We start from the raw sequence: 72,089 nt of genomic DNA, 5'->3' as shown, positions 1-72,089 counted from the left end.
TTAGATTTGAAAATAAAGCCACTGGAGAGAATCCAAACAACCTCAGAATGTTAGCGTATGACTGTTCATCAAACGAACCTTTCAGCCAAGGATTTCTTGCCTGCTTCGGTAGAGTTACTACGTAGAGAGCTACAACAGTAGCAACTCAAAGAGCTAATTGGTCGATTTTGCATTGTATTGAAGAACCTATGTAAGTGAATAAGTGCCCTGAGAATTACTTCTATTCAATGCTTTTCCGGCAGAGAGTGAACATTTTATGAAACCAGGGAAGAGAAAAGAGACAATATTTAAATTCAAACATGCAAAGTAAAACATAGTGTTTCATCAAAGAGCATAGGGTATTATACAAACTGTTTCATCAAAAAGAATGGGGTATCATACATACTGTTTCATCAAGAAGCATAGGGGATCTGCATCTTGCGCCAACAAAGAAACACACCCAACATTCAATTAACAACATTCTTGGTTGAGAGGTTGAAGCTAAGGTGTCATTGCTTCCTGTATGAGGGAGTACCATTGTATGTGTCTACAAGTATTTTCGAGTTAAGTGCTCCAGCAAACAAATCTCAAAAACCCTGCAACACGTGTCTGTACACACAATCAGAACTCCTACATTAATTCTTGCCCCAAAGGCCTCTTTCTGTTGGGTTTTGATATTAAGAACAAGAATGGAGGGATAACCTACATGCTGTACCCTTTTGACATTAACTGCACACTTTCTAAATACATGCTGCAGACTGAACGACTAATCTGTTATGTATCAGTTGTTAAAGAGGAGGTTCACATTGCACTGAAATCGAACTAGCTCTCTTAATGTAAAAGGCTGACTGATGAATGGCCCCAAAGAGAGCCACATGTGTTCCTTTTGTTAAGGATAAAAACCACTGTGTTATCCCTGTGCACTCTTAACGATTAGACAAAGTTCAAAGAATTTATGTTGGTGCTCCTTGTGTCACGCGGAGTCCCCCCGCGTCTTTATAGAAATACGTATGTAGTGAGGAGAATCACCTTCTCACAAAACAAGGGCGCGCAGTAAACAATGAAACTGTTGAGTTTCTTCATCAATTTATTAACTTCATAGATTGAGTTTCAAAAAATTCATCCAATTGAGTCTCTGGTTGAAATATCATTTCCAAATGTAATTATACATAGTGAAGATTGTTCTTCGTGAGCACATTAGACATCCACCCAATGCATTTCGGGTCAATAATATCTGACCCTTCTTCAGGGGTCTGGCCTCATGTCGCACGCTCTTCAACGCACTGCTCCTCTTCCACACGTGTCCTGCAAGCTACAAACTACGAGCTGGATGTCTAATGTGCTCACGAAGAACAATCTTCACTATGTATAATTACATTTGGAAATGATATTTCAACCAGAGACTCAATTGGATGAATTTTTTGAAACTCAATCTATGAAGTTAATAAATTGATGAAGAAACTCAACAGTTTCATTGTTTACTGCGCGCCCTTGTTTTGTGAGAAGGTGATTCTCCTCACTACATACGTATTCCTTTTGTTAAGGATGTCACTACTTCTCTTGGATTTATATGCTGTAAAGGCTAATTTGTTTCCGGTTAAATCACCCGATGGACTTCTCTGTGAAATATGGACCACTTTTGTTCTGCTGCCCAAAGCTTATTGAACAGTGTATTTGAAGCTAATATCTCTTGCGTCAGAGAAGACATCAATCACTGCAATAGGCAACTCATTTTGTCAACCATTTAGATAATATTGCTTAGTTTTGAAGGCTTTATTGAGTGGTGAACTGTAGTTGCACTTTGCTGGGCTATCAAATATTTAGTTTCTTTTAGCTTTTATTCCAAACTGTTGCACTGATATATAATTATAAAAACAAACAAATATAACATGTGAAATCAATGTGCTGTTTATTGAGACATATAACTTTGATTATGCATATATTATATATATTTTACACATGGCAGTCTTCAGTTTGTAATTATAGTTAGGTCAGAGTTTCGATAGGAAGAGCTTTTTTGTTTGGCTAATAACTTTGGCACCATTTGGCAAACCATCAAGAAACTCTCCAAAACAAGTTCATCCACCTTAGCTGCTTCCTGGAAAGTTTCAGGGTGATCTGTCAAGTGGGACTCTATGACGGAACAATGCATGCCTGTACAATGTTGTTTCTACAATCAACATACCAATACAACATACACCTTTACTATGTACAAACATACATAGGGGTGCATTGCATTGTAAGTACCTATACCACGCATACCAATACCACGCATACCTTAACATCGCATTATGAAAATACATTTAAAGGTATACTTTTGCACTTAAAAAAAGCTATTACATTTTGGGAAAAGTATGTAAAATAAGGTAGCACAGTAACATTTGTCAGCACATATTTTAAATTATAAAATAATTGAAAAAATTGTGTTGTAATACAACTAGCACTTAAACACATTTATAGTTTTTTTTTTTGTTTGCACAGTAGTCCTTCCTTTATTTTACCCCTATCTGCGTAGCTTGATCCCTACCAAGATGGCTGTTGTTATATGTGTGTAACATCAAATAAATGATTTTTAGTAAATGAAATAAATATACATTTAGGGGTCCATTAGTATGGCGGTCGGAAAACCACCCGACGGCCATGGTAGCGGAAATCAACCACCCGCCGGTACCGCGGAAAAACTGGAGGTACAATTATGATCAACCGCCCCAAAAATCCCACCGCGGCGGAACGAGGCACAGAAAAAACGCCTTTAGCGGGCGGAAAAGGCTCAAATCCGGCCACGGTAGTCAAATTCGCACAGGAAAATCACCAAACCGCTGCCATGATAGCGGAGACACCGCAAGGAAAATTAGAATATTCCCGATGTGATCACAGTACGTTCCGCTGTTTCCGACTGCAGTGGTTGTTAACAGTGATGAATGGGAGAGCCGGCGGAAGAGCTGTAGCATAGCCACCACTGTGGACGCTCCGTGACAAATATGGCGGTCGACAGAAAAAACTCAAAACAAGGCCACAAAGTGCACACAGCAAACTAGCCATGCCCCCAAAAACACCTAACACATCCCAATGACACAACCACATGGCAACTACAAAAATACAAATCCCAGAACAACCCACACTACACACCTGACAGCAATACCCCATTTGGACACACCCACATAGCTGATTATAGAACTAGCCCCTTCCCTAACCAGAATCCTTTGCAATACTCCACAACTGAAGGGCCCAACACCAAAGCACAAAGGAGAGGCAAATCAACACACCATCACTACTCACACCACACACAGCACCACCACCACTTCCACACCTGCACCTCTAACCCCTCTGCACATCACCACCACCCCCACCACTTACACCCCTACACCTATAACCCCTTTGCACCTCACACACCATGGCAACACAGAAAATGCCCAAATTCACAGAGAGTGAGTTGGCAGTCATGGTAGATGAGATAATCCGAGTAGAACCACAAGTGTTTGGTATCCTGGTCCAACAGACACCATTAGCCACAAGAGCACAAATGTGGGCAAGGATAGTCGATAAGGTCAATGCAGTAGGTACCACCCCACGAACAAAAAACGAAATCATGAAGCGGTGGCATGACTTGAAAAGGGTTGTGAAAGAGAAGAGGAGCAAGAACTGTGAGCTGGCTCAGAGGACTGGTGGTGGCCCTCCCATTGCACCCAAAACATTCCCTGCATGGGAGGAGAAGGTGCTTGCCATACTGAATCCAGAGAGTCTCACAGGACTAGTCGGGTGAGTGCAGGCTGGTAAGTACAAACAAATGTAGACCATTACACAGCTATGTACTGTCCAGCACAACTACAAAGCCACATCTCAGAGGCCCAAGTATATCCGTATGCACAACAATACCCAACAGATGTAACATTCACTCCATCTGAATCACCACAAAGATAGCCAACATTTACAGGGTTGTATGTGTCCATGCAACCGGCACTACAACTCCCACCATGCCCCCTGTCCCACCTCTGAGCAGGATGGAGCACTCCACACCAACCCAGAACCAGTTGGCAGCCATTGTATGCTTCACCCTCACCTAACAGGTAGGTAGCCATATTACCTGGGAGGGCTGTTTGGGGCTGGGAGGCCTGCACAAACACTCCCACCAGGCCCCCTTTCACACACCTGAGAAGGATGGAGCACCCCCCCAGAAGCAGTTGGAAGCCATTGTAGAACTACAAACAAACTTACAGGCAGGTAGCCACCTTCCCTGGGAGGGCAGTTTGGGGGCGGGAGGCCTGCACAACAACTCCCACCAGGCCCCCTGTCACACACCTGAGCAGGATGGAGCATTCCCCCCCCAGAAGCAGTTGGAAGCCATTGTATCACTACAACCAAACTTACAGGCGGGTAGCCATCTATCCTGGGAGGGCTGTTTGGGGGTGGGAAGTCTGCAAAAACAACTCCCACCAGGCCCCCTGTCACACACCTGCGCAGGATGGAGCACTCCCTCCCAGAAGCAGTTGAAAGCCATTGTATCACTACAAACAAATTTACAGGCAGGTAGCCATCTCCCTTGGGAGGGCTGTTTGGGGGTGGGAGGCCTGCACAACAGCTCCAACCAGGCCCCCTGTCCCGCCCCAGAGCAGGATGGAGCACTCCCCCACACAGAAGCATGTGTCAACCATTGTATGGTTCACCCTCACCTAACAGGTAGGTAGCCATCTTCCCATGGAGGGCTGTTTGGAGGTGGGAGGCCTGCACAACAACTCCCACCAGGCCCCCTGTCCCACCCTGAGCAGGATGGAGCACTCTCCCTCCCAGAAGCATGTGGCCGCCATTGTATCTCACTAACCAAACTTACAGGTAGGTAGCCATCTTAACAGGGAGGGGTGTAGGTGGGTGGGAGGCAAGCACAACAACTCCCAACAGGCCCCCATCCCACCCCTGAGCAGGATGAAGCACTCCCTCCCACCCAGATGCATGTGGCAGCCATTGTATCACTACAAACAAACTAACAGGTAGGTAGCCATTTACTAAGGTTGTTCTGTATGTGGGTGGGAGGCCTGCACTACTACTCCCACCATGCCCCCTTGTTCCCCAGCTCATCAAGATGGAACACTACCTCCCACCCAGATGCATGTGGCAGCCATTGCATTCTACACGTCAAACTAACAGGTAGGTAGACATTTACCAAGGTTGTTCTGTTTGTGTGTGGGAGGCCTGCACTACTACTCCCACCATGCCCCCTTGTTCCCCAGCTCATCGAGATGGAGCACTCCCTCCCACCCAGATGCATGTGGCAGCCATCATATCACTACAAACAAACTAACAGGTAGGTAGCCATTTACCAAGGTTGTTCTGTTTGTTGGTGGGAGGACTGCTCTACTTCTCCCAGCATGTCCCCTTGTTCCCCAGCTGATCAAGATGGAGCACTCCCTCCCACCCAGATGCATGTTCCAGCCATTGCATTGTTCACTTCAAACTAACAGGTAGGTAGCCATCATATGCTCTCTTGTCCCACCCCTAAGCAGGATGGAGCCCTCCACCACACACACAGAGAGATGTGTTACAAATCCCACCCAAATGTGAAAACAGAACGGGTAAGAAGCCAGTGCATGGACCCAGCCATTTCTCTCAAAAAGCATGGTGCCATATGACAACAGCAGCCCTCACATCCCACAAAAAATTCACACAGACCCAATTGCCACTTACGGTGTGCAGACAGCTAAGCGAATGTAACTGTCACAGCAACCAGAGTGTGACTCACTAATTCACATGTTGAAGAAAGTTTGTGCACAATCATGCACAGCACTGAATGCCATGTGTAATTGCCATGGGGGCAGAGCAGCAAGGACAATATGAAAACAAATCAAGCATTGTCTGTAGTACAAATTGAGATTTGCACATGACATTACAAAGGTATGCATGAGGTAACAATGGCCAGTCCATGCTCAGATATAACGTCTGCCAGGCAGAGTAATCAACGGAGATGCTTCGTATGTCTTGACACATCACACCATGGACAAGTAATGCATGTACTGCAAAATCATGTCAGGATGCACAGTAGTGTGCAGACAAACTAAGTGATAACTAGTAAACTGTGTGGTGTATAACCTGTGAATAAGATACATCTAACACCAAGCTTGAGAGGTGCACCTCAATGACCATTTCTCCTCTGTCCCACAGGTGACCAAGACCTGACTGCAGAGGACAACACCAGCAACCTGCAGAGCCATTTCCCCCACCTGGAACATGGACTCTCAGATGTTGACTCCTGGGATTCTGGGAACGAGGAGCATGAAGCCGGCCCATTTGGTGTGCCAGGGCGCAACAGGTCCCAGGACCCCATCGTCCCCCCACCACATCTGCAGCAATACCACTTCATCCGCAGAACCCTGCTGTAACAGCCTGTGCGTCCTCCACCACCACCACCAGTGTTCCAACACCCTCCCTGTCCCAGAGGATGACCACCCCACACCACCAACTGATGAGGGCAGGGAGAGGATGCAGGTGCCTACAGTGGTGAGGCAACAGGTCCGTGGCAGCAGGGCAGGTGGGAGGGCACGGTTAAGTCAAAGACAACCTGACACTGGGACCGAAGCCCTGGACAACATCACCAGAGTCCTTGGGGCCTATGAACAGGCTGGAGACAAAGAGGCTGGGCTGAGGAAGATTCACGGGAGATCCTCCTGCTGATGAGGTCCATGGACACCCACATGGGACAAATTGTGGACCTCTTGGGCCAGCTAGTGGCGGTACTAAGGGACAGGCCTGTGCCACATCCAACACCTCAACCTCCCTCTGGTGGGCAACAGGATGACAGTTCACCATCCTCGCCTGAGGACACAGAGAGGGGTGAGTCCTCAGACCCCACAGGCCCTGCAGCAGAGGCACCCCCTGCCAAACGACGAAGGGGGCGTCCGAAGAAATCCTTGGGAGTATCACATGGCAAAGCACCTGCCAAACACCAGTCACAAAGCCAGCCATGGTGGCAACCCTCTTCAATACTGCATTCACTTTATTGGACTGTCCTTAACCACACTGCCTTGTGAATGGCATCTGTCTGTTGGATTGGGTCACCACATCAATGTGGTGACTACTTGATTCTCTCATTTACCATAACTGTCAACTCACTGCTCCACTAATCATCTCAATGTAAATGTTCCCCCCACCCTCTCATGTCACCATTGTAAATAAATACTCCTTACATACATGTCGTTGTTTCTGCTCTGTGTTTATTCCAGGATGTGCAGTCTTCACCATGATTACAATGTACCAGGAGCATTGAATGTATGTAGGCAAGGAGAGGCTGAAGGGACCTAGGAAAACACAACAGAACAACATTCACTAGTCTGGGTGTGGCATCACAGACATCACACAACACTTACCACCAAGCTAAGCCATCATGCACACATCGCAATGAGCAACAGTGCCAACATATACATCCTGCAGATGAACCAAAATACCCTGTCCCAGAAACATTGTCAGCCACCACCGAGTCAACAACTGACTGCAGTCACAATGCTTTCATACACCTTGACAACAACAGCAACATCATCAGACAATGTGTCTGTTGTACATCATCACTCACCTTCAAGTGAAGTAGCGGTTGATGAGCTGTTGACACTAGTCGACACCTTCCTCCTCTCCACTGTTCTTGTCACTGGACACGGGTTGGTTTGCAGGCGGGGGCCTTGGCTGCTCATCAGCATCCAGGGGGATCTCCTTGCAAATGGCAAGGTTGTGGAGCATGCAGCATGCCACTACAATCTGACACACCTTCCTGGGCAAGTACATCAGTGCACCGCCGGTCTTGTTCAGGCAGTGAAATTGTGACTTCAGGAGACCAAAAGTACGCTCCACCACACAACATGTCCTCCCATGGTCATCATTGTAGCGGACTTCAGCTGGTGTCCTGGGATTCCGCAGTGGGCTCAGCAACCAAGGACAGTTGGGATATGCAGAGTCACCAAGGTGTGAGAAACACAGGAAAACCTTGTAATGTTACAGTAACAGAGGACAGCATGTCACACACACAGCACGCTATTTGACTATGCATACTCACCCACAATCCATGCACGCTCAGGAAGCAGACTATCCATCAGCTGTGGTACAATGCTGTTATGCAGGATGTATGAGTCATGAGCTGAGCCTGGGAATTTGGCACACACGTGCAAGATGATCATATCCGCCTGGCACACCACTTGCATATTTATGGAGTGGAAATGTTGTCGATTCCTGTAGATGTGCTCACGTGCCTGTGGTGGAATAAGCCCAACATGGGTGCAATCAATGGCACCAACAACATGGGGGATGTGTCCAAGGGCATAAAAATCTCCCTTCTCAGCCGCCAATTCATGCCCCCTGGCAAAATGGATATATCCGTCCTTGTAGATCATCATAGCGGACAGGACATCACACAGCACCATGCTGAACATAGGTTGCGACATCCCACCTGCGCTGGACACCGTGTGCTGGAATGATCCAGTGGCAAAAAAATGCAGCGCTGCCATCAGCTTAGACGTTGGGGTGAAAGAAGTTGGATATGTTCTCTGAGGCTGCAGGTGGGGCTCCAACACATCACATAGGTTTTGTAGGGTGGCTCTATCCAGATGGAATTTCCATATGACCTCCTCATTCTCCATATCTGCCAGCACTGTGAAGGGACAATGCAGATTTGGTCTCCTCCTAGTTGAGATGAAAGTGGATACATGTCAATGCAATACACCATGAGATGTGCACTACATCTTATGTTTTGACTGACACAACGCCAATAAGGACTGTCATCACAATTGAGTCACAGAGCAGCTTACATTTAGGGACACCTTCAGCTACACTACTCATACACTTGTCCGATTTCACACAGCAAGTACCTCTGAAACAACATCTGACTATGAGAATGCACAAAGGGATATGGCCACATCTAGCATGAGCAGGCCTGAGAGTATTTCATACAGCATATGTGTGAAACTGTAATCTGAACATTGTTCACTTAGACATACATCACTGTGATTTCCCCAGCACTTTCACACATTGACATATGCACACATTGGAGAGTCCATCACAACACTGTTCTGTGTACATGCATCATCAATATCACAAGTGACATGTCAGGGAGTACATCCAAATGTCCAAAATCATATACAGAAACATGGCATGTGTAGTCAGCAGTGGGGTAAATGTTACATTGGCATTGTGTGCACAATGATGTGCCATTAATCATGTGGCCACTGTGCACTGTTGATAACTGTCCATTGACCATTGACACAGCATGATGTGTCCATAGGTGCTGACAAAGTGCTCCACCACCCAAATCACAGTCACTCATAGCAATGTATGGCAGCCAAATCGCGGTAGCTACCGCCTGGCCCCAGCCGTGTTTCACCACCAATGTCCAATACACAGTCGCGTTAGTGATAGGCATATGAGTATTGCCAAATGGCGGTTGGCATGCTCCGCCACCCAAATCACGGTCACTCATAGCAAAGTATGGCACCCCAATCACAGTAGCTACCGCCTGGCCCCAGTGGTGTGTCACCACCAATGTCCAATACACAATTGCGCTAGTGATAGGCATATACACATGCTCAAATGGCAGTTGGCATGCTCCGCCACCCAAAGCACAGTCACTCATAGCAATGTATGGCACCCAAATCACGGTAGCCACCGCCTGGCCCCTGCGGTGTGTCACCTCCATGGACCATGCCCTTACTGCCAATGGGAACCGCAATCGCAGTGGCCTAATGCAATTCTAAAAATCGCGGTAGGTGTGCTCCGCCACCGCGGAGCCGGTCATTGGATGCATTTGAAAAAGGCTGACTTGGAACAATAATTGCAGCAGCTTAGAACCACTGAAACGACCCCAGGGGGCTATATATGTGTGGGAAAGAACCTCACATTCCCACAGTTCACAGCACCTGCTGCCTGAAGACCCCTCACCACCACCTGCTGCTGCTGCTGCTCCTGTCTCCAGAGCCTACTGCCTGACACCCCTCACCACCAACTGCTGCTGCTTTTATCTCCAGAGCCTGCTGCCTGACACTCCTCACCATCAACTGCTGCTGCTCCTGTCTCCAGAGCTTGCTGCCTGACACCCCTCACCACCAACTGCTGCTGCTCCTGTCTCCAGAGCCTGCTGCCTGACACCCCTCACCACCAACAGCTGCTGCTCCTGTCTCCAGAGCCTGCTGCCTGACACCCCTCACCACCAACTGCTGCTGCTCCTGTTTCCAGAGCCTGCTGCCTGACACCCCTCACCACCAACTGCTGCTGCTCCTGTCTCTTGGACCAAGTGATGACGAGGACTGAGCAGATCCAGGCCCGTCCCTTCACCACCGAGGAGCTGGAGGTCCTGGTGGACGAGGTGCTCACATAGTATGGGAGGCTATATGGTGCTCCAAATGTTGTGGTAAGTGTTTCAGAGTGGAAGTGAGAGTGCAGGTAGTGCACACATGACGTTGATCTGCCGCAGTATGTGCCTGAGAAAGTGGGGTTGTGTCATGCACTGCCTAGCATGCTGTCTCTAGGGGAAAGGGGTATGTAGCCTATTTCACATGTTTCCCTGCCTGCACATCAAAATTGGAGGGACATGTATTGTCTTGTCAGTCATGCAGTGACTCAGCAAGTTGGTAATGCAGCAGTCAAGACAGTAATTGCCTGTGTGAATGGATGTGTGGGTCCCTGAAGTTCTTTACAGGCTCATCTATGGCCTTACCAAGGGTTTACGTCCAGAGGGTACTAATGGAATTGTGTCTGAGTCAAAATTTGCATCATGTATAGGTCTGCACTATTCTCAGCACTTTGATACCAGAGGGTGACACTCTTGGTGGTAATTCACCTATGACACAGCAGATTGTTGTACTTTTGTGCACAGCCCCTTCCATTTCCACCAGCATATGTACTGACTCACATAAGTAGGCACTGTTTACACTATCAATTTGTACCATGATGTGATATTTCTGATGCCCCACATTGGACCTCAGTGTTAGCCCACCTGGCCTGCACAGTCACTGCCCAATCTGACAAGGACACATCACCGAATGTACAGAGTGAAACATGTGTGTTGTTTGCTGGACTATCCATCAAAGAGCCATCTCAGCCCTGTAGATTGCAAACGACAGGCCTGCCTAGGGAGAAGGGTGTGAGATTGTAACATCATGTCCCTCAATGTGACCTCCATGACACAGTGAGCCGTTCACAGGGCAAGGACATTGATGACTGCGCAGTGTTGGACACAGTGAGTCTGCTCCTTAAGATAATTTGAAATGTGATGTATGTCTTGCTTAGCCTCAAACTGGATAGTAGATGTGGGCAGCCTACACATAGCTTTCAGTGCTGGCATCATGCATATGTATGAGATGGAAAGGTACTGTGTCCACCCTCATACCTGCATGCATTTTCATATGGTTCTCCCATGCTAATGTACTATGTGAGATGCTGTATTGTCTCTGCTAGACATATCTGTGAAGTTGTGCTGAGTTAGTATCATGCTCCTGTACTGAGAGATAGTGGTACATAACACTGTGTAATTGATTTTTCGCCCTCTTGTCTCCCATGCCTGCAGCTCAAAGTCCACCAGCGTAAGGCCATGTGGAAGGCCATTGCACGCACGGTGCAGGCTCTGGGTGTCTCTAACCGACGGCGTACACACTGTCACAAGAGGTGGGATGACATCTGCCGGCTGAGCAAAAACGCGGCAGAGATGACGCTGGGGCTGCTCCCTCGGACTGGCAGGTTGGCGCGCAGGAGCATGACACCACTAATGGCCCGCATCTTAGCTGTGACACAGCCTGAGCTGTATGCACGTTTGAAGGAGCATCAGCAGCAAGCTGGGGGTGAGTATTCTGGAAAGGGTGACTTTGACTGTGAGTGGCTGCATGTGTTCACAGCCTGGGCCAGCGCTGGGCTCTGTGATGTTGCTAGTGTGATGCAATGGCTTGTAAGTGGCCACTGTGTTGGGTGCAGATGTCATGCATTTGCCCTACCTGTACTTTCTCATGTCATTGGAGTAATGGCCCTTGACATTGCATTCTGAGAAGTGGTCTTCTGGCATCATCTGCTTTGGGATAGTCAGAGACATCCCATGGAAGGGAACGGCAGTGTGCATCATTTGAGAGTGTTTTCATCAATGTGTGCATTGCCTGACGTCAGAGTTGTGAGGTCAACACATCTGACACCAATGTGCAACTGTAGTTGTGCCCCAAAGTATGACATGGTGGATGGCATGAGCTCATGGCCATTGTGGACTGTTATGTTGGAGTCTGCATCTGTGTTGTCCACTTCTGCTGCCTCCAGATGTGACTGTGGCAACATGTTGGGAGGTGCATCTTATCACCCCTCAGGGCCCTAGGTGTGCTCAGAGGGATCTGTGTATCTGGTTACACGGAGCCACCGGTAGGCTATTTGGCTGTGTGGTCATTACATGGGTCACTTATGCCATGTTCGCATGTTAATTCGCAAAAATCGACTGTTGAATTGAGGTTGCACGATGTTACTGCACAGGGTGGTGTGCAACATGGGGATATCATCATCTTGTTTCATGCTTTGCTTGCATATGATGTTTGTGTTAATGCCACTGAACTGACCCTACATCTCTGTCTCATGCAGCATCTCCCGTGGGCACAGAATGACAGGGGACAGACACCAGTGGTGAGGCATCAAACACGACTGCCACACATGAGCACAGTGACACTGATGTGACCAGACCCTCGGAGGGGGACAGGAGTCTGCTTGAGGAATCACAGCCAGAGACACCAACCTCAACGTCATCTGACGCCAGCGGTGACACATCAATGTTGGCGGGCACAGGGAGCAGGAACTCTGCATCCTCTTCCACCACAAAGCATCCAGTGCCCATCCTCCCAGTTACTTCCACTAGTGCTGTCCGTGTTCACACCAGTAAGAAGGGAAGAGTGTCCTTCACCCCAGGCAGCGCTGCCCCTGCCCCTGTCTCCCCTGCTGCCATCAGTGTTGAGTCTGTGGACCTTTTGCGCCAGCTGTGTATGGGACAGACAACTCTCATCAACACCTTCCTAGACAATGACAAATAGTTGGTACAGGTAGTTGCTTTCATGGAGGGCATTCATTCAGACTTGGGTGGGCTACACCTGACTGTCCAGTCTTTGTCCTCCACAGTGATGGCAGCCATTCAACTGGCACAATCTCAGAGTCCAGCTCCTATCACTTTGGCCACCCCCTGCCAGTGGCTACATCTGGTGATAGTGACCACACACCACAGACCTCAAGCCCAAGATACAGCACAAGCAGCACACAACAGCAGCAGCCCAGGGGGTCCAGGGCGCAGACACCATCCCCCAAAAAACTAAAGCCACCCTACAGCGCTAAGGCAAAAGCCCTTCAGACGACACTGAGGGGCATAAATCCAAGAAGCAAGCCTCAGGCTCACATGAGTCTGAGGCATCCCCAGCCAAGGACTCTCCGGTACCAAAAGCATCTCGCAGAGCCAAGCAGACTGTTGCCGTGCCCTCTGAGAAGCTGGTGCCTGCTAAGAGTACACATAAAAAGCGCTCTAAGGCAGATTTACCCACAACCTCAACTCCCGTCCACACCTCTGTGAAGCAGGGAAAGGAGTGCACTGTAGGGCGTACACCTGGTAAACAGGGGATGGAGGGGCAAAGGCAAGTCCAGGCCAAGCGTACCACTGGATCCAGCACGTCCCCAGAGAAAGGGTCACCGGATGCACCTGATGCAACTTTGGGGGAGAGTGTGCCTGTTGTGTCCGCCCCACCTCCCACTCCTACCAAGACAGGGAAGCCATTTAGACTCCCCAATAAGTGGAAAGGCAACCCTCTACATTCTCCCACCCACACTGTATCTCATGGCAGCATGACTCCACCTCCACGTGCCACCACACCACCCGGTCCAAGCAGCCCTCCAGCTGCCAAAGCCACTGATACCTCTACCTCAGCTGGGCCTCTCTCTCCCCGGTCCAGTCCTCCAACTGTCCTAGATACTCAGCCACCTCCCAGTCCAACTGACAGCCAAGTCTGAGTCAAAGTCCCCCTCACACACCTGTCTCTCCCACACCGGTGCCTGGACTATCCATTGTCATCCTCCTAACTGTGTTGCTGAGCATGGCAGGGTACAGTCTCACCAATTCCCTGTGCAGGATCTAATGCACACATGTACCTACTCTGCACCTTGGATTGGCCACTGGCCTTGATGTTCACTGCTGTTTGCCCATTCCCTGTGCAGGATCTCATGTACCTACTCTGCACCTTGTACTGGCCTCTGGCCTTGATGTTCACTGATGTTTGACTATTCCCTGTGCAGTATCTCATGTACCTACTCTGCACTTTGTACTGGCCACTGGCCTTGCTGTTTGCCCATTTCCTGTTCGGCTTCTCATGTACTTACTCTGCACTTCGGACTGGCAAATGGCCTTGTGTTCACTGCTGTTTGCCTATTCCCTGTGCAGTATCTCATGTACCTACTCTGCACCTTATACTGGCCACTGGCCTTGATGTCCACTGCTGTTTGCCCATTCCCTGTGCAGGATCTCATGTACCTACTCTAACTTTTGGACTGGCCACTGGCCTTAATGTTCACTGCTGTTTGCCAATTCCCTGTGCAGGATCTCATGTCCTTACTCTGTACTTTGGACTGGCCACTGCCCTTGCTGTTTGCCCATTCCCTGTGCAGGATCTCATGTACCTACTCTATACCTTGGACTGGCCACTGGCCTTGCTCTTGTCTACTTTTGGTGCCTATCTGTGTAGTATGTGAATAAAGTAGGCCTGGGCGGTAAATTCCATACCGCTCGCAAAATTTGGGTAATTTGGGGACTTTCGTGTTTCGCGGAGAACTTGGAATTGCCAAAAATTCAGTGATCTGCGGCTTCGCAGAATTTTTTCCTTGTTTGCACTTTCAAAATGCATATTCGCGAGATATTTCTCCCCGAGCATGCAAACAGCGTTCGCGAACAGGGAAAAACGCATCGCGAATGGGCAGAACAAGCAATTCTGCATGTTCGCGGAACTTTTGCGTGCTCGCGGAGATTTTTTACCATTTCGCGGAGATTTGCATAGCGTGACTATGCGAATTCCGCCCACCACTAGAATAAAGACAGCTACTCCTGTTGTCTGCTTTGTCAGTGTCCTTGCTAAATAAAGACTTTTCTGTGTGGGCATGGTTTAATGTGACACATGCTCTGTATACCACTTCAACATTGCCAATGGCGTGTTTCACTTTTTCAGGGTTTTGATGAGGTGACAGGCACTTAAGTTCTTCTTGACTCTGAGGCTTGGGGGTGCAATGATGGTGGTTTGTGATGAACTACTATCATCATAATCATTATTTGGTCAGGTTAGCTAAATTGTACACATGTCATGTTTGGATGCACTACCAGCACAAAGTGGGATTCTATCCAAAGTATTGCAGCAAGGCTGGCCAGAGCTATCATGTCTGTGTGATCTTTCTTGATGTGTGAACAGCAGTGTTGGTGTATTCTCATCTTGTGATGGCCAGTCATCCTTGTCACATGGGTACATTTCAATGTGTGCACATGGGTGGTCAAGAAGTGTGCAGTATGAAGGGGGTGACTTTGTCAGTAGTGTTGATGTGTGTGCCCCTGCAATGTCAACTGCACACGTGTCACCCAGGAGTTGAGTGCCTGTTAGTTTGATTTGTCAGCCCTGTGCTTCTGATTGTGTTGTAGTTTGTGCACTGTGCAGTGTGTTGGTGTGTCCTTTCACTTCTGGGGAACACCTACTTGTTGTTGGTGGCAATTGTCAGCATGCAGAGTGTGTGACTGGCAAGTCCGTTATGTGTTTTGTTGATTAGCCATGTGTCTTGATACTGTTTGTGCTCACTGTGCAGAGCTGCTCAGCCACATTGACATTGTGGGTGTGTTTTCTCATGCATTGCTGTCACTTGAGGCTTGTTTGGCTCCAGTATGGCATGTGGGGTGTGGAGTCATAACATTCCTATCTGTGCTTATGATGCCTACCCATTGTGAGTGTGCACTCCATCTATTTGTGTATAGGGCACTCCTTACCTGTCCACTACTGAAGAACACACCATTTCAATCTCATGTCTTCCAACCGATGGCTTGCCAGTTTGTGAGCCTCCCTACAACTTCATAGTGTGACACTATACTGTTGGAGGCTGATCTGTGCACAGGACCAATGTGACACTCAGGCTAGTTTCCCAATTTGTTATATGTGATTTTCATGTACTGTTTTGCAGTCATGGTTGCTCATATGAAGTTTAACTGTTTGTGCTGCACAGTCCTATGGTCGTGTTGTTTTCACCTGGGTGTCCCAGACTTGTGCATCTGTGGGTAATGGGTGAGCTGTATGTGTGTTTGCTGAGGTACTTCTTCCCTTCCTGAGTGTGATGTTGTCTGTGCGCTATGGTGATTTGTGTTGTGGGGGTTCATGGTGTGGCACTCATGTCTGTGTAGAACTGGTACGTTTGGTGTGCACACACTGCTTGTCGTGCATGCAGTGCTGTGAGTGCATGTTGCCTTGTAATTGCCTGGTGTGCATCCTCCGATGTCCAGCTGTGTTTGCAATGTGATGGATTGGCAGGTGCATCTGTTGTATGTTTGCTGTGGATGTGTGCAGTTTTTGACCTGTGTTGTCTCTTGCAGCTGACAGATGCTCTGTGTGATGTTCTATTTGCATGTTAGTGTGTGTGATTTGTTTGTGTGTTGTGATTCATTCAGATGTGTGTTGCCAGGGTAGTGTGCATTACTTATGTGTCTGTCACATCCACTTAAGGCTATTCTTGTTCCTCTGTTTGTTTTGAGTGCATCCTAGGGGTTTTCTCTTATTGTATTTGACCTATCACTTGTCAGGATTGTGCATGTACAAGCATTAGGTACATTATGACACCATGTTGACTTGATGGGTGGTGTGGTATGTCTGTCTGTGTTTCTTATTGGCACATTGCTCCCAGTTTGTGTCCATGATTGTTTTGAGATGATGCACTTCTTTTCTGTGTTGGGGTATGTTGTCTGTGCATTGTTCCTGAGTGATGATGTGTACTCCTGCTCTGTCTGGGCTCTCATTGCCTTTCCACAGTTTTACTGCACAGGTCTGGGCTTGTTGTACTTCTGTGTATGTTGTTGGTGAGTTTTGTGTTTGGCTGTTGTTTTTGTGCCAGCATTGGTTCAGGCAACCCTGAGTGTGTGTGTGTGATGTTTGTCAGTGTATTGACTGGACATTATTGGCACACTTCTGTGTGTTTGACACTGGCGTTGAGTGCTGCAGGTGTGAGGTGGGGGGTATGTGTGAAGGATCCAACTTGTGTTTAACAGTCATAGAGTGTGACAATGGGTCCTGTGTGTTGTGTTGCTGACATACACCTGTCAAGTAGTTGCATTCAGATGTGTGGCTGATCACTGACTTCAGGGACCTTCTTTCATCCCTGTGCTTATGCATGGGTTGTCTTGCTGTCTTCCTGAGTTGTTGCACAGAGGTGAGTGTGTTTTCATTTCACTCACAGTACCAGCCATGTGGGATTTGATAGGCTAAGGGTGTTTTTATATGTTGCTTCTCTTGCATGTGATGTACACATGCTTAGTGGTTGGCTCCTAGGCCTTCCATTTGTGTCCACCTCACTTTAGCTTTCCCATTTCTTGTCCTCCATTGTTGCTGACATCTGGTCTGTGTACGTGGCTGTGTGTCAGTGTGGGGTATGTCTGTGTGACTTGACAGGCTGTGTGTCCAGTTGAGTGATTGTTCCTATTCTGTATGAGTGTTCATTTTGTGCTAGGACTCTTTTGGCATGAGTGTAGTGTAGGCGTGGTGTGAAGGTTGCCCTGGACCTGAGCTTCTGTGCGGTGTGTTTTTCTGCAGCCCCACCTGCTGAGACTGTCTCCCTAGTTGTGTAGGTTCACCTGGCTGGTTATTGTGCAGGGGGAGCACAGGAGGGAAACATAGCATGTCTCTTAATGTGTGGGGGCTAGTATGTGGAGGGTGGAGGTGTGGCCCTATGATCTTTGTGGACTGCCCATGCCTGGCACTGGCCCTGCCTTCTACATAGTGTGCATGTTTTCCCGCGTCTTCACCGCTGCGGTGATCTGACCGGGACATTGCATTGATATCGCTGTTGGTGGGTGACCTGGATGCGGAGGGTTGATTTGGTGACAGGTAGGACATGTGTGGGTACACTTGTGGATGTGTTCCTGTCCTCACCAGGGTGTCTGGTGTGGATAAGAACCGTATATCAGCCCTGGAGTTGTGTTGTGGTTGGGTGCGGAGTTGTGTGCTTGCGTACCTGCGGCGGCGTCCGCGACGGTCCATGACTTGCTGGTAGTGTATTAATTAATTTACTTTTCACTCTCCAGTCACTATTAAATTTTGGTACTTGCTGGACACTAAGCTTAATTAATTTTCTATTATCACTCCAGTCAGTATTAAATTATTATAGGTGCTGGACAGACACTAAATTTAATTAATTTACTATTCCCACTACACTAAATATTAAATTGGGGCAGGTGCTGGACACTAAACTTAATTAATGTACTATTCCCACTCCAGTCAGGATTAATTTGGGGTAGGAGCTAGACACTAAACGTAATTAATGTACTATTCCCACTCCTGTCACTATTAAATTGGATTGGATGCTGGACACTAAACGTAGTTAATTTACTATTCCCACTCAAGTCAGCATTAAATTGGGGTAGGTGCTGGACACTATACTTAATTAATTTACTATTCCCACTCCAGTCAGAACTAAATTGGGGTGGGTACTGGACACTAAACTTAATTAATTTACTATTCCCTCTCCAGTCAGGACTACATTGGGGTAGGCGCTGGACACTAAAGTTAATTTATTTACTATTCCCACTCCATTCACTATTACATTGGGGTAGGTCCTGGACACTATACTTAATTAATTTACTATTCCCACCTCCAGTCAGGATTACATTGGAGTAGGTGCTGGACATTAAACTTAACTAATTTACTATTCCTACTCCTGTCAGTATTAAATTGGGGTAGGTGCTGAACACTGAACTTAATTAATTCACTATTCCCACTCCAGTCAGGATTAAATTGGGGTTGGTGCTGGACACTAAACTTAATTAATTTACTATTCCCACTCCAGTCACTATTACATTGGAGTAGGTGCTGGACACTAAACTTAGTTAATTTACTATTCCCACTCCAGGCAATATTAAATTGGGGAAGGTTCTGGATGCTATACTTAATTAATTTACTATTCCAAACTCCATTCAGGACCAAGAGGTCTATTAGTATGACGGGCGGAGGCACCACCGCGGTGCTGGAGGTGGCAGAAAATGTTTTTTCCTGCACACCAGCAGCGGTCCTCACAGCCGCCATATTAGTATGGCCAAACATAGCCCATTTCCCGTCTGCCGCGGTGCGACTCGAACTGCCATCAAAGTGCGCCCACCACCACAGTGGTGGGAGCCAATGGAGACTCACTGCCGTGTGGAATGGTGTCCCGTCCTATGTACAAATCAGAATGCCCCAAACAGCCAGTCGCACCACAGCAGAGAAACCGCCCAACCAGAGACGGCGGAAGCTCGACAGCGGAGCGCGAAACCAGAGTCCCGGTCCCTTCCACCCGGTCCCAAATGCAATGGAACCAGCTCTACACGTCTTCCTGGTGCTGTATCTGATACATTACCAGCAACTCATGGACCATCGCGGACACCGCCACAGGTACGCAATAACACAACTCCGCACACAACCACAACACACAACTCATGGGCTGATATAGGGTTCTTGTCCACACCAGACACCCTGGTGGGGACAGGAACACATCCACAAGTGTAACCACACATGTCCTATCTGTTACCAAATCACCACTCCGCATCCAGGTCACCCATCTACCGTGATATTGATGTAATGTCCCGGTCACGTCACCGCAGCGGTGAGGACGCATGAAAACATGTGCACAATGCAGAAGGCAGGGCAGAAGGCAGGGCCTGCACCAGGCATGGGCAGTGAACAAAGATCATAGGGCCACACCACCACCCTCCACACACTAGGCCCCTGCCTCAAACATGCCATGTGACTCCACTGTGCCCCTCCTGTGCTCCCCCATGCACAAAAACAACCCAGGTGAACCCACACCCTGCCCCACACACCAAACAACTAGGGAGACAGCCTCAGCAGGTGTGGCTGCAGAGGAACACACAGCACAGAAGCACAGGACCAGGTCAACCCACACACAACAATACCACACACATGGCAAACAAACTGAGTCCAAGCACAAAATGAACACACACACAGATAATGAACAACACTCCACTGGACACACAACCTTCCAAGTCACACAGACATAACCCACACTGACACACAGCCACATACACAGACCACGTGCCAGCAGCAATGGAGTACAACATATAGGAAAGCTTAGGTGAAGTGCCCACAAATTGAAGACCAAGTAGCTAACTACCAAGCATGTGTACATCACATGCAAGACAAGAAACATATAAGAACACCCTCAGCCCATCAAATCACACATGGCTGGCACAGTGAGTGAAGCCAAACCACAGTCACCTCGGGGCAACAACTCAGAGAGACAGCAAGGCAACCCATGTATAGGCACAGGGATGAAAGGAAGGCCCTGAAGTCAAACGGTGAGCAGCCACATATATGTATACAACTACTTGACAGGAGTATGTCAGCAGCACAACACACAGGGTCCATTGACACACTCCATGACTGTCAAACACATGTAGGAATCTACACACATACCCCCATCACACCTGCAGCACACAACTAGGCCTGGGCTAAATTTCCGTTCCGCTTGCGGAAATTGCGATAATTTGACATTTTTGCGTTCCACGGAGAGCGCGAAAATGTCAAAATGTCCACATTCCGCAGCTTAGCGATAATTTGTTTCTTGCTCGCGCTGTAAAATAATACATTCTCGCGCACGCGCGATCGCCTTACCTGAATCCCCGCGTTCGCTGACAAGTTTTCCCGATACGGTCGCATTCTCCACGAGATGTTGGATTGTTGGTAGCCATTTGCGCTGTCGAGCAACAGTTCGCGCCCGCAGTAATATCATTGGTCGCGCGATCACGTCTTTCTTCTCGCAATCATGCACCGCGAGAAGAGTGAAAACAAGATGGCCGCGCCCGCGAGCAACCGCATGGGTAAGTTGGCGAGCCGAGACCACGCAGAAAATACCGCGAACGGGCGGGAAAAAAACTTCTGCATCTTCGCGATATTTCCGCATGTTTGCGGAGATTTTTAACATTTTCGTGATAATTTGCGAAAGTCACTTTCGCAAATTCCGCCCACCTTTGCACACAACATCCGTGTCAGACACACAGAAGGGTGTCAATAATGTCCAGTAATTACACAGACAATCACACTCTGTGGAAATGTGGATTTTCCTGATCAGTTATGTCCCCTATCTTGGACCCCAACGGTTCTATGTGCATGTCACAAGTACATGTATGTTCCCTCCAGTTCCAGTTTCCAAAACGCAAACATATGTGCGTCCACCGTCAACATGTTCTCTGTCAGATCCGCCATCAATGGGCTGGATATTCGATTCCTAAGTATGAAAGGCCACCGACTTTATATGGCTAAGTTACTCCATTTTTACAGTTCAGGCAAGTAGGCCCGATTCTGTCCTCAAAGCCTTTCCCTGCTCTCTGTCTCTGACAGCTTCAGCTTGAGCTCGCATCTGTATCCATGAACTTTGTCCTACTCCCTGTGCAGCTAACGGTGCCTGCCTCGGCCAGTTTCGCCTGCCTGCCAAGAAGCTGTATTTCACCTTCGGATTATCTACTTTGCTCTTCAGCCGATGCATTCCTGTCTAGTGATTTAGGTAAACATCTCCTTTAGCTCACAAGCAAAGGACTCGGCCTTTCCGTCCTCCTTCAAGTAATTCATAGCCCTGTTGCCATGGAAAGTTTTCTGCCCCTCGCATCTCATATAGGCACTTAGACGCTTGTACACGCACACACAGTCAGTATAGAATAGATTCTGTCCGAGAGTCTTTCCTTGTGGATAACATAGTTCTCTAAACATAGGATGTTAGATATGATTTGGGATTAGGTTGACTTGACCCCCCAGACTTCTCGTCTCCACATGTAGAGCTAAATGTCAAGTCCCCTTCACCCCCTAGTTGCACGTCAATCACACGTCATGCTGCTGCGCGCGCATCTATGTTAAGCATTATCTTATAGATCCACCTATATATGATAATCAGAGCCAATCATGTTTCTTTTTGCTCCTTATTACGCCTAGTTTCGATTACGTATTACTATGTCATTTCTCTTATCAATTGTTACGCCTTTTGCATTCGTTTCATTGTAATGTATGACCTATAAAAGTTACTTCTTGTCAATAAAGTATTGTACTTCACTTCCTGAACCCTCGTGGTGACGGAACCTGAAGGCCGCCACTCGAGTCGGCCATTTTGGAATAAAGCCCATTCAGAAAATCTCTTATACCACGGATTCTGCCTCTTGTTATTCTGAGCTATTTTACTTTATTTTAGATTCCGTATGAAATTCAGTCTAGGTAAAAAGAATATTTACCACATAATGGCGCCCGAACAGGGACACTTTCTCATCTCACGCGCCGGCGGTGCGTTGCAGGCCCGGTCTCCTGCCACAGCTGGACGGACCATAAACGCGTACCAGCAGGATTTCCTGTAGCTCCCTCCGGTCAAGCGGGGGCGACTGAGGCTGCGATCAACCCAGACGAGGCGGTGAGAAGTGCGAAGTATCCCGACCAGAGCCTAGCTGAGAGAGCAAGATCCGAGGTATACAGAGGCCCACCAGGTTTTCGAAATTCCGATGTCCAGAGGGTCCGCTGTCCGCAGTCATCGAGTCCCGTCCATTCTCTGAGGCCTTCCGTTTCAAGGAGCTACTCCGTGAGTACCATCGCCGGGGAGGCGTGTTGACGCGCACATAGGTTGTGCCGGTCAAGACGGATTTGGGTACACAAATCCGGTCTGCACTGTTTAGCAGTGTATATGTACTGTTTAGCAGTATATCAAGTATTCCGAAGTATTCAGTTATTGTCAAGAATTCAGCTTGGTGATTAGTTATGCAGACTGTCATCATTGTCGGTCATTTTTAAAATGTTTAATGTTTAATGTTTAAAGTGTTCAAATGTCTTGCATATTGTGGTATGAATGATTGTTCATTGTTCACTGTTCATTATTGTGTTTTTTCGTATTAAGTGAGTTCAAGAGTAAGTATCAGATCAGTTGTCAAGATGCCGCTCTTCTCGAAGTTAAGACAGATTACTACCAGAAAAGGGGTGCTTGAAGAAGCAGTTCCTATTCCTCCTAGGGACACTCCAGGGCATTTTATGTATCACAAGCATGGCTTAGATGCCATATTATTTCTTGATTTATGGGTAGATTATACCAAGGGATTGCCGGAAAGTCAAAGGTGGCCCGCAGCGGGAACCTGGGATGCAGAGTGCATCATGAAAGTGGAGGAAGAGTTATGGAAAAGAAAAGTCAGACAGTCACAGAAAGACGCTGTTGAGTTATGGCGTAAAGAATCTCATAGACGTACAGAAAAAGCACGTAGACAAGAAGAGAGGAGTAAAGAAAGTTCAAAGGAAGTTCAAGAAAATCTATTAATTGAGGAAGGTATCCGAGTGAAATCAGAACAAGTAGATAGACAAAGAAATGCTCTTATGAATGGTATGTATCCCCTCCTAGCCGAAGGACTACCTAAGGCTGTTCCAGAGATGCCAAAAGACTTGCCACCCCCATTATTTCCAATTAAGGTACATCCAAAAAGGCATCCCAGAACCGCAGAAGATGTTTTTCTTTCCTCATATCTAGATGACGCAGCTCCCGAGTATGCTAACCCCGCACCACATAGACCGTCTGGCGGAGGGGTTCAACGTCAGGATCAGGTATCTGTCCCCGTGCAACAGCAAGTCCCGACACAAGCTCCGGCAAGCACATCTGTTTCCGCATCTGTCCCCGCAATCGATTCTACAGTGGTATCGACACCTATAGTTGCTGTGTCACGTTCGACGAATCCATTCACACCCGACGCCCCTGAAGGGGCCACGGGAGGTGCTAGCAATACTTTTACGCCACCTAGAATAAATAAACTTGTTTTTCAAGAATCAGCGCATTCACGTACACCCAAATTCGTAAGTGAACGTACGCTTAAGGAACTCCTTATAGATTGTAGATATGGCCCGGTGGTCGGTAAAGAGGACGAAATGGTCCTGGCATCATTACGTATCAGACGAGCCGCAGAGTATTTAGCGAGGTTACCAGGAATGACTACGCATCTAGATAAAATATATCATTTTGTCCAAACAGGGCGAGACCCAGAATGTATTAACAGAGCTATGGAATTCCAGAAAGTAGAGATACAGGGGGAACTGTTACGTTTCCTCATAAACTGTGTGATCAGAAATCAAGACCGTCCGGGGGTAGACCCGAATGCAATGCTTATTCTTACAAGATGGAGCCAGAATATATCAGAAGGGAGACACGATAAGAAAAACTGTATAATAGCCATGTGCCGAAAAATCCGTAGAGAAATAGAACGTATTCATGAAGAAAGATTGGAAACAGACGAGTTCGAGCAAGATGAAGTGTCCGAATCAGGGAATTCCGCAAGACAGTCAGAGACCATAGCCTACGTAGGCAGAGGAAGATCCTGTGATAATACTAGATGCTTTTCTGATCCCATACACTCTGTATGTCCAAATAATAGCAGAACGTATCCGACGCCTGTAATAAATCTGAAGTCTCCTGAACATTTGTTTCAAGCCGCAGATAAAATACTACGAGAACGAAGGGGTTACCACCTCCTCGATTCCATGGATGAGCAAGAATTGGCCAGATCAGCCGTTCACTGGATTGACAGTCCTGAAAAATACGGTGATGAGACCGTAGCACACACGTTTTTTAACCTCAGTGCAGATGAACAACGTTTAGCTGGAATCTATATGATTCAGCAACTCCTTATATTATATAAGAGCCAACATGCTGACCCTGGTCCTTTACCTGATATATTAACGGAACTACTCACGAACAGATGGAGAGGTTCTAGTAACAAGTTAATTAAAGAAATATTAGTGTCACGTAAACAGTATGTCCTTTTTGTAAGTCCGGATTCTTTCTCGCTGCCCCGCAGAGAAAGAACGCCGTATTATATGGATAGACAAAATCCCTTACGAGAAGTGCACCCAATAAAAGGCGAAGACAATCAGTTTCACCGTGTATTTGTATACACACCCATATCAAAAATTGAATTGTTAGAAATGAAGAAAGTAGTACCAAGTCATGACAAAGACCCAGCGGGTTTCCACCGAGAAATTAAGGACATGTTACTGATGGGAGAGTATACCTATCCTGATATTATGACGATATTAAAGGTGCTCTTACCTGCTGGCATTTATGAAAAACTGAAAGAAAAAGAGTGGGAAGTGGGAGACCAAAAGATAGATTGGACAGCATTAGAAACGGAAGAAAAGGCCCGAACTGCAGGTTCAGGGCTCGGGGATAAAGTCAAAGCATTACCAGGTTTACTAGTACAAGTACTGCCACGTTTATTAACTACGAAAAAGGAAGATTGGGGTGCAATCACGGCCTGTAAACAAAAGCATGATGAAGACACAAGTGATTATTATGCCCGATTTGAAAAATGTTTTGGAATAAATAGTGGTATAAAAACAAGTAGTGAGTCGTATCCACATTTATTTGTGACAAAATTAGTAGAAAATGCATTACCTCCAGTAAAGAATAGAATATTGAAATTCGAGAGTACCTGGCAAAGTAACACTCCGTCACAAATGCTACAAATGTTACAGTATCATCACAATAGAATTAGAGATGAACAAGAACACGAACAAAGACGTATGAAAGATACAAAAATGAAAATGCTAGTGTCTCAGACAGTACCGGCTGAAGGACATAAAAAGGGTATGACACAGTCCGATTCAGCAGGACCGGTAAAAGGGACATGCAATTATTGCAAAAAGCCAGGTCATTACGTACACGATTGTCCAGTTTTAAAACATAATATCGCCATAGGTAAAACACAAGAAAGATCACGGCCACTCAGACAAGATCAGAATGAACAAGGAGCTATGCCGCATTCCCAGGCCATGCCAGCCGCACAACAGCCAATACAGTTTGTGCCAGCTGCACCACCGTTGCCTGCTACTGCCACACAAACCACAACACGACAAATGTATCAGACTGCACAGTATGAATATCCTGAGTATCAGCGTTACGCATGAACCAGCCTAGAGAGGGAAGTTGACTTACCCCTTATCGAGATTCCTGTAGATCAAGAAGGACCTTATGTACATAGTGAATTATTAGGTCAAGATAGAAAATTCTTACTCGATACAGGGGCAAGTCGAACAACTATAAAACGTAGTGAAGTTCCAGGGGCACCCCTCTCAGGCTCTCAAAATGTTTCCCTTGGTTTTTCAGGAAAACCTATTGTTAATGAAGTATCACAGCCTCTTCCACTTACGATAGGACCTTTGACACGAACTACAGATTTATTGCTTACTAAATCATGCCCAGAAAATCTGTTAGGAATTAAAACTCTGAAAGCCCTAGGAGCCATAATATGTTGTTCTCCGGAAGGAGTAAGGTTGTTTTTACGTGATTTTAAAGGTCACTATGTGTCTAGAGACATGGATCCCCGACTACAGACTTTACCAGCGCATCTATGGGCACAAGGCCCTACTGATGTTGGTTGTATGAACATTACACCATACCGAGTCACACTCAAGGCAGGGGTGGTATTACCACGATTGCGACAATACAAGTTACCGCAAGATGCTGTAGTGGCTTTGCTGAAAATCATTGATGAGCTAATTGCCCAAGGAGTAGTTGTAGAAACAGACTCCAATGTATGTAATTCACCGATAATTCCGATTCTTAAACGAACTGATCCTACTGCTCCGCCAGTATACCGATTGGTTATTGATTTGCGTGAACTAAACAAGTGCATTGTGCCACAATTTCCTGTGGTCCCCGATATATCATCATTATTGACAGCAATTGATTCCGAAGCAACATTCTTTACTGTAATTGATCTCAAGAATGCCTTTTTCAGCGTCCCAATAGATCCGGAAAGCCAATATTTGTTCGGATTCAGTTTAAATGGGCGCAGCTTTAAATTCTCACGCGCTCCCCAAGGATTCACAGAAAGCCCCAGCATCTACAGCCAAGCACTGAAACGAGAACTTGACAGTATCCACATGCCAGTCAATACTGCACTGCTTCAATATGTCGATGATCTGCTGATCACCGCGAGAAGCGAACCTGAATGTGAAAAGGCTTCTCTGACAGTTTTACATTTTCTAGCCGACAAGGGGCACAAGGTGTCTCCTTCTAAGCTGCAATTCTGTGTCCAGCGAGTTATTTATCTTGGTCACTCGCTGTCCAAGGAGGGAAGGCAGCTTACACCAGATCGCATCCAGTTAATTGCTAACATGTCAATACCCCAGACACAAAAGGAGGTGCGGGCTTTCATAGGCCTCACTTCATATTGTAGGCAGTGGATCCCTCAGTACGCATTTCTAGCAAAACCACTCATTCAGTTAACCACACAGGAGGCAGCCACATCGACTGTTCTCCCTTGGACTCAGGAACATACACAAGCTTTTGAAAGCTTAAAGAAAGCTTTATGTCAAGCACCTGTTTTAGCAACACCATGTTATAGCAAACATTTTACACTCTTTGTTACAGAACGCGAAGGTACTGCCTTGTCAGTACTCACTCAGGATCAAGCAGGATCACGCAAGCCATGTGCTTATTTTTCCAGTACATTAGATCCCGTAGCTCAGGCTTTGCCCGCGTGCCTGAAATAAGTGGCGGCAACAGCTTTAGCAATAAGACAAAGCGATGCCATAGTGTTAGGACATCCATTGACAGTACAAGTACCACATGCAGTAGAAGTTCTTGTGAACCGAACACAAACACAACACTTGACCATAGCAAGACTTACCGGTTATGAACTGACATTGTTTCAACCACACACATAGAGATCCGACGGTGTAATACATTGAATCCTGCTACACTATTACCTGTAATTGGAACAGACCCACTAGCTCATGATTGTGTTGAAATTATTGAAATAAAGACGAAACCTAGACAAGACTTGACAGACGTTCCATTGCTAGATCCAGACCTGACGTTGTATGTAGACGGATCGTGCATGAGAACAAGTACAGGAGATTTAGTGGCCGCGTATGCAGTCACAACAGACACTGAAGTTATTGAGACAAACTGTATAGATACTTTGTCAGCCCAAGCAGCAGAACTTATTGCTCTAACACAAGCCTGTATTCAAGCCACAAATAAGAAAGTTAATGTATACACTGACTCACGTTATGCATTCGGAGTTGTACACGACTTCGGCGTGCTGTGGCGAGAGAGAGGTTATTTAACCTCCCATGGTGCCCACATTCAGCACGGACCCCTCATTCATGCCTTGTTAGACGCAATACATCTACCCACTGCTATATCGATTATGAAATGTAAAGCACACACGAAGGTTACTGATATCATTTCTCAAGGCAATGATTTAGCTGACAGAACAGCTAAACAGACTGCTCAGAATCGCACATTAGACATGACAAAGCCAATAGTTCAGACACCAACACAGTGTATGACAATTAAGGATCCCGCACTTGACGTAATTGACATACAGACACATGCTACTGCAGAAGAATTAAAGAAATGGACTGAACTAGGAGGGATCCAGACAGATCAGGGATGGATGACGAAGGAGAAATCTGTATGGTTTCTTCCTGACTCTATGGTCCAAGCCATTATAGCTACAATTCACAGCCCGGCGCATTTAGGAGAGAAAGCTATGCTAGATAGCATTCAACACATTTGGTTCAATAAACATTTACGAGCAGCAGCTAAACAAAAAGTCCGTACCTGTATGATATGTTGTCAGTTCAACCCAGGAAAAAGTGTTCCCGTAGAACAGGGTGGATTCCAGACTCCTGATCATCCTTTTGAAGTGCTCCAAATGGATTATATCCAGATGGAACGATGTCGAGGATTCAAATATGTTCTGGTAGTTGTCTGCGCTCTCTCCCGATGGACTGAGGCGTACCCAGTATCAGATTACACGGCCCCGACTACTGCCAAACAGTTAGTTCGAGAATTCTTCCCACGGTACGGTTTACCACGTGTTGTATATTCAGATAACGGCCAGCCTTTCTCATCCGAATTAATGAAACATGTCTCACTTTTGTTGGGATATCAGTGGAAATTCCACTGTGTCCGACACCCCGAGGCAGCAGGTCTCGTGGAACGACATAATCAAATTTTGAAAATCAGATTGTCTAAAATATGTAAGGAGAAAGGTGTTGACTGGATAGTAGCCTTACCAGTTGCACTATTTTACATAAGAATGGTAGCACACTCTCGAACAGGGCTATCCCCGTATGAGGTGATCTTCGGAAGACCACCAAATATGTGGGGGACGCCTATACCACGTAAAGTAACTGATGTTAATTGTAATATGCTGACAGATTACTTGGCTTCCTTGATGTCTGCACTACAATCTTGTCGTTCACAGGTAGCTGCAGCTTTTCCTGACAACACTGAGGTGAAACCCCATGACGTTGCTCCGGGTGATCTGGTGTTTGTGAGGAATTTCGATCGAAAGACCCAGTTGGAGCCCAGGTGGAAAGCACCGAAGCTAGTCCTGCTGACCACAAGAACAGCCGTGAAAGTTGAGGGCCGCAAGGGCTGGATACATTCCAGCCACATTAAGAAATTTCATGGACTATCCTCGGATATAGACACTGTGCCCTGCACTCCCTCACAGACTGATTCAAAACTTCCCTTTGTTGAACAGAATGACTCTCAGTACTATAAATTAAAGCTTAGGCCCAAACAGTCGAGCAATTTGATTGTTTAAGTCCTCTCCAAGGTGAAGCGGTTGAATTGTCTCTGACATGTATCCCTTGGACCTGAGTAGAGAAAATACCCGAGAAATGTTGAAACGACAGGCGTATTGTAAATCACTGCGTAGCTACTGTATGAGGACATTATTAATTCTGTTTTTATTGAGTCTTTTAATAATTATTACGAGTGTGATTTTGCACATATATCATCCTATTTCTAGACATGTTTATAATGTTGCTGCTGAACATTCTTTTAGTGACCTACCGCCACATGAATTATCTTATAGACTTGCGCTGCGCAATAACACTTTCATTAGTATGTTACATCATTCCCATCAGACTAGTAATGCCACAAATTGTTGGGTGTGTGGCCGACTCCCTCCCTATCAGAATAACAAGGGAGTTCTGCCTTTCTTTCCACATCCGTTCACACACAATGGCTCCTGTGGAGCATGGTTTAGTTTACTAAATTCCATAGACCCAGACACAGCAGTTTATCAACAACATTGGATATGGGGAAATCTGAATCTAGTTTTATTCAAAGTCTGTCACCCTAATAAGGAGGGTCACCCCAGTAGAACAGGGACTGATCTAGAAAATGAAGTGTATAAATTAGGTAATTTTACACCTAATCTTATGATTCTGAATGTCAAATCCGAAGTTGAACTAATTCTGCCCACTATGTCAGTATTTCCAGTTAAGGGTGAATTATGTGTAAGAAAAGTTGGTTCCATACATATGGGCCATAGCCAATGCGTTACTACAGTAGAATATAGTGATCAAGGTAAATCTTCATTTAGAGCTTCTCGCCATTCTTACTTTATATGTGGTCAGACGGCATATATGCGTCTGCCTCTAGATTGGGATGGTACCTGTTACATAGCATTCCTTTTGCCACCTGTTTTCCTAGCTCCCCCTGATTATTATCGAAATGTTCATTTAGTACACAATAGAGAGCGAAGAGATCTCCCAGTTGTCGATTATACTGAGACGGCATGGGACAAGTATGTAGATTTCAATAAAGGTATCTTTCCCTATATAGGTACAATATCAAATAGTAAGCTGATACGCAGACTAACCAAGACTCTTGAAGCTGTAGTAAACGAGACTATAGCCGCCCTAGGCAATCTGACAGAGGAACAATCAGTGATGAGAATTGTTGTTCTCCAGAATCGTCTTGTCCTTGACGTCATCCTGGCCGATAGGGGCGGAGCTTGCAGGGTCATCGGATCCAGCTGCTGCATATTCATACCAGAAAATTCGCCATCTGTATATAAAGCTATAACACGCCTTCATAAGATTGTTAGCCAGATACACGAGAATCCAGGCACTTGGACGTGGTCCGGGTGGTTTTGGAGTGTGATATCAGCCTGGGGATGGAGAGTTCTATCCTTCCTAGGTATTGGCCTTCTTATGCTCTTCAGTTGTTGTTTATGCCTGCAATGTGGACCAGCGATTTGTGGTCTGTGTGCCACATCATGCATTCCATATCAAGGTTCTCGTTCAAAATGCCGGAAGAAGAAGGAAGAAGAAATGATGCTCCATGAGCAAATCGATGGAATGATGAAGATTGATATCTCTTGAAGGGCAAGTAGGGGACAAGGAGGGAATGTGGAAATGTGGATTTTCCTGATCAGTTATGTCCCCTATCTTGGACCCCAACGGTTCTATGTGCATGTCACAAGTACATGTATGTTCCCTCCAGTTCCAGTTTCCAAAACGCAAACATATGTGCGTCCACCGTCAACATGTTCTCTGTCAGATCCGCCATCAATGGGCTGGATATTCGATTCCTAAGTATGAAAGGCCACCGACTTTATATGGCTAAGTTACTCCATTTTTACAGTTCAGGCAAGTAGGCCCGATTCTGTCCTCAAAGCCTTTCCCTGCTCTCTGTCTCTGACAGCTTCAGCTTGAGCTCGCATCTGTATCCATGAACTTTGTCCTACTCCCTGTGCAGCTAACGGTGCCTGCCTCGGCCAGTTTCGCCTGCCTGCCAAGAAGCTGTATTTCACCTTCGGATTATCTACTTTGCTCTTCAGCCGATGCATTCCTGTCTAGTGATTTAGGTAAACATCTCCTTTAGCTCACAAGCAAAGGACTCGGCCTTTCCGTCCTCCTTCAAGTAATTCATAGCCCTGTTGCCATGGAAAGTTTTCTGCCCCTCGCATCTCATATAGGCACTTAGACGCTTGTACACGCACACACAGTCAGTATAGAATAGATTCTGTCCGAGAGTCTTTCCTTGTGGATAACATAGTTCTCTAAACATAGGATGTTAGATATGATTTGGGATTAGGTTGACTTGACCCCCCAGACTTCTCGTCTCCACATGTAGAGCTAAATGTCAAGTCCCCTTCACCCCCTAGTTGCACGTCAATCACACGTCATGCTGCTGCGCGCGCATCTATGTTAAGCATTATCTTATAGATCCACCTATATATGATAATCAGAGCCAATCATGTTTCTTTTTGCTCCTTATTACGCCTAGTTTCGATTACGTATTACTATGTCATTTCTCTTATCAATTGTTACGCCTTTTGCATTCGTTTCATTGTAATGTATGACCTATAAAAGTTACTTCTTGTCAATAAAGTATTGTACTTCACTTCCTGAACCCTCGTGGTGACGGAACCTGAAGGCCGCCACTCGAGTCGGCCATTTTGGAATAAAGCCCATTCAGAAAATCTCTTATACCACGGATTCTGCCTCTTGTTATTCTGAGCTATTTTACTTTATTTTAGATTCCGTATGAAATTCAGTCTAGGTAAAAAGAATATTTACCACAACTCCCTGGGAGGTATCCACAAACATCACACACCCACAGGGATGCCAGAACCAATATCTGCACAAAAACAACAGCCAAACATATATCTCAACAAAAACACACACAGAACCACAACAAGACCAGATATGACCTGTGCAGCCAAACTGTGGAAAGGCAATGGGAGCACAGACAGAACAGGAATGCACAACCCCATCAGTCAGGAACAATGCACAGACAACATACCAAAACACAGACAAGAAGTGCACCATCACATAACAATCATAGACACAAACTGGGAGAAATGGTCCTACAATGACACACTGACAGACATACCACATCACCCATCAAATCAAAACGGTGTCATAGTATACCACATGCCTGCACATGCACAAGAATGACACAAGACAGCTCAAATATGAGAGGAGAGAACACCAAGGACACACCTAACACAAGCACAGGAACTAAAATAGACCTAAGTTCACATGACAGACAAACAAGTAAGGCACATCACACTGGCAACACACATCTGAATGAAACACACCACACCAACAAAACACACACATGCAAAAAGAACACCACACACAGAGCATCTGTCAGCTGCAAGAGACAGCCCAGCCCAAACACTGTACACAGGCACATCAAACACACAACAGATGTACATGCCAATATATCACATTGCAAACACAGCAGGACATCAGGGGATGCACACCAGGCAAGGACAAGGCAACATACACCCACAGCACTGCATGCACACCAAGCAGTGTGTGCACCCCAAACATACCAGTCCCACACAGATATGAGTGACACACCATGAACACCCACAGCAACAATCAAAACAGCACACAGACAACATCACACTCAGGAAGTGAAGCAGTACCTCAGCAAACACACATACACCTAACCCAACACCCACAGATGCACAAGTCTGGGACACCAAAGTGGAAACAACCTGACCAGAGGTTTGTGCAGCACAAACAGTTGAACTGCATATGAGCAACCATGACTTCTAAACAGTACAAGAGAATCACATATAATCATGTGGGAAAATGTCTTAAGTGGCACATTGCTCCTGTGCAAAGATCTGCACCACAAAGCACAGTGTCACAAATGAAGTGATGGGGAGGCACACACACAGGCAACCCAAGGGGACTGCTGACATGAAAGTGAAGTGGTGTGTACATCAGTAGTGGACATGGCAGGAGTGTACTATAAACAAATAGATGGAGTGCAGACTCACAATGGCGAGGCATCTGAAGTACAGATAGGGGATGGGATGACACCACATTCCACATGCCATACTGGAGGCAATAAAGCTCCATGTGACAGCAATGCATGAGAAAACACACCCACAATATCAGTGTGGCTGAGCAGGTATGCACAGTGACCACAAACAGCATCAAGACACATGGATGATCAACAAAACACAACATGGACTTGCCAGTCACATACTCTGCATACTCACAATTGCCAATAAAAACAAGTAGGAGTCAGCCAGAACTGCAAGGACACCCCAACACACTGCACAGTGCACAACATACAGCACACACAGGTGCACACTATCACAATCACAGGGCTGAACAATCATACAAACAGGCACTCTACTCCTGGGTGACACATGTGTGTAGTTGACATTGCAGGGGCACACAGACATCAACACTCCCAACTAATTCAACCCTTCGCACTGAAAACTTCTTGACCACCCAAGTGCACATATTGAAAGTAACCCATGTGAGCACATATGGAAAGTAACCCATGTGACTAGGATGACTGACCATCACAAGATTACTATACACCTACACTGCTGAGGAACACATAAAGTAGGATCACACATACATGATTACTTTGGCCAGCTTGCCTGCAATCATGTGGATAGATTCCCACTCTGTGCTGGCAGTGCCTCCAAACCTGACATGTGTACAATCTAGCTAACATGAACAAAAATAATAATGACAACAGTATTTCAACTAAAACCACCATCATTGCACCCACAAGCATTAGAGTCAGGAAGAACTGAAGTCCAGTGTCACCCCTGTAAAAACTAGAAAAAGTGAGACAAGCAATTGGCAATGTTTGAGTGGAATACAGAGCATGTGGCACAGTAAACCATACACACTCCGAAAACAATTTAATCAGTAAGGACGCTGACAAAACAGACAACAGGAGCAACTGTCTTTATTCACATGTTGCACAGATAGACATCAATATTAAACAACAGCAAAGGCATTGTCCAGCACAAAGTGCAGAGTAGCTACATGAGAAGCCACACAGGCAAGTGGCAAACAGTAGTGAACAACAAGGCCAGTGGCCAGCACAAAGTGCAGAATAGTTACATGAGAAGCTGCACAAGCAAGGGGCAAACAGCAGTGAACAACAAGGCCAGTGGCCAGCACAAAGTGCACAGTGAGTCCATGAGAAGCTTCACAGGCAAGGGGCAAACATTAGTGGACAACAAGGCCAGTGGCCAGTCCAATGTGCAGAGTGAGTCCATGAGAAGCTGCACAGGGAATGTGTGCGACTGTACCCTGCCATGGTCAGCGACACAGTCAGGGGGGTAAGAATGGGCAGTACAGGCACTGCTGTGGGAGAGACAGGTGTGTGAGGGTGACTAGCACTCAGACTTCACTGTCAGGTAGACTGGGAGCTGGCTGTGTGTCGGGGACAGTTGGAGGCCTTGACCAGGGAGAGAGAGGCCCAGCTGAGGAAGAGGCATCAGTGGCTTGTGAAGTCGGAGGGCTGCTTGAACCAGGTGGTGTAGTGGCACATGGAGGTGGAGTCATACTGTTGTGAGACACAGTGTGGGTGGGAGATTGTGGAGGGGTGCCTTTCCACTTCTTGGGGACTCAAAATGGCTTCCCTGTCTTGGGATTCATGGGAAGTGGTGTGGACACAACAGGCACACTCACCACCAAAGCTGCATCAGGTGCAGACGGTGGCCCACCCTCTGGGGACATGCTGTTTCCAGCTGTTCGCTTGGCCTGGCCTTGCCTTTGCCCCTCCATCCCCTGTTTACCAGGTGTTCCCCCTACAGGGCCCTCCTTTCCCTGCTTCACTGGACTTTGGATGGGAGTCGAGGTTGTGGGTGAATCTGCCTTGAAGCTCTTCTTATGTGTACTCTTAGCAGGCACCACCTTCTCAGTGGGCACGGAAACTGTCTGCTTGTCTTTGCGAGATGGTTTTGGGAAAGGAGAGTCCTTGGCTGGGAATGCCGGTGAGGCATGTGACCCTGTAGTCTGTTTCTTGGCTTTGTGGCCCGTGTTGTCGCCTGACTGGCTTTTGTCTTTGCGCTCTGGGGTGGCTTTAGTTTTCTTTGGGGATGGTGTCTGCGAGCTGGTCCGCTTGGGCTGCTGCTGCTGTGTGCTGCATGTGCTGTATCTTGACCTTGAGGTCTGTTGTGCGTGGTCACTATCGTCAGATGTGGCCACTGGCAGGGGATTGGACAAAGGAACTGGAGCTGGACTCTGAGATTGTGCCACTTGAAGGGGTGCCGTCACTGCGGAGGACAAAGACTGAACAGTCCGATGTAGCTCACCCATGTCTGAATGTATGCCCTCCATGAAAGCAACCACCTGTGCCAACTTTTTATCGTGGTCTATGAAGGCATTGAGGAGAGCTGTCTGGCCCACACACAGCTGGCGCAAAAGGTCCACAGACTCAGCACTGATGGAAGCAAGGGGGGCAGGGGCAACAGTGCCTGGGATGAAGGACACTCTTCCCTTCTTACTGATGCGAACACGGGCAGCACTAGTTGAAGTAGCTGCGAGGGTGGGCACTTTACGCTGTGTGGTGGAAGAGGTGGCAGAGTCCACGTTCCCTGTGCCCGCCAACATGTATGCGTCACAGCTGGCATCAGATGACATAGAGCTTTGCGTCTGTGGCTGTGATTCTTCCAGCAGACACCTGCCCCCCTCTTAGGCACTGGTCACATCTGTGTCACTGTGCTCGTGTGCAGCTGTTGTGCTTGATGCCTCACCACTGGTGTAAGTCCCCTGTCTTTCCATGCCCATGGGAGATGAAGAACCTAGGCCACTTATGAGCCTGGCGGCGCAGGGTACGCCTTAATCTTCTGAGTTCACCTGCTTTGCTGAACAGAGACACAGGACACTCTGTTGGGCGTAGAAGATCAGGTTTATTAGCTGCAGCTAAGTACAGTTGTCCCAGAAGTACACTCGGTATGTTCTTAGGAGACTGCCACTTCACTCCGTGGCGCACAATCTTTTATAGCACATAGATAGTATCAGATTAACAAAGAACACTCCCAATACATACATGTTTAGCCAATGGAAAGAGGTTAAAAACAAGATATAACCAATGAAAAGGGTTTAAAAACAAGATATCAAGTAACCTAAAGCCTCTCCTCCAACTGTGTGTGTCACCCCTCCCCACAAGTCAATCAATGATAGTGTATTTGCAGGTGGCAGGACACCTTTGTATGCCTTGGAGGACAGTTGTGAAATGAGAGAATACAAGTAGAGAATAGCGAAGGCCAGAAGATAAGATAAGATAAAGTCAGGAAAGAATGGTGCAAACCAACAGATAGTTGAAACAGGGATTAGTCAAACCAGACAGGGATTAGTGGACTCGGCCAGTCCCTGACACCAGTTCGTAAACAGAGGCAGAAGGCTATTTTGACACGATGCCGCAGGAAAAGCAGAAAAGACCTCGTTCGCCATGCTGCCTGAGTGAGGGCAACACAAAATGGCGGCGTAACACAAAATGGCGGCTCAGTACGATCGAGATCGAAAATCGAATTTCCTCAGACCCTCCTTTTGCCAGAACTCAGGCAAAATACACAAACTCACGTTAATATGAGTCGATGTCGATGGCCATGAGGTCATCAAGCTGTTGCTGTAACATCATTTTAATGTTCTCTGTTCTCTGTGACTTAGGTCTTGGGATGCACACAGTAGCACAAAGGACGCAGATGGCGGGGCCACAGTGCATACAGAGACAACAGTAGAAAATGATGCCCAAAACCATTCCAAGAAATGTTAACACCTTCCATCCCCATTTTGACAGTAGTCCCCAAAACCATCCTAATAACGACCAATCGCTTTCGTCCTGATGAATCGACTCAGAGATTACATGTAATTTAGAGATGGCTTGGTATACCGTCGGAGCATCGTCAGGTATATAAATACAGCAACTAGATCCGATCAATTTACAGACTCCACCACGGTCCGCAAGAACAACATCTAACGCAACTCGGTTCTGTAATGTCATAAGACGATCCGCCTGTAGTTCTGCTGTGATATTACTTAAGGCTCCTACAGTGAAAACTATAGTAGTCTCTACAACACGAACCAATTGTCTCATATTTCTGCTTTTGGCCATTGGACCCCAAAAGGGAAGAAATCCTTTGAAGAAATCTCCTCCCTCTTGTCCTGCTGTGTCTTTGGAATCAATAATTCCTCTGCCATATCTGTTTCTATGATGATTTGAAGAGGCAGTGTATGTAGGGGGAATAAGGAAAGCTATATAACATGTTCCGGAGAAACCAGTCGGCAACCACGTATAGGCTCTATTGTGGCAGATAAAATGCGTGCCCTGAGATGGTACTAGCGGCGGCGAATTCTGAGATGAGTGGATGTATGTGTGGGAACAAAAGCTTTTTCTTTGTTCAGTGTCAGCAGTCTGGCCATTTAATTGCAAACAGAAATTGCCTTGATGAGGAACAGTCCATATTGGTGGAGATTTTCCCTGTTTAACCTTATCACTAAGGCTAGTGATGTAATGAGTGACGTTCCAATCAGTGTATGCTTTCTCTCATCAATAGAAATTTTACTATTCTCCATGATTTTAGCCATAGCTACTATTCCCTTTATCAACGAACTATGACTAAAATCTGGTCCACCAATATATGAACTGACAGTTCGTTTAAATCGGTTCTGATTTGTGTTAGAGAATATTACAAAATAAGCCCAAGCGGAACCTTCATAAGAGAACGGAAGGACTAAATATGGCATCCCTTTATCTGTGGTATGAGGCATAAGTCCACACACCCAACAGTCGGTTGTATTGATTACTAATTGGTGCTGGTGCAATAACTGGACAAATGAATTATTGTAGTATTCGGCTCTTCTCATGAGTTCCTGCTGAGGAAGTGTATGAAATAGATGTGGAGAGACAGTAGAATAAGAAGGCAAAGAGATAGAAGTAGGGACAACTTTTTGCTTCATAGCATGAACAATCCAACCTATACACGCCAAAAAAATACACAATAATATAAAAACACATAACGCTACACCACAACGACTGTACATTAGTTTACAATACTTTTCTCTCATCTCTTTCTTCTTATCTTTCTTTTCTAATTTAACATCCATCCTCTAAAGGGGTTGCTCACGGCAATCTTCCTCACTCACTTGGCTGTGATTATTAGCCGTCCTATGACACTGCAAGTCCTGTGGGCCTAGCCACTATACAGGTCACAAACCAAGACTCCTACCATGACCCTGCAACCTGGACAGATGATAAATGTAACAGAAGAGATGGGAATCTTAGGTGTCTTTAATCGGTCTAGGTCTTAAATTGTACCTAGTTTTATTTGGTATAGTTTGATCTTGAAACAGTGTCCGCGGCTCTGTAGTGTTCAAGCGGAGATGAGAATGTACAGCTTCTTGTAGAATGTCGTAAGCTTCTTTCTCCGACCGAGTTCCATTCAGGCGTGCATCACTAAAAGGTATGAATCGGGGGACCTTTTCGCCTTCAGAATCATCTATACCCTTACGGGCCTACTGATCAAAAGGCAAGGGCAAAGGTACTTTCTTGCAGTGCACGCCATGAATCCAGTTCTTTTTCCCTTCGACTTTCACTGCTGTACGTGTAGTTAGGAGCACCTGTCGAGACGCCCTCCAACGAGGTTCCAAATTCTTTGTCCTCTGAAAATTCTTCACACAGACCCAGTCCCCGGGTTGGATAGAATGACCTGGATCTGTGGAGGCCTCTGGCAAAGTGTTTTGAACCTGTTGGTGAAGAACATGCAATTTAGTGGCGAGGTCATGTAAATAGTCAATCAGCATTGGATACTGTCTGTCAGAGTACTTTCTAGGGCGAGGGACTCCCCATACATTAGCTGGGTGCCCGAAAACAACCTCGTATGGGCTGAGTCCCAAACGAGAATGCACAGCTGTTCTAGTGGACAGGAGAGCCAAAGGTAAAGCATCGGGCCAGGCAAGACCTGTGCTGGCTTCTATCTTTGCAAGTTTAAGTTTGAGAGTGCCATTATAACATTCTACCAAACCCGCTGACTGTGGATGGTTTGTCGCATGGAATTTCTGTTTTATACCAAGACCTGCACAAACGTTTTGCATGACTTGGCCCACAAATTCACTCCCATTGTCACTCCAGACAATGCGCGGCAAACCAAACCTAGGAAAGAACTCTTTCAGAAGAACCTTGGCAGTGGACAAAGCAATGTTGTCTTTCAGAGGGTAAGCCTCTATCCATCTGGAAAAGGCACATACCACCACTAGAACATATTTGAGATTGTTGCATCGCTCCATGTGAATATAGTCGATTTGCAACACCTCAAAAGGATATGTCGGGGGAGCAAAATGACCTGCCGGAGTTGGGGTTCCTTTTCCCGGATTGTACATCAAGCAAATGATGCAATGCTTCACCACATTATCTGCACATTTTGGAATTCCTTCATTCAGCCACACTGGAGCCAGAAGTTTACATATTCCTTTCGCACTGATGTGGGCTGGACCATGCGCCATAGTAACTACAGGCAGTACATAGGCGTCTGGTAACAGCCAACGTTGGTGTTCTGACAATTCTATCCAACATTCTGTTTCGTCTAACATTCCTGTACTCTCTTTCCACTTTCCCAACTCTTTCTCTGTAGCATCTCCCTGAATCGATTTCACACTTTCTATTGTGTCCTCACACATCCCTCTTTCCCTGACCCAATTCGCAGGGCCCGCAACATACATGCGACTTGTAGCATCTCTGGCTGTCCTTTTTGCTACCTCGTCCGCAAAAGCATTTCCGCGACCAACATCATCAGTAATCTTCTTATGCGCACTACATTTCACAATTGCTATCTGGGTAGGCAAGGCAAGTGACTCAAGAAGATCTGTTACCAATTAACCATTCTGTATTTTAGTACCGTGGGAGGTAAGGAATCCTCTTTCCTTCCACAAACGTCCGAAGCTATGCGCCACACCGAACGCATACTGGCTGTCGGTATACACATTCACTCTCTTTCCTTTAGATAACACATGCTCTGGTCAAAGCTATCATTTCCTCCGCCTGAGCTGAATTAAGTCTGATGCGTGCTGTCTCCACAATTGTATACAAGGTAGTAACAGCATAAGCTGAAGTTGTCTCACCATTCGGGAGTTTGAAACAAGACCCATCCACCCATAGGGTCCCATCTGGATCCACTAGCGGCGTATCTTTCAAATCAATTCTACCTTTTGTCTCCTCCTCAGTACGGAGAAAACAATCATGTTGTTCTTTAATACCTTTCCCTTCCGGAAGAGGTAACAAAGTGGCTGGATTTAAAGTGTTACATCGTTTGATGTGCAAATGACTAGCCAAGAGCGTCAGCTCATATCCAGACAAGCGAGCACTTGTAAGATGCTGCGTTTTCGTCCTATTTAGCAAGGTATCCACTGCATGTTGTTGTAAATTGAAACAACGATGTGATTAAGCATTTACTAAAGACATTAATTCCTCTGTTATCGATCGTGTTTTCTCTGTTATGTTGACCGAAGCTTGGACTCCATTTTGTATTGTCATGCCTCCACGTGTTCCCCATGAGAAGAGTCCAACCTCTGTGATAGTTGCTCTCGTAATCTGCCCAGTAACAGTCTATAAATAGCTCCTTTGTCCATCTGGCGCATGCCCAGACTTGACCACATCTGTTATCAGTTAGCCTTGCTTGACCATGTTTTCGCGGACTTAAGGAGTACGTTAGCTCCGCCCACATATTGATTCAGTATCGAAAAATGACCATAAATGGTAATGTTCTTCGTCTTCATGTTGTATCCACCCACTTATGAGCCCCTCTACTGTGTATAAAAGGGGACCATGTACGAATGTTCTTTGTGCTTCTCTATGCAATACTGAAGAGTGTTGTGTGGATTGTAGGACCACCCTTAAGGGTTAATAAATGCTGTCTTTGTACTTTGCAGTTTCCGTGCCAACTTCCTTATAGATTCCATTACAGGAGAGCGAACCCTTGTGTCCTGCGGGCCTTGCTGGGGCCTGTACTCATCAATTGGCGCCCGTCACGTGGGGCTCATCGGCGACTCGGATGCTCGAAGGATTGGTCGCGACGAAGGTGAGGAATTGGGCCGGGGACGTGATCACTGCCAGCGGCGTTTTAGCCCTGGCATCCCAAGGTTTTTCTTCCTTCCCTTCCGAGCTGACCGTCTGGGTGGCGCCGGTCCTCGACTGAGACCTCTTCTGTCGGTCTTGCCGTGAAAGCCGTTTGGGCGATTGTGGAGCTTGGCAGTTGGAACCTGGACTCTTGATTGGTAAGAACCGGTGTACGGTACTTGCTCCGAGTTTTTGAAGCCTGATCTGGCTATTTGAGTTTGATTTGTGATGACTAGTCATATTTTGGGTTTGTCTTTGTGAATATATATGCGTTGCAACACATATAGGCAGGTAATGTGGAGAGATTTCTCCAGAACTGTGTAACTTTGAACGGCGCAACGATTAAGTGCCATTTTTTATGATATTGCATATTTTGCATTATTTCTGAGCATGCCTGCTTTCAGCGCACTCCGTAAGTGGTGCTGCTGTTTCGGAAACCGGTTGAACCGAGAGGAATCTGCTCCAGCTCCCCCAGAGGGGACTCCTAATAGGGATATGTACGTGAAGCATGGTCTTTCTTCCATAATGTACAGCACAGTATGGAGGAAATATACAAAAAAAGATCCTGAGTTACGATGGCCTTTGTATGGATCGTTTGATATACGTAAGATTGAGTATGTGGAACAGTGTATGTGTAAGCGGCGTGCTCGTCAGGATATGTTTGAGTGTGTGCGGTTGTGGGTGAAGGAGGTGCGTGAGCGAGAGAAGCGTGAGAAAGCGCTGTTTGATAAGGAACAACGGAAGAATGATCATGTGCGAGCACAGGAAGCGAAGCGTCGGGAGCACAGAGAGCAGACGGACAGGCAAGAGAAGGAGCGTAGGCTACAGGTTTCGGGTCAATACGTTGTTCGGCAGCCACTTTATCCTGTCCTTAATAATCTTGATGATGATTTTTCTTTACTAGATCGCCCTCCGCCCCCTTATGTCGGCGCATCTGCTCCGAGGCCGCAAGATTCTGGCCCAGGTCCGGGTAAGGTAGATACGCGGTCCATGCTATCAGCCGACCAAATGGCTGAGCTTCGGCAAATTTCCTTCCGTGCACTTAACGGTAAGATATCTATAGAGGAATTATTTCATACTTGGGGGTCGTGGCAGGAGAGAGATAAATTGTATTTTCTGGGTCATTTCGCGGATGAAGTGATTGATGCTTTCCGGAAACGTTCTGGTGTTTTTGAGCCCGACGAAGTATCATCGGATGCTAAAGCATTGCGTAATGGTGTTTTCTCTTTTTCTAAGGCTCCAGATACGGTTCGGCGGCTGTTCGCCTTGCGGGACGAGGTGCTGGTCTATAAAGAGAAAGCGCGCCAGCGAGCAGGGAAGGAGCAGCAGTCGGATTCGTGCACAGCAGAGGGCCACTCATCCGCCTCCCAGTCAGATAAGGATGACGTAGTGCATGTTAAACCAATGCGAGAGGCAGCGCCTTTGTATGTTCCTCCTAAAGGAGCAGGGACTAGCTCGGACATTACCTCCGCCGATGCTAAGGGATATTTCGTGTATAATTGGGTTTACACTCCGTGGCATAGGGCTGATGTTATGGCATTGAAGAATGCGCTGCCCGACCCCCGCAAGAATCCAGCGGCCTTCTATGAAGAAGTCGAGGGGGCCTTGAATTCTTGCGTTATGACTTTAGCAGATATAGACCTGTTCTTTGGCCTTATTCTACCACCGGATATGTGGCGATCTGTCCGAAAGGTAGATGATATAGTTGCCTTTAAGGCCCGGTGGTCTGACCTTGAGGATGAGGATAGGGAGCGGAAGCCCGCGCAGAAACCGCCGCAGAGTATTTTAGATCTCCCTGCTGCTATTGTGACTAAATTGAAGACAATTATCCCCCCTAAAAAGATTGACTGGAATATGTTAGCTGCGTGTAAACAGAAAGTTGACGAGTCGGTTGCGGACTTTTTTACGCGCTTTGAGGAGACGTTTCATGATTTTAGTGGCCAGTCGCTTACCGACGATACGGGACGCCACCTTTTTGCGGATAAATATGTAGCTAATCTGCTGCCGGCAGTTGCGGCCCGTCTAAAAGCGAGTGAAAGTTCTTGGTCCTCCGCTACGCCGACGGCCCTCCTGACTATCGCCCAGTATTATGAGCGTCAGGAGCAAGAAGCAAAGGGCCAGGAGGAGAAGAAATCGAAAGATTTGAAAACAAAGGTGATGTTGGCGCAAGTCTATGGCCCGCCTCGACGGGGTAGTAATAGAGGTAGGGGAGGATCCTATGGTCCTCCCACGGGCCGGTCTGATTTGAATAGGAATCAATGTGCGTATTGTAAGCAATCGGGTCACTGGGCTAGGGACTGCCCGGTGTTGCATGCATCGCGCCAGGGGCATACCCACAGTGGCCCGCGAGGTAGAGGGGGTTTCTCGAACTTTCGAGGGAATTCTAACGAACAGGCTCGTCTTGAGTCTGCGGGGCAGCACCGAGATAGGTCAAATGTTTTCGATCGCCAGCATCAGTATCAAGCATCAGGAATTGACCGGTCGGGGTACCGTGACTCTCAGCATGCATAGGATTGCGTTGGATGGGGGTTAGAATCAGTTGAGGTGCCGGTCGATCAGAAGGGCCCTTATGTATCGGCTGAGGTTTTGGGCTCTACTGATCAGTTCCTAGTGGATACTGGAGCGACACGTAGTGCGCTATCTAAGCAATTGGTTCCGGGGGCTCCCCCATCCGGCTTAATGGTCACATCGGTAGGGTTTGATGGTACACTTTCCCGAAGCCCTCTTTCACAGCCCCTCATGTTTAAGGTTGCTTCTTTTTCTGCACCCTGTCCGTTTCTGCTTGCCCCGTACACACCGGACAATATTATGGGTCTTGATATGTTAAAGCACTTTAGGGCTACTATCCGCTGCTCCCCTGCTGGTGTGCGAGTAATATTGAATGACAATTACCCTCGATCTGAACGGATGTGTGCGATGTCAGAGGAGGCGCTGTTAGCTACCCTCCCTCATGCTTTGTGGGCAACTTCGGATACTGATGTGGGACAAATGGTGATTCCGCCGGTCCACATTAGCGTCCAGGAGGGGGCGGTGTTACCACGCCTCCCACAGTACCGTATTTCCCAGGAGGGCGAGGAGGCTCTCATACAGATAGTGCAGGATTTGATAACGGTTGGGGTAGTCGAGGAAGTCCCCTACAACATTTGTAACAGTCCGATTCTTCCCATACTGAAAAAGGATACGGATGCCAGAGTTTATCGGTTTATAATTGATTTGAGAGAAGTGAACAAGATCGTGATACCTCAATACCCAGTGGTTTCCGATATCACGACGTTGCTTACCTTGGTCCCGCCTACGGCGACCATGTTCTCAGTGATCGATTTGAAGAATGCCTTCTTTTCCATTCCCATTCACCCTGATAGCCGATATCTTTTTGGGTTTACACTGAATAATAGATCTTATCGTTTCTGTAGGATTCCCCAGGGCTATACAGAAAGCCCTAGCATTTACAGTCAGGCTTTGAAACGACAATTGGATTCCTTTGTCCTGCTCGAGGGTGTCGCCCTCATTCAATATGTGGATGACATCTTACTGGCGGCTGACACCCTGGAGTTATGTGAAAAAAGTACGTTATCCTTACTTTCCTTTCTAGCGTCCCGCAATCATAAAGTATCTAGGAAGAAGTTGCAATTCTGTAGACCAAAGATGACTTATCTGGGTCACCTTTTGTCTAAGGAGGGACGTGCACTCACACCGGATCGTATCCAAGTAATTTTGGATACACCGAGACCATCCACACAGAAGGATGTGCGTGCATTTCTGGGCCTTGTTTCTTTTTGTAGACAGTGGATATTGGGGTTCTCACACATAGCTAAGCCATTGTTAGCTCTCTTGACAAAGGACACGCCTATCCCAATCCCTTGGTCAGATGAGTGTGATACTGCCTTTCAGCAACTACGACAGGCCCTTTGTTCAGCACCAGTGTTAGGGACCCCTGATTATGCAAAACCCTTTTCGTTGTATGTGCATGAGAAAGATGGATGTGCATTATCAGTTTTAGTGCAAATGCACGGTGATAAGCAGCGCCCATGTGCATATTTTTCGGCTGTACTTGACCCTGTCGCCCGAGCATTACCAGGGTGTTTTCGCTCGGTTGCGGCGACAGCTGTGTCAATACGCCAAAGCGAGGGAATTGTGTTATCTCATAAGCTGTTGGTATTAGTCCCCCATGCTGTCGATGCCCTGCTTAATCAAACAAAGACGCAGCATTTGACCAGTGCCCGTTTAACGGGATATGAGTTGACGCTTTTGGCTCCTCATATTACGTTGAAAAGGTGCGTAACGCTAAACCCGGCAACATTGTTGCCATACCCCGAAACTCAGCCTGAGGCGCGGAAAGCGCATGATTGTATTCTTGTGACTGAGGAACAAACAAAGGGTCGTATTGATCTCCAGGATACGCCCTTTCCAGATGTAGATGGAGAACTGTGGGTGGATGGATCCTGTCTGAAGCTACCAGATGGTACGGCTTCAGCAGCATATGCAATTACCACATTACAAACGATAGTGGAGACAGCACGCATACCACAGAAATCAGCTCAAGCAGCGGAACTGATAGCATTAACACGAGCATGTGAGCTCAGTACAGGATTATGTGTGAATGTTTATACAGATAGCCGCTATGCCTTCGGAGTAGCGCATGACTTTGGCCTACTCTGGAAGGAGAGAGGGTTTTTAACGTCACATGGAGTACAGATAATGCATGGAGAGTTAGTTCATAATCTTTTAACTGCATTGACGTACCCAAAGAAAATTGCCATTGTTAAGTGTAGCGCCCATAGGAAAGTGGTTGATAAAGTTGGAGAAGGGAATGCGTTAGCGGATCGAGTAGCACGGGAGACTGCGATGCAGCCCGGTACTACTGCCATGTATGTAGTAAAGTCACAGGTGGAGAGATGGCATGATGCGAAGGAGGAAGTGCGAGAAATGCAAAGGACCGCTTCTGACAAAGAGCGGGAACAATGGGCTAGCGAGGGAGAACTGGATGACGAGGGTTGCTGGAGAAATAAGCAGATGGATAGATGGAAATTACCCACGGCCTTTGTACAACCTATGGTTCAGATGGCACATGGGCTAGCACATGTTGGAGCTTCCGCAATTGTGAAATTGCTTACCCAAGTCTGGGAGCATCCAGAGATTGCTAGCACGGCAAAGAGGGTGGTGCAGACCTGTATGATCTGTCTGAGGTATAACCCAGGAAAGGGTACTCGAACTCCAGCAGGAGGATTTGTGACACCCACTGCACCCTTTGAGGTTCTGCAGATGGATTACATCCAGCTTGAGCGCTGTAATAATCTGAAGTATGTTCTAGTAGTGGTCTGCGCTTTCAGCAAATGGGTTGAAGCGTACCCTACGAAAGACAATACTGCAATGACTACTGCGAAGCTGCTGCTGAAGGAGTTTTTCCCCCGATATGGCGTTTGTAGACTTCTGTGGAGTGATAATGGCCCTCACTTTGTAGCGGATGTTATAAAGTATGTCTTGAAGGGTCTAGGCATCACCCAGAAGTTCCACGCCGTGTTTCACCCTCAGTCTGCAGGCCTAGTTGAGAAGTATAATGGTACACTGAAGCTTAAGATCGTCAAAATTCAAGCTTCGACGTCTTTGACTTGGCCAGACGCTCTGCCACTGGCGTTATTGTCAATTAGATCAGTACCGCACTCTCGAACTGGCCTTACGCCGTACGAGATTGTTTTTGGACGCCCAATGAATATTTGGGGTCCACCAAGACCTAAGGCTGTGTATGATGTACCTTGTGTAATGATGAGCGATTATCTGGCACAGTTAACGGATAACTTGGTTTCTATCCATCAACAGGTCCGAGAGGCGCTCCCTGATCGGTCTACCGGTGAGGGACATGGTCTCCGGCCTGGGGACCATGTCATGGTGAAAGTCTTCGACAGAACGAACAGCTTGGAACCGAGATGGGTGGGCCCTGAACAGGTCCTCCTCGCAACGAGGACGGCTGTGCGAGTCTCCAACCGAAAGAATTGGATCCACTCCCTGCACTGTAGGAAGGTGCCGCCCGGATTGGTGGAACCTGCCGTGCTGACCGACCAACGAGACATTTTGGCTGCAGAGACAGGTCGTGCTGCGGAGCCAAACGCCACTGAGGAGCTCTTTCCGGACCACGCGACTTCTGGAGGAAGGCGATATCATCTTCGACCACGGAAGTGAGTTTTCCAGTACCGGGACATACTGTCAGAACGGCCCTTGGGCTAGTGAAACGGAGAGCCGATGAGGCAAGGGGGGGGGATCAGCCCTGCATTAGTGTAGCGACACCCGTCTTGGCCCGCTGGTGAAGAAATCAACCGCTGCCCAAGGGGAAGAGTTCTGACAGACTTTTTAGTTTCAGGAAGATATTGGATTTCATTTTCTTTTTACGTTGATATGGAGAAAAAGAAAATCCTTTGCGCATTAGGGTTCATGTTGACAGTAGCCATTGTTGGGATAACCACATGGTTCGTGGAGGATGTAACTCCCGCTCGGAAGATTCTTGTGCTGACAACTCCGGTGCCTGAGGAGCACTATTTTTATACATTACCGTATCAAGAGTTGAAGCATCGACAATCCTACTTGAATAACACTTTCATCCAGATGCTGCATCATACCCACGTTGCTACGAATGCTACGAACTGTTGGATATGTGGGATGATGCCAGCCCATCAGAAGAAAGGAGGAACGCCATTTATACCACTTCCTTTCTCTCATAATGGCTCTTGTAGAGCATGGTATACTTTGCTTTTTGCCACTCGGAAACCGACAGTGGGACGATTGCTTTTTAGACTTAATAAAGAATGCCATCAAGACAAGAATGGGTATCCACAAGCGAATGGGACAATTTGGGAGTGGGAAGAGTACCGACCAGACAATGAATCCATTCCCTACATCTTTACGAACACGAGAGACACTGTGGGAAGAGATAAATTTGTAATTCAAGTAGCACAAGCTCAAGCGGACCTGTGTGTCCAGAGTGTGGGTTCTATCCCTGTTGGTGTCAGTGATTGCATTACTGTTTTGAACATTGACGGGTTGAACAACAGTACCTTTTTAGCCTCCCATAATACGTACTTTGTGTGTGGAAATAAAGGTTATTACCGTCTGCCGGCTGGGTGGTCTGGGGTATGCTATGTATCATTTATACTACCTCCTGTATTCCTAGCTCCTGCATCTTATCATAAGGATTTGAAATTATTGAATAATGTGACTGTAAATAGGTATAAACGTACTCTATCAATTGATGATGTAGATCAGACTGACACCAGTCTGCAACAGTATATTGATTTTAACTTAGGACTGTTTTTCTTTGTTGGAGCTGCCCTGAACAGTAGGAAGATCCGAAGATTAACAAGAGTGGTAGAAGCTGTGACAAATCAGACTGCTGCTGCTCTTGGGAATCTTACGGAGGAATTGCAGATCACAAGAATTGTTGCATTGCAGAATCGTATGGTATTAGATGTTATGCTAGCTGACAGAGGAGGAGCATGTAAGATTATTGGAAGTAGCTGCTGTGTGTTTATCCCTGATCATACGCCATCAGTTTATAATGCCATCAATAAACTGCATAAAATTGCAGCTGAGATCCATACAGAAAACGGCACTTGGTCTTTTTCTGGATGGTTTTGGGCGTTAATTACTGCCTGGGGATGGAAGGTTCTAACTGGTCTCTGTATTATTGTAGCGATTCTGTTCTCATGCTGTATTTGTATCCAATGTGGTCCCTTACTCTGCTCATTATGTGTATCATTTTGTATCCCTGATAAGAAAGCTATTGCTGATGTTGCCCACCAAAAACGTTTAGCTAAAGAAGTTGAAGGAATGATGACAATTGACATATATGATGATTATCCTAACAAGCCGGATGTCTTCAGTAAATGCTGAAAGGGTCGTCTGTTGTAAATTGAAACAACGATGTGATTAAGCATTTACTAAAGACATTAATTCCTCTGTTATCGATCGTGTTTTCTCTGTTATGTTGACCGAAGCTTGGACTCCATTTTGTATTGTCATGCCTCCACGTGTTCCCCACGAGAAGAGTCCAACCTCTGTGTTAGTTGCTCTCGTAATCTGCCCAGTAACAGTCTATAAATAGCTCCTTTGTCCATCTGGCGCATGCCCAGACTTGACCACATCTGTTATCAGTTAGCCTTGCTTGACCATGTTTTCGCGGACTTAAGGAGTACGTTAGCTCCGCCCACATATTGATTCAGTATCGAAAATGACCATAAATGGTAATGTTCTTCGTCTTCATGTTGTATCCACCCACTTATGAGCCCCTCTACTGTGTATAAAAGGGGACCATGTACGAATGTTCTTTGTGCTGCTCTATGCAATACTGAAGAGTGTTGTGTGGATTGTAGGACCACCCTTAAGGGTTAATAAATGCTGTCTTTGTACTTTGCAGTTTCCGTGCCAACTTCCTTATAGATTCCATTACAGGAGAGCGAACCCTTGTGTCCTGCGGACCTAGCTGGGGCCTGTACTCATCAATGTGGTACCATAACAATGAGAGTATTATCTAGCACCACTCCAGCAGACTGACGCATAGAAATCGCTGCTGCTGCTGTAGCTTTAAGACAACTAGGCAATGCCTTGGCTACTGGGTCTACTGTAGCTGAAAAATAGGCACATGGCCGCTGTTTATCTCCAAATCGTTGTGTTAAGACTGACAACGCACAACCCTCTCTTTCATGGACATAGAGCGTGAAGGGCTTACTGTAATCCGGAGTACCCAGGACAGGAGCAGAACACAGAGCAGCACGTAAATCAGTAAAACTCAAGGAAGGGGTTGGGGTGTGTCTTTCAAAGTGAGTGCTAACAAAGGTTTGGCCAGCAAAGAAAAATTCGGGATCCATTGCCTACAATAAGAGGTAATGCCCAGAAAGGCACGCACCTCTCTTAGTGTGGATGGCACAGACATTTGCGCAATTGCTTGAATTCGTTCTGGGGTTAATCGCCTTCCCTCCTTTGATAAGAGATGACCCAAATAGGTAACCTCTCGACTGACATATTGTAGTTTAGAAGGCGAAACCTTATGATTAAGATCAGACAAGTGACGTAACAATGCAACAGTCACATTCCTGCAGAAACCCTCTGAATCAGCAGCAATTAACAAATCATCCATATATTGAATAAGAGTAGCACCTGGGGGGAAAGCATCAAGCTGACATTTCAGAGCTTTACTATAAATGGAGGGGCTATCACAATAGCCTTGGGGTGCGCGCTTGAACAGGAAACTTCGGCCTCCTAGAGAGAAACCAAAAATATCCCTACTCTCTTCGGCAATGGGAAAGCTGAAGAAAGCATTTTTCAGATCAATAACAGAAAACCAAGCCGCTAAGGCAGGTATCATAGTTAACAGGGCAGTAATATCTGGGACAACAGGAAACTGTGGTACAACAATTTTATTAACCTCCCGAAGATCAATCACAAAACGATAAACAGGAGGCTGAGAAGGGTCAGTGCGTTTAAGAACAGGAAGAATAGGACTATTACATACATTTCCTCTCGTTTCCTCAATCACACCCTTCTGAACCAAATCATAAATGATATCCAAAAGCGCTCTTTCACCTTCATTGTAAATTCTGTATTAAGGAATGCGTGGCAATTTAACATTGGGCTTGAGAGTAACAACATAAGGTGGGATCTCAAGACAACCAACATCATTTGGACCCGTAGCCCAAAGCGTTGCAGGAAGAGAGAGCAATTCAGGTGGGAATTGATCTTTAGACAAATACATTAGAGAAGTCAATTTCATCCCCCAAAGTAAGATGTACACCAGAAGGAGAACAATATATCGTTGCATGCAATCTTTTCAATAGATCCAAACCCAACAGATTCTCGCCGCAACCAGTTATTAAAAGAAGAGGAGCTTCCAAATCATAAGGGGCAATTGAAATAGGCAGAGGGCTAGAGACCGGATTACGAACTGGGGCGCCAGAAAATCCTACTGATACATTTGTTGAGCCAGACAAAGGTGCCCCAGGGAGTTTAGAGTGAATGATAGAACTTCTCATCGCACCAGTATCTAAAAGAAATGGCTCTGAAACACCCATTGTAGTGACATTAACATAAGGTCCACTCTGATCTACTGGAATCGATACAACTCCCTCACTTTGTCTATGGCTGTCCTAGTTAGCGTGAAGGCTTTCATTTTCACCTTCAACATGATAATCATCATTGTAATACTGTGTAGACTGAGTATTTTGTTGATCAAAGTAGTTCATAGAATTTGGAGGGGGAAGGGAACGCTGTTCTTGGGTCAACACACCTCGACCTCTACCCCTGGGCGCTAACTGATAAATACCTCGACCTCGTGGAGCAGATAGTCCTTCATTACGCTGTAATAAAACCGGGCAACTATTCTTAAAATGATCCTCCTCTCTACAATAGGCACATTGGTTAGGACCTAATAAAGGTCGCGGAATAAAAGGCTCAGGCTTTTGATACACCCTCTGAAACTGTGGAGGCTGTTGAAACTGGCGCTGAGCAAGACGAGGAGGATAAGCCTGTTGCAGAAAAACCTTCGTTTTTAATTCTTTAGTCTTTTTCTCTTGCTTATCTTTCTCCTCTTTATCCCTGTTCTCATAATTTTGAGCAGTAGCCAATATCTGAGCAGAGGAAGAAACAGCCCATGAACTTTCAGAGTCTTTCAACTTATGTGACAGCTCGGGAAGCAAATTAAATACTCATTTATCTACAAATAATCGCTGTCCACCCTCCGTAGTCATATCCTGACCACTGTGATCAATAAACGTCTCCTCAAAACGAGTGAAGAAATCAGAGACACTCTCATCTTTCTTCTGTTTACACGCAGTTAGTTTATCCCAATTAACTCGCAAGGCGGGCATCATCGTTTTCATTAAAGTAATAATCCTACCAGGTAGTTCTGAAATCAAAGCATCAGGCTTAGCACCACCCACTTGGGCTCCATCTGCGGCAATTATAGCATTCCAATCACCACCTAATGCTTGGGCGTGATCCTCTCTCCGAATTCGAGCCCATAATGCTTGTGGGACTACATGCCCCATCAACATATCAATATCGGCTAAATTCATAATGCAGGCATCAACAGTCTGGGACAACTCTTTATAATAACCAGCAGGGTTTTTACGGGGATCCGGTAGAGACTGTTTAAGAGCCAAAACTTCAGATCTTTTCCAGGGGACATTTGCCCATATACGCTGGAAATGCGCGGGAACAGCTGGATTAGCACCTGCTGCTGCAACCGCTTCTCTCCACACTGGAGGAACCTCTCTCATTGGATAATGTTTCAATGTCAGCCTAACAGCTGGATCGGAGTCAAGGAAAGTCTGCGAGGAATATAGGGATCTAAAAGTGACAAGTGTCTTTACGGCGTCCTCAACCTTAGGACCCACAATGAGTCTCTTATCGAAATTAGCCTGAACATCCAACAGACCCTGAGGAACTGAACCCAAATCCATATCCTCCCATCCTTTAACAAGAGTGTCACACATAACATTAAAAACATATCTCTGCGTGGGCGCTTCCCACTGATGAAAGGTGGTCATGATATCATTCACACTATACTGGGGACCCTTCTCGATCAATTTGCGAGCGAGAGAGTCCAATACCACCCGTTCATCGAAGGCTGGAAGCTGACTACGAGACTGTTTTCGAGAAAAAGCCTGAGACATATTAAGAGTCTCAAAGAAAGGAGACAGAAACCCAGAGACAGTATCTGTAATCCGTTTACGGACTGTAGGAGAATTGGACATGAGGACAGGGGACAAGGTATTGGGCGAACTAATAGGAGAAGAACTGGCAGTTATAAGAGGAGCCGAAGGCAAAGGAGATTGTGGTTCAAGAGATGGAGGTAAAGCAACCGGTGGCAAAGGAAGTGGGGGTGCCAATGCTTGAAGGGGCAAATGCGGAAGAACCGGAGCAGGCGGAGGCGCAACTAATGGCTGAACTGGTTGTAATAATGGGGGTGCATTAGCACCTTGTGCATAGGGAGGAGGCAATCTCAATAAGTGAGACATCAAAGGGTCTTCCTCCAGTTCCTTACTTTTATCAGAAGGGGAAATAGGCAACACCGGATAGCATTTATCTATCACCATACGATGCTGTCTCTCTAAAATTTCCATTTCACGATCAATCTCATTATCTTTAAACTGCTGGGCAGCCTGTATAATCGTTATACCTTGTGCTTTCTTATCTCGTTTTGCCTGCTTAATTTTTCTCTGTTTGGCTTCCTTACGCCAGAGGCGGAGAGAGTCAAACATTGCCGGCCGGGCTTTTCTTTTAAACAAAATTGCTTCCAAATTATCTAATATGTCAGGCTCAAAGCTACCATTCTGTGGCCACTGCAAAACACCATCGTTCTTTGTGTATCGGATCCATGCCTCATTAAAGGCAATGGGGCCAACACCATGTTTAGAATAAAGCTCATAAGTGGGAGTTCCAACCGAAGGAATTGGACAAGAGTCCTCCAGCCGGGAGTCCCTATCACAACCAAAACAACAAAATTTCCTAAACTTACTCAGACCAGGCATCGTTATTTCACTGGACTGTTCACAAACATCAAGGGGTTAAATCAATTAACACAGCACAAATGTACTCACCCCTCAGCTTCGGCTTTTGCAATAGCCGAATCAAACACCCAAAGACAAAACAAAATAGTGGGAGCTACCCACCACCAATACTTAACTAAGTGTCTTCTTACGCCAACAGAGGCCTGTCTAACATCTCGCATTACCATACATCACCAAAAAGGGCCAAAGCAAGGCGGTAGTCAGGGCAGCAGTCATCAGCAGCTATCAGGAAGGAGAAACCGCGCTGAAAAATACCTTCGGACCACTTCGACATACAGGGGTCGATTGACGTGGATCGCTATTCCTTCAGAATTTTCTTGCGGGGCTCCTCACGACCTTCATGCAAAACCGCTACCTCTGAAGCCGCCTCACAGAGGGCACCAATTGAAGAACCTAGGCCACTTATGAGCCTGGCGGCGCAGTGTACGCCTTAATCTTCTGAGTTCACCTGCTTTGCTGAACAGAGACACAGGACACTCTGTTGAGCATAGAAGATCAGGTTTATTTGCTGCAGCTAAGTACAGGTGTCCCAGAAGTACACTCAGTATGTTCTTAGGAGACTGCCACTTCACTCCGTGGCGCACAATCTTTTATAGCACATAGATAGTATAAGATTAACAAAGAACACTCCCAATACATACATGTTTAGCCAATGGGAAGAGGTTAAAAACAAGATATAACCAATGAAAAGGGTTTAAAAACAAGATATCAAGTAACCCAAAGCCTCTCCTCCAACTGTGTGTGTCACCCCTCCCCACAAGTCAATCAATGATAGTGTATTTGCAGGTGGCAGGACACATTTGTATGCCTTGGAGGACAGTTGTGAAATGAGAGAATACAAGTAGAGAATAGCGAAGGCCAGAAGATAAGATAAAGTCAGGAAAGAATGGTGCGAACCAACAGATAGTTGAGACAGGGATTAGTCAAACCAGACAGGGATTAGTGGACTCAGCCAGTCCCTGACACCAGTTCGTAAACAGAGGCAGAAGGCTATTTTGACACGATGCCGCAGGAAAAGCGGAAAAGACCTCGTTCGCCATGCTGCCTGAGTGAGGACAACACAAAATGGCGGCGGAACACAAAATGGCGGCTCAGTACGATCGAGATCAAAAATCGAATTTCCTCAGACCCTCCTTTTGCCAGAACTCAGGCAAAATACACAAACTCACGTTAATCTGAGTCGATGTCGATGGCCAAGAGGTCATCAAGCTGTTGCTGTAACATCATTTTAATGTTCTCTGTTCTCTGTGACTTAGGTCTTGGGATGCACACAGTAGCACAAAGGCCGCAGATGGCGGGGCCACAGTGCATACAGAGACAACAGGAGAAAATGATGGCCAAAACCATTCCAAGAAATGTTAATACCTTCCATCCCCATTTTGACAGTAGTCCCCAAAACCATCCCAATAACGACCAATCTCTTTCGTCCTGATGAATCGACTCAGAGATTACATGTAATTTAGAGATGGCTTGGTATACCGTCGGAGCATCGTCAGGTATAAAAATACAGCAACTAGATCCGATCAATTTACTGACTCCACCACGGTCCGCAAGAACAACATCTAAGGCAACTCGGTTCTGTAATGTCATAAGACGATCCACCTGTAGTTCTGCTGTGATATTACTTAAGACGAGTTAAAGAAACAAGGAGACCCTAGGAGTCAGACGGGACCGAGGGTAGGTACATTTTTGTAAGGAACAGTGGTCCCATTCAAGCAGAATAAATTGACATACCGCAATTAGTACAATGAAAAATTGGGTTTTATGTTTAAGAAAAATGCAAAGAATAATAGTAAATTACAATAAAATAGTAAGGAAAAAGTTGCACAGTGAGTGAGTTGGTGGCAGGGTAAAGGGAAATCAGCCGATTTCCGGTACCCAGGCAAGTGATTAAAGGGTGACTTTTTGGTGCACGAAGGTAAGTATTAACAAAAAGTCAGTAAAGCATTTCATACTCCAACATTACAGATAATAATACAACGGAGTTTAGAAATGGTTGTCGACGACGTTTCGATCCCTGTGCGAATAATGGGATCTCTTCAGGACAGGAGGATTTCAAGATTACCTGGGGGTTGCCTAGTAGGGAGGGGAGAGAAGGGAAGGAATTACAGTTGCAGAATTTAAGAGAGAGAAAAGGTTAAAATTAATAATAAAAAGGGCGCGGGGAGGGTGAGTTGGGTAGAAGGAGGAGAGTGAGAAAATTGCGAGTAGTGAATCCTAGGATAAGAAGTAAAATGAGGAAGGAAGGAAGAGGGGTCTAACCCTATAGTGGTCAAGAGACCAGTGAATGGGAAGGGGAAGTGACACAGAGAGAAGATAGCGAAAACTTACGTAATCAGGAAAGAGGGGATCCAATAACTGCCACGCAAGGTGGAGAGATATGGGGCGAAATTGTGCCCAGTCAGAGCAGAGTAAGCGGCGTCAAGGCCTGACCTGGTTGAGGGTAATTAGTCCAGGAAATTAGACATGACGGATCTGCGGGGAAGCGGAGGATGAATGAATAGTAGAACAGAAGTGTGGAGCTAATTGAATGAGGCGGGGGTACTACGATGGCTTACCCGGTAGGAAGCAGGGAACCCGGAGTGCAGCGTGGGTAGCGCTCGTCAGAGTCCGGCGAAGACGGGTTCAGAGTACCGGACAACGTTAAGGGAAGTCCCGATTGTGTCGGGTGTTCCGGGGTTGCGGCGTGTGATACGCGGATATCCTGCGGGAAGGAATAAGGGTAATAAGCAGAGAAGGAGAGGTAGGGTGCCAGTGGGACACAGTCTGTGAGGGGCGGCGAGGACTCACCAAGTGAAGACGGACGATTCCGGGATGAGCGATTCAGCAGTGTGGACGATGTAACGGAAGTGAGGGCTCGTGGAGTGCGAGCGCTGGGAGGACCTAATTCAGCCAGTGGTAGAAATAGTACCGCCCAGTGGTAGAGAGAGAAGAGGGACAGAAGGAGGAGGCGAAAACGGTGGCCATGATGGGAGGATAGGTATTACCCAAGTGAGGTGTGTTAAAACAAGGTGAAGTGATGTAAGGGGAGAAATGAGAAGAAATGGGTGCGAACGTGGGCCAGGGGATGGGGGAAGCGAGGGGGATCAGAAAGGGAATTAAGTATAGAATAAGGAAATTGGAAAGGAAGGGGAGTTGGGTACAAAAGGCATGGGAAAGTAAAAAGAGGGCTCAGTATATACAGGTGGGTAAGTTGGACATTTCAATATTTCCAAAAGGTTCAATATACAGCAGAATAGAGAAATAACAGGGATTTAAAGTAAGTTGGACCAATCTTCAAGTCGGTTCAGTCCTGTGTGATGACTATCAGAGCGGATTATCCATTTTAGTTCCTCCTTGTTGAGGACAGCCGCTATGTTCATATTCCTTGTAGATTGTACGATCACGGTGATGATCTGCCATGTCATGTCGTCCTCAGTGTGATTGAGTTGCGTAAAATGTTCAACAAGAGGTGCATTAGCGGTCTTACAGCGGATTCTGCTTCTATGTTGGCAAATCCGGACTCTGATTTTTTGCGTTGTTTGACCCACATAGATCAGGTTGCAAGGGCAGGTTATGGCATAAATAACATTATTAGTGTTACAATTGGAGAAGTTATTCAAGGTGATGTTAATATTGCCATGCACAAATGTTTTAGTGTCCAATGTGAGACAACAAACGCTGCAGTTAGTACATTTGAAATGGCCTACTAGTGGTGGTAGATTACAGAAGGTTCTAAGGGTAGGATCCCTTTTGGGTTCTGGAAGTGCAGCCCTGACTAGATGGTCCTTAATGCTCTTGTTCTTTTTGAAAGCAAAAAGGGGGCGTTCTAATTTTAGATTGCCAGCATTGAGTGTGGGCCAATGTCTGTTGATACATTTTTTCACCACGTTGGAAATAGGTGTGAATGTGGTAACACATACAAGTTTGTCGTTATTTTTCTTATCCTTGGGAGTGAGGAGAATCTCCCTAGGGCAGTACCAGGCTCTCTTGAGCGATCTCTTCACTAGTTTGCGTGGGTAGCCTCTATCGGTCAGTTTCTTTGATAGCAGGTTAGCTTCAGAAAAATAATATTGTTTGAAGAAGCAGTTACGCCGTATACGCAAAAATTGTGAGTAGGGAAGTGAATCGCGAAGGGCTCTGGGGTGGTGACTGTTATATGACAAAAGAGTGTTTTTTTCGGTGGGTTTTCGATAAAGGGTGGTGTATAGACCGCCATTGTTAGCAATGATAGATAGATCCAAAAATGCTATTTGTTCTTTGCTACTGTTGACAGTAAATTTGAGGCCATTGCTGTGATGATTAAGCCAGGTATGGAATTGGGCGAGATGGTCTGTATTACTGTTCCAAATAAGGAAAATGTCATCGATGTAGCATTTCCATTCTACAATGTGGTGTCTGAAAGGGTTGTGGGGGGATAGTATTATGTTTGTTTCTAGCCAATCCATGTAGAGTATTGCAAAATTTGGCGCGAACACTGCTCCCATACTGGTGCCTTTCACTTGTAGGTAAAAGGTTCCGTCAAAAAGGAAGAAATTCTTAGTCAGGCAAATCTTGAGGAGGTGAGTAATGAAGGAGGTGGGGACAGAATGGGGTTGTGGCCTAGTGTTAAGGGTAGAACGGATGACGTCAATACCTTCTTCATGGGAAATGTTGGTGTAGAGTGACTCCACATCAAGGGTACATAGCAGATTAGTGAGGGGATTGAAGGGAAGCTCCTCTATAAGGTTAACCATAGCCATGGTGTCCTTAATGTAACATTGTGTGGACGGGACAAAATCTCTGATAAAGTGGTCAATGTATCTGCCTAGTGGTTCCAAAATTGAGCCACAACCGGAAACAATAGGGCGCCCCGGGGGGATGGTGGGGTTCTTATGTATCTTGGGTAAAGTGTAAATGACCGGTGTGCGGGGGCATTTAGGGTTGAGACCTGGAATTCATTTTTGGTAAGAAACCCTTGAGCCAGGCCCTCTTCGGTGATATCCAGGATAAGTTTTAACACACCTCACTTGGGTAATACCTATCCCATCATGGCCACCGTTTTCGCCTCCTCCTTCTGTCCCTCGTCTCTCTCTACCACTGGGCGGTACTATTTCTACCACTGGCTGAATTAGGCCCTCCCGGCGCTCGCACTCCACGAGCCCTCACTTCCGTTACATCGTCCACACTGCTGGATCGCTCATCCCGGAATCGTCCGTCTTCACTTGGTAAGTCCTCGCCGCCCCTCACAGACTGTGTCCCACTGGCACCCTACCTCTCCTTCTCTGCTTATTACCCTTATTCCTTCCCGCAGGATATCCGCGTATCACACGCTGCAACCCCGGAACACCCGACACAATCGGGACTTCCCTTAACGTTGTCCGGTACTCTGAACCCGTCTTCGCCGGACTCTGATGAGCGCTACCCACGCTGCACTCCGGGTTCCCTGCTTCCTACCGGGTAAGCCATCGTAGTACCCCCCGCCTCATTCAATTAGCTCCACACTTCTGTTCTACTATTCATTCATCCTCCGCTTCCCCGCAGATCTGTCATGTCTAATTTCCTGGACTAATTACCCTCAACCAGGTCAGGCCTTGACGCCGCTTACTTTGCTCTGACTGGGCACAATTTCGCCCCATATCCCTCCACCTTGCGTGGCAGTTATTGGATCCCCTCTTTCCTGATTACGTAAGTTTTCACTATCTTCTCTCTGTGTCACTTCCCCTTCCCATTCACTGGTCTCTTGACCACTATAAGGTTAGACCCCTCTTCCTTCCTTCCTCATTTTACTTCTTATCCTAGGATTCACTACTCGCAATTTTCTCACTCTCCTCCTTCTACCCAATTCACCCTCCCCCGCGCCCTTTTTATTATTAATTTTAACCTTTTCTCTCTCTTAAATTCTGCAACTGTAATTCCTTCCCTTCTCTCCCCTCCCTACTAGGCAACCCCCAGGTAATCTTGAAATCCTCCTGTCCTGAAGAGATCCCATTATTCGCACAGGGATCGAAACGTCGTCGACAACCATTTCTAAACTCCGTTGTATTATTATCTGTAATGTTGGAGTATGAAATGCTTTACTGACTTTTTGTTAATACTTACCTTCGTGCACCAAAAAGTCACCCTTTAATCACTTGCCTGGGTACCAGAAATTGGCTGATTTCCCTTCACCCTGCCACCAACTCACTCACTGTTCAACTTTTTCCTTACTATTTTATTGTAATTTACTATTATTCTTTGCATTTTTCTTAAACATAAAACCCAATTTTTCATTGTACTAATTGCGGTATGTCAATTTATTCTGCTTGAATGGGACCACTGTTCCTTACAAAAATGATATTACTTAAGGCTCCTACAGTGAAATCTATAGTAGTCTCTACAACATGAACCAATTGTCTCATATTTCTGCTGTTGGCCATTGGACCCCAAAAGGGAAGAAATCCTTTGAGGAAATCTCCTCCCTCTTGTCCTGCTGTGTCTTTGGAATCAATAATTCCTCTGCCATATCTGTTTCTATGATGATTTGAAGAGGCAGTGTATGTAGGGGGAAGAAAGAAAGCTATATAACATGTTCCGGAGAAACCAGTCGGCAACCACATGTAGGCTCTATCGTTGCAGATAAAATACGTGCCCTGAGATGGTACTAGCGGCGGCGAATTCTGAGATGAGTGGATGTATGTGTGGGAACAAAAGCTTTTTCTTTGTTCGGAGTCAGCAGTCTGGCAATTTATTTGCAAACAGAAATTGCCTTGATGAGGAACAGTCCATATTGGTGGAGATTTTCCCTGTTTAACCTTATCACTAAGGCTAGTGATGTAATGAGTGACGTTCCAATCAGTGTATGCTTTTCTCTCATCAACAGTAATTTTACTATTCTCCATGATTTTAGCCATAGCTACCATTCCCTTTATCAACGAACTGTGACTAAAATCTGGTCCACCAATATATGAACTGACAGGTCGTTTAAATCGGCTCTGATATGTGTTAGGGAATATTACTAAATAAGCCCAAGCGGAACCTTCATAAGAGAACGGAAGGACTAAATATGGCATCCCTTTATCTGTGGTATGAGGCATAAGTCCACACACCCAACAGTCGGTTGTATTGATTACTAATTGGTGCTGGTGCAATAACTGGACAAATGAATTATTGTAGTATTCGGTTCTTCTCATGAGTTCATGCTGAGGAAGTGTATGAAATAGATGTGGAGAGACAGTAGAATAAGAAGGCAAAGAGATAGAAGTAGGGACAACTTTTTCCTGCATAGCATGAACAATCCAACCTATACACGCCAATAAAATACACACTAATATAAAAACACATAACGTTACACCACAACGACTGTACATTAGTTTACAATACTTTTCCCTCATCTCTTTCTACTTATCTTTCTTTTATAATTTAACATCCATCCTCTAAAGGGGTTGCTCACGGCAATCTTCCTCACTCACTTGGCTGTGATTATTAGCCGTCCTATGACACTGCAAGTCCTGTGGGCCTAACCACTATACAGGTCACAAACCAAGACTCCTACCGTGACCCTGCAACCTGGACAGATGATAAATGTAACAGAAGAGATGGGAATCTTAGGTGTCTTTAATCAGTCTAGGTCTTAAATTGTACCTAGTTTTATTTGGTATAGTTTGATCTTGAAACAGTGTCCGTGGCTCTGTAGTGTTCAAGCGGAGATGAGACAGTACAGCTTCTTGTAGAATGTCGTCATCTTCTTTCTCCGACCGAGTTCCATTCAGGCGTGCATCACTAAAATGTATGAATCGGGGGACCTTTTTGCCTTCAGAATCATCTATACCTTACGGGCCCACTGATCAAAAGGCAAGGGCAAAGGTACTTTCTTGCAGTGCACGCCGTGAATCCAGTTCTTTTTCCCTTCGACTTTCACTGCTGTACGGGTAGTTAGGAGCACCTGTCGAGGCGCCCTCCAACGAGGTTCCAAATTCTTTGTCCTCTGAAAATTCTTCACACAGACCCAGTCCCCGGGTTGGATAGAATGACCTGGGTCTGTGGAGGCCTCTGGCAAAGTGTTTTGAACCTGTTGGTGAAGAACACGCAATTTAGTGGTGAGGTCATGTAAATAGTCAATCAGCATTGGATACTGTATGTCAGAGTACTTTCTAGGGCGAGGGACTCCCCATACATTAGCTGGGCACCCGAAAACAACCTCGTATGGGCTGAGTCCCAAACGAGAATGCACAGCTGTTCTAGTGGACAGGAGAGCCAAAGGTAAAGCATCGGGCCAGGCAAGACATGTGCTGGCTAGTATCTTTGCAAGTTTAAGTTTGAGAGTGCCATTATAACATTCTACCAAACCCGCTGACTGTGGATGGTTTGCCGCATGGAATTTCTGTTTTATACCAAGACCTGCACAAACTTTTTGCATGACTTGGCCCACAAATTCACTCCCATTGTCACTCCAGACAATGCGCGGCAAACCAAACCTAGGAAAGAACTCTTTCAGAAGAACCTTGGCAGTGGACAAAGCAGTGTTGTCTTTCAGAGGGTAAGCCTCTATCCATCTGGAAAAGGCACATACCACCACTAGAACATATTTGAGATTGTTGCATCGCTCCATGTGAATATAGTCGATTTGCAACACCTCAAAAGGATATGTCGGGGGAGCAAAATGACCTGCCGGAGTTGGGGTTCCTTTTCCCGGATTGTACATCAAGCAAATGATACAATGCTTCACCACATTATCTGCACATTTTGGAATTCCTTCATTCAGCCACACTGGAGCCAGAAGTTTACATATTCCTTTCGCACTGATGTGGGCTGGACCATGCGCCATAGTAACTACAGGCAGTACATAGGCGTCTGGTAACAGCCAACGTTGGTGTTCTGACAATTCTATCCAACATCCTGTTTCGTCTAACATTCCTGTACTCTCTTTCCACTTTCCCAACACTTTCTCTGTAGCATCTCCCTGAATCGATTTCACACTTTCTATTGTGTCCTCACACATCCCTCTTTCCCTGACCCAATTCGCAGGGCCCGCAACATACATGCGACTTGTAGCATCTCTGGCTGTCCTTTTTGCTACCTCGTCCGCAAAAGCATTTCCGCGACCAACATCATCAGTAATCTTCTTATGCGCACTACATTTCACAATTGCTATCTGGGTAGGCAAGGCAAGTGACTCAAGAAGATCAGTTACCAATTGACCATGCTGTATTTTAGTACCGTGGGAGGTAAGGAATCCTCTTTCCTTCCACAAACGTCCGAAGCTATGCGCCACACCGAACGCATACTGGCTGTCGGTATATACATTCACTCTCTTTCCTTTAGATTACACACATGCTCTGGTCAAAGCTATCAGTTCGGCCACCTGGGCTGAATAATGTCTGATGCGTGCTGTCTCCACAATTGTATACAAGGTAGTAACAGCATAAGCTGAAGTTGTCTCACCATTCGGGAGTTTGAAACAAGACCCATCCACCCATAGGGTCCCATCTGGATCCACTAGCGGCGTATCTTTCAAATCAATTCTACCTTTTGTCTCCTCCTCAGTACGGAGAAAACAATCATGTTGTTCTTTAATACCTTTCCCTTCCAGAAGAGGTAACAAAGTGGCTGGATTTAAAGTGTTACATCGTTTGATGTGCATATGACTAGCCAAGAGCGTCAGCTCATATCCAGGCAAGCGAGCACTTTTAAGATGCTGCGTTTTCATCCTATTTAGCAAGGTATCCACTGCATGTGGTACCATAACAATGAGACTATTATCTAGCACCACTCCAGCAGACTGACAAATAGAAATCGCTGCTGCTGCTGTAGCTTTAAGACAACTAGGCAATGCCTTGGCTACTGGGTCTAATGTAGCTGAAAAATAGGCACATGGCCGCTGTTTATCTCCAAATCGTTGTGTTAAGGCTATTTTGACACGATGCCGCAGGAAAAGCAGAAAAGACCTCGTTCGCCATGCTGCCTGAGTGAGGGCAACACAAAATGGCGGCGGAACACAAAATGGCGGCTCAATACGATCGAGATCGAAAATTGAATTTCCTCAGAGATGCTGCATGAGAGAGAGAGATGTAGGGTCAGTTCATTGGCATCAACAGAACAAACATATGCAAGCAAAGCATCACTGAAGATTATGAAATCTACATGTTGCACACCACCCTGTGTAATAACATTGTGCGACCTAAACGTTTACTCGAACAGTGCGTGCCAACAAGCAAACCAGGCATAAGTGAGCCATGTGATGACCGCACAGCACGATATCCTGCCAGTGGGTCAATTCAACCAGACACACAAATAGCTCTGAGCACACCTAGGGCCCTGATGGGGGCAAGGATGAACCCCACAACATGTTGCCACTGTCATATCTGGATGGAGCAGAAGGGGACAACACGGATACAGACTCAAACATAACAGTCCACAACGGCCATGAGCTCATGCCATCCACCATGTTGTACTTTGGGGCACAACTACTGTTGCACATTGGCGTCAGATGTCTAAGACTCACAAATCTGAGGTCAGGCAATGCACGCATTGATGAAAGCACAATCAGAACAGGCACACTGCCGTTCACTTCCATGTGATTTACCAGACTACCCCAATACAGACGATACCTGAAGCCCACGACTCAGAATGCAATGTAAATGCCCAGTACTCAAATTACATTAGGAAGTACAGGTAGGGCAAATGCATGACAGCTGCACCCAGCACAGAGGCCACGTACAAGCCACACATAGCCCAGTGCTGTCCCAGGCTGTGTACACATGCAGCCACTCACAGCCAAAGTCACCCTTCCCAGAATACTCACCCCTAGTTTGGTGCTGATGCTCCTACAAACGTGCATCCAGCTCAGGCTGTGTCACAGCCAAGATGTGGGCCATTAGATGTGTCATGCTGCGCTGCGCCAAACTGCCAGTCCGAGGGATCAGCCCCAGTGTCATCTCGGCCACGTTCTTGCACATCAGGCAGATGTCATCACACCTCTTGTGACAGTGGGTGCGCCATCGGTTGGAGACACCAAGAGCCCGCACCTTGCATGCAATGGTCCTCCACACGGCCATACGCTGGCATACTTTGAGCTGCAGGCATGGGAGACAAGAGGGGAAAAACATCATCCCATATCCACAGATATGTCTCACAGAGACAAGAATGCATCTCACATGGTATGTCAGCATGGGAGAACCACATGTAAATGCATGCAGGTGTTAGAGTGGACACATTACCTGCCCATCTCATACACATGCAGGATGCCAGCACATAAAGCCATGTGTCGTCTGCCCACATCTACAGTCCATTTTTAAGTAGAACAAGACATACATTACATATCAACATATGTTTGGGGGTAGACTCACTGTGTCCAAGACTAGGGGTGGGCGGAATTTGTGTAATCGCGTTACGCAAATCTCCGCGAAACGGTAAAAAATCTTCGCGAACATGCAGAAATTCCGCGAACACGCGGAATTGCTTGTTCGCGGTGCTTTTTTCCTGTTCACAATTTCTGTTTGCGTGCTCGGGGAGAAATATCTTGTGAACACGCATTTTGAGAACACGAACAAGCAAATAATTTCGCGAAGTCACGAAAGCAGAATTTTGGGCAATTTTGCATTCTCCGCGGAACGCGAAATTACCCAACTTCCGCGAATTCCGCGAGCGGAACGGACTTTACCGCCCAGGCCTATCCAAGACTGCACAGCCCTCAATGTCCTTGAACTGTGAATGGCTCACTGTGTCATGGATGTCACATTGAGGGACATGATCTCACAAACCCACACCCTTCTCACAAGGCCTGCCGTGTGCAATCCACAGGGTTGAGACAGCTCTTTGATGGAGAGTAAGGAAAACAAGACACATGTCACACTCTGTACATTCAGTGATGTGTCCTTGTCAAATCGGATGGTGACTGTGCAGGCCAGGTGGGCTCACACTGAGAAGGACAACAGGGAACAACACAGCCATTCACACAAGCAATGACTGTCCTGACTCCTGCATTATTAACTTGCTGCATCACTGTATGGCTGACAAGACAATACATGTCCTTCAAATCTTGATGTGCAGGCAAGGAAACATGTGACATAGGCTACACACCCCTTCCCCCTGGAGAAAGCATGCTAGGCAGTGCATGACAAAACCCCACAGACTCAGGCACATACTGCAGCAGCTCAACTTCATGTGTGCCCCGCCTGCACTCTCACTCACACTGTTGAAGACTTACCATGACATTTGGGGCACCATATAGCCTTGGATTCTGTGTGAGCACCTCGTCCACCAGGACCTCCAGGTCTTCGCTGGTGAAGGGACTGGCCCGGATCTTCTAAGTCCTCGCCATCACTGTGGCCAGATGACAGCAGCAGCAGTTGGTGTTGAGGGGTAGCAGGCAGCAGTCCCTGGAGGCAGCAGCAGTTGGTGTTGAGGGGTGGCAGGTAGCAGTCCCTGGAGGCAGCCGCAATTGGTGTTGAGGGGTGGCAGGCAACAGTCCCTGGAGGCTGCAGCAGCAGCAGCAGGTGATGGGTCTCAGGCAGCAGGCACAGGATGCTGTGGAAATGTGAGGCTCTCTCCCACACATATATAGCCCCCTGGGGTAGTTTCTGTGGTTCTAAGCTGCTGCAATTGGTGTTCCAGGTCAGCCTTTTTCAAATGCATCCAATGACCGGCTCCGCGGTGGCGGAGCACGCCTACCGCGATTTTCAAAACTGCATTAGGGCTACCACGATTGCGGTTCCCATTGACTGTAAGGGCATGGCCCATGGCGGTGACACACAGCAGGGGCCAGGCCGGTGCTACCGCAGTGGTGCATCTTTCAATTGCATCCAATGACCAGCCCCATGGTGGCAGAGCATGCCTACCACGATTTTGAAAATTGCATTAGGCTACCGCGATTACGGTTCCCATTGGCTGTAAGGGCATGGTCCATGTTGGTGACACACTGTAGGGGCTAGGCGGTAGCTACCACGATTTGGGTGCCATACATTGACATGAGTGACTGTAATTTGGGTGGCGGGACACTTTCACAGCACCTATGGACACATCATGCTGTGTCAATGGGCAATAGGCAGTTATCAACAGTGCACCCTGGCCACATGATTAATGGGACATTATTGTGCACACAATGCCAATGTCACATTTAACCCACTGCTGACTACACATGCCATGTTTGTGTATGTGATTTTGTACATTGGCATGTACTCCCTCTCATGTCACTTGTGATATTCATGGGCATGTACACAGAACAGTGTTGGTATGGACTCTCCAATGTGCACACATGTCAATGTGTGAAAGTGCTGTGAAACTCACATTGATGTATGTCTTCATGAACAATGTGCATATTTGACTGTCTTCTTTTCTTGGATCATGCACACACATGTTATTTACGCTCAGGTGTGTCAGGTACAGTAGCTAGGTATAAGACCGTAGTCTTGCAGTTTTACACATATGCTGGATGAAATACTCTCAGGCGTGCGCATGCTAGATGTGGCCATATCCCTATGTGCATTCTCATAGTCAGATGTTGTTTCGGAGGTACTTGCTGTGTGAAAGGGGACAAGTGTACGAGTAGTGTTGCTGAAGGTCTCCCCACATGTAAGATGCTCTGTGACTCAATTGTGATGACAGTCCTTATTGGCGTTGTGTCAGTCAAAACATAAGATGTTGTGCACATCTCATGGTGTTGTGCATTGACATGTGTCCACTTTCATCTCAACTAGGAGGAGACCAAATCTGTATTGTCCCTTCACAGTGCTGGCAGACATGGAGAATGAGGAGATAATCCAGAAATTTTATAAGGATAAAGCCACCCTACAGAAATTATGTGATATGTTGGAGCTCCACCTGCAGCCTCGCAGAACAGATCTATCAGCTTTCACCCCAACGTCTAAGGTGATGGCGACCCTGCATTTTTTTGCCACTGGATCATTCCAACACACGTGTCCAGTGCAGGTGGGATATTGCAACCAATGTTCAGCAAGGTGCTGTGTGATGTCCTATCCACTATGATGATCTACAAGGACAGATATATCCATTTCCCCAGGAGGCCTGAATTGGCGGCTGTGAAGGGAGATTTTTATGCCCTTGGACACATCCTCCATGTTGTTGGTGCCAATGATTGCACACATGTTGGTCTTGTTCCACCACAGACACGTGAGCACATCTATAGGAATTGTAAACATTTCCACTCCATAAATGTGCAAGTGGTATGCCAGGCGGATATGATCATCTCACACGTGTGCCAAATTTCCAGGCTCAGCCCATGACTCATATATCATACGTAACAGCATTGTACCACAGCTGATGGCTAATCTGCTTCCTGCGCGTGCATGGATTGTGGGTGAGTATGCATAGTCAAATAGTGTGCTGTGTGTGTGACATGCTGTCCTCTGCCACAGTAACATTACAAGGTGTCTCTGTGTTCATCACACCTAGGTGACTCTGCATATCCCAACCGTCCTTGGTTGCTGAGCCCACTGCGGAATCCCAGGACACCAGCTGATGTCCGCTACAATGATGCCCATGGTAGGACACATTGTGTGGTGGAGCGTACTTTTGGTCTCATGAAGTCACGATTTCGCAGCCTGGACAAGACCGGAGGTGCACTGATATACTCGCCCGGGAAGATGTGTCAGATTGTAGTGGCATGGTGCATGCTCCACAACCTAGCCATTCGCAAGGAGACATGATAATGAGCAGCCAGGGGCCCCACCTGCAAACCAACCTGTGTCCAGTGACGAGGAAAGTGGAGAGGAGGAAGGTGTTGACCTCCATCAACAACTCATCAACCGCTACTTCACTTGAAGGTGAGTGACAATGTACAACAGACCCATTGTCTGAGGATGTTGCTGTTGTTGTGAAGGTGTACGTGAGCTTTATAACTGCAGCCGGTTTTTGACTCAGTGGTGGCTGACAATGTTTCTGGGACAGGGTAGTTTGGAACATCTACAGGATGTGTAAGTTGGCACTTGTTGCTCTTTCTAATGTGTGCATGTTGGATTAGATTGATGGTAAGTGTTGTGTGATGTCTGTGATGCCACACCCAGACTAGTGAATCTTGTTCTGTTGTGTTTTCCTAGGTCCCTTCAGCCTCTCCTTGCCTAAATGCATTCCATACTCCTAGTACATTGTAATCATGGTGAAGACTGCACACCCTCGAATAAAGACGGAGCAGAAACAGCAACATGTGTGTAAGGAGTATTTAGTTACAATGGTGACATGTGAGGGGGGAACATTAACATTGAGGTGATTAGTGAAGCAGTGAGTTGACAGTTATGGTAAATGAGAGGATCGAGTAGTCACCACATTGATGTGGTGACCCAGTCCAACAGACAGATGCTATTCACAAGGCAGTGTGGGGAAGGACAGTCCAAAAAAACAATGCAGTAGGGAAGAGGGTTGCCATCATGGCTGGCTTTGTGACTGACGTTTGGCAGGTGCTTTGCCACGGGAGACTCCCAGGGATTTCTTGGGATGGCCTCTTCATCGCTGGGCAGGGGGGACCTCTGCTGTAAGGCCAGTGGGGTCTGAAGACTCACCCCTCTCTGTGGCCACAGGGGAGGATGTTGAACTGTCATCCTGCAGCCCACCAGGGGGATGTGGAGGTGTTGTTTGTGGCGCAGGCCTGTCCCTCAGTACCACCACTTGCTGGCCAAAGAGGTTCACAATTCGGCCCATGTGGGTGTCGATGGACCTCAGCAGCAGGATGAGCTTGCGGAAAACTTCTTCTGACCAGCCAGTTTATCCCTGGGCCTGTTTATAGGCCCCAATTCCTCTGTTTAGGTTGTCCAGGGTGTGGGTCCCAGGCTCTGGTTGTCTGTGAGTGACCCTGCCCCTCCCACCTGCCCTGCTGCCACGGACCTGTTGCCTCACCACTGTAGGCACCCGTATCCTCTCCCTGCCCTCCTCAGTTGGTGGGGTTAGGTGGTCATTCTCTGGGACAGGGAGAGTGTTGCAGGCAGCACTGTGGTGGTGGCAGTGGAGGACGCACAGGCCGTAACAGCAGGGTTCTGCAGTGAGGTTGGTGTTGCTGCAGATGTGGCGGGGGGATGATGTTGTCCTGGGACCTGTTGCGCCCTGGTACACCAGATGGGCCGGCTCCGGGCACCTGGTCCTCTGAATCCTGGGAGTCAACATCCAAGAGTCCATGTTCCGGGGTGGGGAGGGAGACTGGCTCTGCAGGTTGCTGGTGTTGTCCTCTGCAGTCAGTTCTTGGTCACCTGTGGGTCAGATGGAAAATGGTCATTGTAGTGCACCCCACACGCTTTGTGTTAGCTGTGTATTATTCACTGTTTGCACACCACACAGTTGACTAATCATCACATTGTTTGTATGAGCACTTCTGTGCCTCCTGAGATGATGTTGAGGTACATTCATTGCTTGTCCATGGTATGAGGTGTCAAAATATACCATGCGCCACGTGCATATTTTGTGATTACAGGGAAATGCTGCCATCTAGGGCCTAGCGCAAAAACGATTTTCTGTGAAGCCTCTTTGTTGATTACTCTGCCCTGGCAGACGTTACATCTGGGCATGAACTGGCCATTGTCATCTCATGCATACCTTTGTCACGTCATGTGCATATCTGATTTTGTAACACCAACCATGCTTTCTTGGTATTCATATGGCCCTTGTTGCTCTGGCCCCATGGCATTCAGTGCTGTGCATGATTGTGCTCAGACTTTCTTCAGCATGTTAATTGGTGTGTGACACTTTGGTTGCTGTGACAGTTTAATTTGCTTAGCTGTCTGCACACTGTGAGTGACAATAGTATTGGTGTGTATATTTGTGCAATGAGAGGGCTGGTGTTGTCATATGGCACAATGCTTTTTGAGAGGAATGGCTGGGTGCATGTACTGGCTACTTACCTGTTATGTTTTCACATTTAGGTCGGATTTGTGACTCATCTGTGTGTGTGTGTGTGTGGTGTGGGCTTCCATTCTGCTCAGGGCTGGGACAAGAAAGCATAATATGTCTGACTACCTGTTAGTTTGTAATGGACGGTGCATTGGCTGACACATGCATCTGGGTGGGAGGGAGTGTTCTATCTTGAAAAGCTGGGGAACAAGGGGGCCTGGTGTGAGTTGTTGTGCAGGCCTCTCACCCCCAAACAGCCATCCCAAGGAAGAGGTCTAACTACCTGTTTGGTGAGTGTGAAACATTCAATGGCTGGCAAATTCTTCCGGGTGGGAGGGGAGTGCTCTATCCTACTCAGGGGTGGGGCAGGGGGCCTGGTGGGAGTTGTAGTACAGGCTTCCCTCCCACAAACACCCCTCCCTGTTCAGATGGCTACCTACCTGTTAGTTTGGTGTGAGCAATGCAATCTCTGCGACATGCTTCGGGGGTGTGCTCCATCCTGCTCAGGTGTGGGACAGGGAGCATGGTGTGAGTTGTGGTGCAGACTTCCCACCCACAAACACCCCTCCCTGTTCAGATGGCTACCTACCTGTTAGTTTGATGTGAGCAATGCAATATCTGCCACATGCTTCGGGCCGTGCTCCATCTTGCTCAGGGGTGGGACATGGGCATGGTGGGAGTTGTGTTGCAGGCCTCCCACCCACAAACAGCCTTCCCAGGGAAGAGGTCTACCTATCTGTTAGTTTGCTTGTAGTGGGAGAATGGCTTCCAAATGCTTCTGGGTGGGGGGCAGTGCTCCATCCTGCTCAGGTGTGGGACAGGGGCATGGTGGGAGTTGTGTTGCAGGCCTCCCACCCCCAAACAACCCTCCCTGGGGAAGATGGC

The sequence above is a fragment of the Triturus cristatus genome, chromosome 2_1, assembly GCF_964204655.1.
Source record: "Triturus cristatus chromosome 2_1, aTriCri1.1, whole genome shotgun sequence".
Lineage (NCBI taxonomy): Eukaryota > Metazoa > Chordata > Amphibia > Caudata > Salamandridae > Triturus > Triturus cristatus.
Note: the sequence above shows the minus strand (reverse complement) of the source record.